Source organism: Gossypium hirsutum, chromosome D04 (assembly GCF_007990345.1).
Source record: "Gossypium hirsutum isolate 1008001.06 chromosome D04, Gossypium_hirsutum_v2.1, whole genome shotgun sequence".
In the NCBI taxonomy this organism is placed as follows: Eukaryota; Viridiplantae; Streptophyta; class Magnoliopsida; order Malvales; family Malvaceae; genus Gossypium; species Gossypium hirsutum.
The window spans coordinates 47,578,482-47,650,570 of NC_053440.1; the positions used below are offsets into that span (position 1 = coordinate 47,578,482).

The following is a 72,089-nucleotide window of genomic DNA, read 5'->3' on the forward strand; positions in this document are numbered from 1 at the left end:
ACGCTTTATGCAAGAAGTGTTTTTGCCACCTATCTCAAAATCGATATATTTCCTTAATTTCCAAATAAAACGACCTAAAACCCTACCTTTTTTTAAACAGGCATACATACTCAACTTTGCCTTCTAATACAATATTAATACTACTATGTTGTAGTAGTACTAAAATTTTGCAAATAAATGGGGTTGATTCCAATATATATTGCACTAAGCTGCCAAAAGTCGATAAAAAATTATGTGCAAATATTTTATATCTAAAAATATTAATTAATTAAATATATTTTTAATTTAAATACAATAAATTCGTACTATAAGTACTAAATTACACTATTATTAATTAAAAGCATATGAATTATTTTATATGTTAAATTATTTTAATTTATTTATTAAATAACTTATTATTAAATTCAAAATTTGACAGATTTTGATGGCTCTTAAGATTATAATTAATTTATACATTAAAATTAGTAAATATATATAATACTGATCTCGATCGAGTACATTGTCATATTTGCAATGAACCAGTTCGATCATCCTTTAATTACAAACAAACATCTGACACAAAGGAGATTTCTGTCAAATGGATTTATTTCTATAATTATATATATGTTTATTTGAAGAAAATATAAAACTGTGGAAATATTGGCATCTTCCATGAATATGCTTTCCTTTGCTTGTTTTGATTCAGTTTGAAATAATCTTTGTGTGATCTTTTTCTTTAAGAAATTAACTTATTAATTGAGTAAGACATCTGGCATTGTTTCTCCTTTACATTCCAATTGTGTTGGTTTTTTGGAAATAAAATCTGGAGTTGCGTATAGAGACAAATCAAGCTTGGTTTTCAAGTGGATATGCTCGGAATAGAATCAAACCTCGAATTGCCTTGTTGGATAACATATGCAATTTGATTTCAAGTGAATAATCATGTCTCATTTTTTTATAAAAAATTATATTAATCCTTTGAGGTTTATGCCAAGTCATATATTAAGGTCAAATCCATGCATGGATTGATAAACTTTAAGGCTTAAGCCTTAGCTCAGCCCACTTTTTGGTCCAAAACCAAGAAGACTTGGAGCTTATGCCTGGAAATTTATGATCGAAAACAGTGATGTTCCATTTATAAATTACATTTACTTTTTAAAAGGAAATTCGTTAATTTATTCTGAGACTTTATATTTTGAGAAAGAAACAATAAAGGCTTCAACCTTATGGTATATTGAAAATTGACTCTGTCACAACTCAAGTACAATAATTTTAGAGTGATTGTAAGCACTTAATACAGTAAATAAATTAGCCCAGGAAGGTCCAAAGTGGCAAGAAAAAATCAACAAAAGAATATAGCATCCACCAAATTAGATAGGACAACAATAAAACCATCCCTAAAATCATTTGCAAAAGCAAGACTAAATGCATTAGTAAGACTAAAAAATGTGCAACAGGAGTAGACAAAAGCTTCTAAAAGTGAAGATTTATTAAACAATGGAAAACAAAAAAAACATATAAAATTTAAGACAACACAAGTTCATACCGACTCGTCAAATTATTTGTCACTCTAAAATACACTCAAAATAGAAATAGATTAAGACACTAATGAAGAGCTACTCATTTTTCGAATAAAATTATTGGTGACTAGTGGAGTTTCAATGACGATAACCATTTGTATTTCTCTTACAATTTTTGATATTTTCTCATTTTTTTGGTATTCCCTCATTATTTTTGATACACCCTTATTGTAATACCAATTATTTGCCCGAGCCCGCATGCAGAACCAAAACAAAAAAGCAAAATAAGCGGCCCGGATTTTACAAGGCCCAATTACTAACCTAAGCCTAATTACCCAAACAACTAACCCAAACCCCCAAAACACTGAAACCCTAAGCAGGTAGCAGCAGGTTTGGCGCCGCAGCATTAGCCCCCCAGCAGTCTCCAGCATCGCCAGCAAGACGCCAATCGGCGCACGTTTCGGAACCAACCACTCCCCACGATACCTGCAAACACGGACTAAGAGTCCAAGAAGAAAATATTGTAAAAATAAAGCATTTTATCGGGCTATATAAAGCCAAATTTGTATACTGAAAAGGGGAGAATACTGTAAATTGGGAGATTGAAAACAGAGAAATAGAATCAAAAGAGGTGAATTGCATCTATGTTTTTTTTTCAGTGTTTTATCTATTTTCTGTTTTTATATTGAATAAAAAAATAAAAATATTACCTCTGGGGTTTCGCCGTTGAGACCCATGTATGCTTCGCCTGAATCGGAGCCAGATTTGGTGCCGGGATTCGGATCGGCTGAATCACCTGAGAACGGCGGCGCGAAGGGCGGGTTGAAAGAAACCCTAGCAGAGAAGAGGGGCTGCACCTTTTGTTTTAAATTTTTATGCTGCAAATGTTTTGTTTTGGGAAATAAAACTGTTTTAAAAAGCAGAGCAAAACGGCGCCGTTTGGTGCCTTGACCCGCGCTGTGACCCGACCCGGAGGGGAGGATCCGCGCGTTCTGGCCTGAATGGGGAAATTTCGCGTTTAGTCCCCTTTTTTGCGTTGTGTTTCAATTAAACTCATTTGTTTCTTTTTAAATTGAGCCGCATATTTAATTTTTCTTTCAATTTGGCCCATCGCTGCGCAGCATTTTGGAAGGTGGGGATAATTTCCCTTTTGGTCCTCCACTGTTATGCGCGCGTTCAAGTTGGTCCTACTTTTTTTAATTCATTCAAAATCTGCCCCATTTTTTCGTTTCAGTTCAATTTAGTCCATTTCAAGCTATTTTATTATTATTTTCTTCTATTTTTTATATTATTATCATTATACCATTTATTTATTTATTATCAATGTTATTTCTATGTTCCTAAGCACACATTTTTTTTATATGTACATATATGCATTTTTGTGTAGTGTATGTACTTGTATATATTTCGTACCATTTCTTTTGTATTTTTATTTTTACTTCTTTTACTTCTATATACGTATATATATACTATTATGTTTTAGTTTTTTTTTTACTTTCATAAATATGAATATATGTTTTTTTAATATTATTTTTCACTTTTTTTAAAAACATATAAATGTATACATACGTATTTTAAAGTACACGTGTTTCCCATATTTTACAATTCAAAATACACATTTTTCATAAATATATATTATTTTATATATATCCTATTATTTATATACTTATTATACATATATATAAGTGTTTTAATATACATATACGTATTTTCATGATTTTCCAACACATATATACTTATGCATTTTTATTTTGTAAATTTATACACATATTCATACTTTTTGTTTATTTTCACGATTTTCAAATACATACGTGTATTTTTTATTAGTTTTTGATTGATATATTCCATTCCATCTTTTTATATGTATCCTTGTATATTATACTTGTACATATATAGTTTGTAAATACATATACACATGTAATTCATTATTGAAGTATTTGTTTTGATATTATACATCGACTTTTTAACATGCCCTTTAGAAAATATATTTTGGTTTTGACAATACATCAAAGTTATTTTCTTGATTCAAAGGTTTTTTTTAATAAAAGTAATATTCAAAAGTTTGAGATTTTCAAGGGAAATTGAGCCCTAACGTATTAGGTTCTGATTTTCTTTGATGATCTTAAATAACTGAGGATATTCTTTATTCAAAATGCATGAGTATAAAAATTATTTTTGGGAACTTAACTTGTTGTGTCCTAACGTATTGGGTTCTGATTTTCTTTGATGATCTTAAATAATTGAGGATATTCTTTATTCAAAATGCATGAGTATAAAAATTATTTTTGGGAACTTAACTTGTTGTGTCCTAACGTATTGGGTGTGGCATGTTATTTTCTCAAAATGAAGATTTTCACATAAAATAAAGTGATATTCAAAGTTCGGGAATTATGAAGAATCGTACCCTAACATATTGGGACTCGATTTCTTTACATAACTTGAGCAATTGATTATCTTTTTTTCAAATTCCATCGTTTGAGTTGATTTTTAATTTTTTTTAAAACCTTCGGCACTAAGACATCAAATAATCAATTTAGTACCGATTTTGGGCGTGACGAGGGTGCTAACCCTTCCTCCTGCGTAACTGACTCCCGAACTCGTTTTCTCAAAATTCGTAGACTAAAATAATTTTTAAAGGTGAGCCGATCACATCTTAATAAAGGATCGGTGGCGACTCCACTAGGGACACTAGAGAGTTGAGCCATAAATTGGTTATTTTTTGTCTTATGATCGAAAAATCAAATTTGGGTTTTAAAATCATGATTTCCTTTCACACTCATTGATCTTTTATCATGAAATGTTGGCTACTTTGCATTTGCATTTGCATTTTTGCATTATATGGTCAGTTTTACCCTTTAAGTGGGAGCGAGAAACTAGTCCTTCGTGAGGTATTCACATCCGTGCAGGGTAGTGGACCGCTTTCGGGATACATTCATACCTATGTCTTCGTGAGATTTTCTTCTCCGTGCAGCCATAGGGAAATGTATCCCCTGAACTGAACTCGATCCACATGAGCCTATAATGGGTGAGGATCGAGGAATCTGCTGGTTCGGGTACCCTTACTCTAGAAACTAAGTCTCATATAGTGAGCTTTAGGAACTTGCCCTAGGTAAAACTATCCCAAAACCCTAGCGGATTCCTGATAAGTGTTTTTTCTATTTCATGTTTGTATTGGATTATATCTTTTTGGTGTGATACTAACTTGGGTTCGTTTTGTTTTCATTGCATGACATTAGGATTGCATAGCATTTCATCCTAGAAGGCGTTAGTTCATATTCGGTTACTAGATAGAAAGCTTATCATGGAAAAAGGGTTTCTTGATAAAGTGGAAGATAATGTGGCTATCCAAACTTGGTCAGAGACAATACAACAAAAGAAAGGTGATAGTTTGGCCAAAGGATATGTGTTAGAGTTGTGGGACTTCACTCGCATCAGTGTGACTCAGAATAGCCTACAAGAACTGAAAGAAATATGGGACTAGTGGGATGATGAGATCAAACAGCTCTTTTATTCTAGCTATGGAGATCTACCTTTTCTGCTCGACGTAAAGGTGGATAAGTACCTGTTTCGTGCCTTAGCCCAATTTTGGAACCTTGCTTATAGTTGTTTCACCTTTGGAAGTGTTGATTTAGTGCCTACAGTGGAGGAATATACTACCTTAATTCATTGTTCGAAAATCCAAGTAGATAAAGCCTACTCAAGAGCTACTAATGTTCCAACCTTTTTGAAGAAATTGATGAATATTACGGGGATGAGTGAGCAATGGGTCGCAGCACAAATCAAACAAAAGGGAGATAGTAAATGCATTCCTTGGAAGAACGTGAAAGATTTAATTCTAGCACACCCGGATACGAGGAAGAGGGTTGATGTCTTTGCCTTGGGTATTTACGGTTTAGTTATCTTTCCCAAAGCCTTGGGACATGTTGATGAAGTAGTCACTGATCTTTTTGACTGTCTTGATAAAGGGGTTACACCGGTTCCAACAATTTTGGCAGAAACTTTTAGATCTCTGAATAAATGCCGAAGAGCAGCTGAGGGTAGATTTATTGGATGCACGCAACTCCTTTTAGCATGGTTTCACAGTCACTTTTAGAAGGTGTATAAGGTTTCTTATCGGGTTTTTTCTGAAAATTATTCGCCCTTGAAAGAAATAGTGGCATTACCGAGGCAGGATGATATTTCAGAGGAAAAATGGATGGAAATTCTTCAGAATCTTCAAGAGGAGGATATTGAATAGAGAGCTCATTGGATGCTGCCAGATAAGATCTTATATAGGTGTGGAGATTTTGACTGGGTCCCTTTGCTTGGGATTTGAGGAGCCATTGGCTATGCACCGTTGTTGGTACTGAGAAAATTTAGGTCAAGGCAGTTCGTACCTACAACCCAAGGATTAGCTCAATGTGAATTCTCGTATAAATGTGATGGTTACAAGAAGAAGATACGAGAAATGACTAATGCTTGGAGGCAGACTCTCCGAATGAAGAGGTTGGTAGTAGGTCCATCAACGACTCTTGAATATATCGAGTGACTAAATAGAAGGATCAATGACAATATACCTGTTCCAAGTCAGGGAGACAATCAACTAGCAGAAAAGCATGTACGAGTTGTCCCTTCCGAGCTAGAAATTATAAGGCAGGATTTTGAAAGAAGAAATTCAGAGCTCGAAAAGAAGATAAAGCAAATGGAAGAGGAGAAGATGAATTTAAAGTTGGACATAGATGTTCAGAAGCTAGAAATCGAAGGCTTGAAAAAAGGAAAGCGCAAAACTGAGGAATATTTGAATAGCTTGAAGACGGATTATAAGAGACTATGTCTGTTAGTGAGAACTGCTGGGTTGGGAAAAACCTCAGAGCAGTGGCGTCAATAAGTGCAAGAAGAAAAGGTCAAGGCTAGTAGGTGGGAAAAGAGATTTCAGAAGGCTTAGACGCAAAATAAGTCCCTTGAGAGGAGTTTGTCGGAAAGCCAAAATGAAAGGGATGAACTAAAAGCTAGGGTGGCCGAGCTGGAGAAAACTGTTCATCAATATCGAAATAGCAATGTTGTGATGGAGTTGCAAGCAAGCTTGAGCAGGATCGAGCAAATGAAGAGAACTGTAGAAGGATTAGAGATGGCATTACAGAACTGTGAAGCCAGGATTGAACATCTGGAAGCAAATGAAGATCATCAAAGTGAACAGCTTCACTATCTCTAGGACCAAGTTGTAAAAAGGGATCACATTATGGGAGAAGCTGTTGTTCAGATTCAAGGGGTAGCTGAGCACCTGCAGACTTTGGCAATACAAGCTGATATACTAAGCGTGAAGTACGAATCAGAATCAGATCAGGGGCAGAAGTTGGCATCGTTACTTAGGGAGATTAAAGTTCTAAGTGTTAGGGCAAAGCCTTATTTATAGCCAGTTTATGTAAAGATTTTTTTTTCTCTAGTAAAGTTTTCTAAGTAGGAATTAAATCATAATTAACACCTTTCTTGCATTCATCTCATGCATTGCATCATATGCATTAAAAACCTTTAATTAATCCTAATTAACTAAAATCATTGCTCAGTTAACCTGGAAACCAACCAACCAACCCAACACCGATACGACACTCGAGCAAAGACAAAAGGCATGGATCAAAGATTGGAAAAGCTCGAATAGTACTAGAAGGATATGCAAGACCGACTTCAGCTACAAGTACAGGAGTGGTTAGACAAGATGCAACAGGATATGTCTGAGAAAATGCAAGAATCCCAAAAGGATATGATGGCAAAGGTAACCAAACTGTTGACCGGAGGAGGTGATAAGGTAAAGGGTCCCATGGCTGATGGCGAAGAGGGTAACGAGGATGAACCACTCTATCCTCCAGGCTTTACTCCTCCACATGCGCGAGCTCAAGCTGAATATCCACACAAACCTGCTGTCACAATCAGGCCTCAGCAGTCCCAGGCCGGTGCTTCAAACTTTCAAGTTGGATTAGGCTCTAACCCAAGAAACAACCCTACTAGCTTTGCCATTCCCGACTTCGATGAAGTGGCTGAGAAGGAAAGGATAAAGGAGGAGTTACCGAAACAGTTAGAGGAAAGGTACAAGTGGCTCGATGAGAAGTTCAAGGCGATGGAGATCACTGAAAGTTATCTAGGTATTGACGCTAAAGAGCTGAGTTTAGTTCCAGATTTAGTACTCCTTGATAAGTTTAAGATGTCTGAGTTCGAAAAGTACAATGGGACAAGCTGCCCAGAAGCTCATATCACCATGTTCTGCAGGTGAATGGCGGGGTATGTTAACAATGACCAGCTCTTGATACATTGTTTCCAGGATAGCCTTGCAGGGGCAGCATCTAAGTGGTACAATCAACTGAGTCGTACCACGATTGGTTCATGGAGGGATTTGGCACAGGCGTTCATGAAATAGTATAGTCATGTAATAGACATGACTCCTGATAGAATCACCCTTCAAAATATGGAGAAGAAGTCGAACGAAAGTTTTAGGCAGTACGCACAAAGATGGAGGGAAGTCGCAGTCCAGGTTCAACCACCGCTTTTGGAAAAAGAAATGACTATGCTATTTATTAGCACACTGAAGGCACCGTTTATTACACATATACTAGGGAGTGCTACAAAAAGCTTTCCTGATATAGTCATAAATGGTGAGATGATTGAGAATTCCATAAGAAGTGAGAAGATCGATGTTGGAGAGAGCAACAGAAGGTTGGCCTCGAAGAAGAAGGAGAATGAGGTGAACAATACGAATATGTACAACAAAGGTTATTCGAAGTCAATAACGGTGAATCAGCTAAGAGGGGTGGCCGCTAACCAACAAGGCTCGTCAAGACAGGAGGCCGGTGCGAGACAAAACACCGAGAGGCCTCAATTCACGTCAATTCTGATGTCTTATAGGGAGCTGTATAAGAATTTGTTCGATGCACACGTAGTTTCCCCTTCATATTTAAAGCCCTTACAACCCCCGTATCCCAAATGGTATGACGCGAAGGCACAATGTGACTATCATGCGGGAATTATTGGACATTCCATAGAAAATTGTACTGCCTCTAATAAAGTGGTGGAAAAGCTCATCGATTTGGGTGTGGTCAAATTTGATGATTCTACCAGTGCAGAAAATCCATTACCAAACCACACTGACAATAGGGTAAATATGATGGTGAAAAGGCAGACATCGCAGATGTAAAAACTTTTTTGAGCTGGGTCTAGAAAGAGATGGTGAAAAGGGGACTGATCATTTCGAAAGGAAATTGTAAAAAGAAGGGGAACTACTCTGAGTACCACAATGAAATAGGGCATGAGATCCAAGAGTGTGCGGAGTTCAAAGCTATGGTACAATTTATGATGGATAATAAGGAGATGGAGTTTTATGAAGGAATTAAAGAAGAGGAATATGTATGCGCATTTGAGTCAGCATTGGAGGTCCCAAAAGCTAACTATCCTATGGTCATCATTTCATGACCTAAAAATGGTGAGGCAGGAGCACGGGTAACACTGAAGGTTATCATTCAAAAACCTACTGTCTTTTCTTATAGGGATAACTAAAGGGTTTCCTGGAATTATGATTGTAATGTGACAATTTCAGAGAAGGATGATGTAATCAGTAAGAAGGATCAGGATGAGGGTTCCTGTACTCATAGTGGAAAATGCTACGATCAGATGAAAACTCGAGTAGAGCTAACAAAAAAAGAAGCGTCAACTGAAAAGAAGGGGAACGTGGTCGAACCTAAATTATTGGTTAACAAGCCAATAAAAGAAGAGGAAGCTAAAGAGTTTTTAAAATTCCTGAAGCATAGCGAGTACAGTGTTGTGGAGCAGTTGCACAAACAGCCAGCTCGCATATCCGTGCTAGCTTTACTTCTGAGCTCAGAGGGGCATCGAAATGCACTGTTAAAAGTACTAAACGAAACCCATGTGGCTGATGATATTTCTATCAACAAACTGGATCGACTGGTCGATAATATAAGCACCAATAACTTCATCTTTTTCAATGATGACGAAATACCACCTGGAGGTATGAATTCTACTAGAGCTTTGCACATCACTACTAGGTGCAAAGGATACACATTACCGGGAGTTCTGGTAGACAATAGATCGAAATTGAATGTATTGCCCTTATCCACGCTCAATAGGCTACCTGTGGATAGTTCGCATATGAAGTCGTACTAGAATGTAGTGCGAGCATTTGACGGCACCGAGAGGAGGGTCATGGGACGAATTGACATACCCTTGTTAATTGGCCCCACTATCTATGAGGTGGACTTCCTGGTTATGAACATTAAGACTTCTTATAATTTTTTATTAGGAAGGCCATAGATTCATTCAGCAGGAGCGATACCGTCATCGTTATATCAAAAACTGAAGCTGGTGTCAGATGGCCGACTAGTGATGATAAATGCTGAAGAAGATGTCATTGCATCTGTAGTCAACGATGCACCGTACTTGGAAGCGAGTGATGATGCAACTGAATGCTCCTTTCGATCTTTAGAGTTCGTAAATGCTACATTCATCTCTGAGGGAAACACGATCCCAATGCCGAGAATATCAAAGACCATAAAGATGGGTCTTCAATTGACAGTTGGAAAAGAAGCTTTGCCAAGAAAAGGATTGGGGAGATATCTTCAGGGTCGAGTTGAAGCCCCATTGTTGAAGAACAAGAATGACTATTTTGGCTTAGGATACAAGCCAGATGCTAAGCAAATGAAGATAGAGCAAGAGAAGAGGCGAGGGAGAAGAAGGGCTCGTTTGACAGATGATGAAGTCAAATGAGAGCCTATGACCTTTCCTCACATCTCCAAAACTTTTGTATCAGGAGGATTTGTTTATCAAGGAATGCCAGAAGTTGGAACTATTAATACAGAGTTGGGAAATATTAATGCCGTGTGTGAAGAAGCATCAAAGGGAGGAATTTTGTTGGATATCCGCCCTTACGGACCGGGAAGTGTGCTAAACAATTGGACTGCAGAAGACATACCTGTAGTTTTTAGGACTTCCTCAGAGTAATGTCCAGAACACCCTTATTGCTTTAGCCTAGAAGCGATAAGGATTCCTTTGTGAAATAGGCTCATGTCCAAATATCATTATTTTAATAAAGTTCATCTTTGCAATCATTCTTGGAGTAAACTTTTCTTTCTTTCCATATGAGTCGCTGTTTTGAATTTTTCTTTCAAATTATTCTTACATCTCATTCATGACCATACTGCACAAGTAGTTATTCCTGAATCCATATTGTTTTTATACCTATAATAGGTCCCTCGATATCAATGATACGAATGTCACTCTTACAAATTCAGAATCTCCTTTTGAACGAAACATGTGTTTAGAGGGGTCACAGGATTTTGAAGATGACGAAGACGGTGATTTGTCTCCTGATTTGTTGAAGATGGTAGAACAGGCCGAGAAACAAATCCTACCTCACAATGAGTCGATAGACATTGTGAGCTTGGAGGAAGGAAAAGAGGTGAAGATCGGATCTGATATCTCTGCAAAAACAAGACAAGACCTCATCAGACTACTCCAGGAATTCAAAGATGTCTTTGCATGGTCATACCAAGATATGCCTGGGTCAAGTACTGACATTGTAGTCCATCGCCTTCCTATAAGAGAAGATTGCAAGCCAGTGCAGCAAAAGCTTAGAAGGATGAGGCCTGATATCGTGTTGAAGATAAAAGAGGAGGTCCAGAAGCAGTTTGATACCGAATTTCTACAAGAAGTCAAGTATTCTGAGTGGGTGGCCAACATCGTACCAGTTCCAAAGAAAGATGGAAAAGTACGAATGTGTGTGGATTACCGGGATTTGAACAAGGCTAGTCCAAAAGATAACTTCCCATTACCCCACATCGACACATTGGTAGATAATACAACAAGTTATTCATTGTTTTTCTTTATGGATGGTTTTTCGGGGTACAATCAGATAAAGATGCATCCTGAGGACATGAGAAAGATTACGTTCATTACATTATGGGGGACATTCTGTTATAAAGTGATGCCGTTTGGATTAAAGAATGCGGGAGCAACATACCATAGAGCCATGGTAGCCTTGTTCCATGATATGATGCACAAGGAGATCGAGGTTTATGTTGATGATATGATCGCGAAATGTAGAACGGAGGAGGAACATGTGCAGGTCTTGAGAAAATTATTCTTAAGATTAAGAAAGTTCCAGCTCAAACTTAATCCAGAGAAGTGCACTTTTGGGGCCAGGTCAGGAAAATTGCTAGGCTTCATAGTCAGTGAAAAGGGAATCGAGATTGACCCAGACAAAGTGAAGGCAATACGAGATTTACCTCCACCTCGCACTCAGAAAGAAGTTCGAGGTTTCTTAGGAAGACTAAATTACATTGCCAGGTTCATTTCACAATTAACTGAGAAATGTGACCCAATATTTCGTCTTCTGAAGAAACATAATCCTGGTACTTGGGATGAAGAATGCGAGGAAGCCTTTAATAAGGTGAAACAGTATTTGTCTAGTACTCCAGTGATATTGTATCTGACAGTGTTTGATAATTCCATGGGGTGTGTGCTAGGTCAACATGATGAAACGGGAAGGAAGGAAAGGGTGATATATTACCTCAGTAAGAAATTCACTGACTGTGAAATGAGGTATTCGCCTATTTTAGAAGTTGTGTTGTGCCTTGATTTGGACAACTCGAAGATTAAGGCAGTACATGTTATACCACACGACTTGGATAATTTCAAAGTTGGACCCGTTAAAGTATATGATGGAGTCAATTGCTTTGAATGGGAGGATGGCCCGGTGGCAGATCTTACTGTCTGAATTCGATATAGTCTATGTGAGTCAAAAAGCTGTAAAAGGGAGCGCAATAGCTGACTTTCTGGCTAGCAGGGCTTTGGAAGATTACGAACCGTTAAGTTTTGATTTTCTGAATGAAGACTTGTTGTATGTAGCCGCTACTGAAGAAAATCCCCAAGAAGGTAACAGTTGGAAGCTAAACTTTGATGGAGCCTCGAACGCTGTGGGTAATGGAATTGGGGCAGTCTTAGTTCCCCGAATGGTGATCATTATCCTTTCACTTACAAATTGGATTTTGATTGTACAAACAACATGGCAGAATACGAAGCGTGCATCATGGGTATTCGTGTAGCTATAGAGCGAAGAATCAAAGTGTTAGAGGTCTATAGAGATTTGGCATTGGTGATATACCAGCTTAAAGGTGAATAGGAAACAAGAGATCCCAAATTAGTCAGTTATCGAAAGTTGGTCCTTGAATTGATTAAAGAGTTTGAGGATATTACTTTTCGCTATCTCCCGCGAGACGAAAACTAGATGGCCAACGCACTGGCTACTCTAGCCTCCATGATCAATGTGAACAGACAAGAGGACATGAAGCCTATCCAAATGAGTATCTATGAAGACCCGGCTCATTGTTACAATATCGAAGAAGGAGAAATCGATGATAACCCTTGGTATCAAGATATACTACGATATGTAAAAAATCGTGAGTATCCTGGCCAGGCAGCGGAGAATGAAAAGAGAACTTTGAAAAGGCTAGCCATTGATTACGTCTTAGATGGGGAGATCTTATACAAGAGGGGAAAAGATCAGGTACTGTTAAGATGTGTGGATGCCATGGAAGCAAAGAAAATCTTAGAGGAAGTCCATGAGGGCATCTGTGGAACGCATGCCAGTGGGTTCACAATGGCTAAACAGATTATGAGATTCGGGTATTACTGGTCCACCATGGAAGGGAATTGCATCAATTATTCCAAAAAGTGCCATAAATGTCAAATTTATGGTGATAAAATGCATGCACCTCCTTCGCCTCTTCATGTCATGACTTCTCCATGGCTTTTCTCCATGTGAGGTATGGATGTCATCGGGCCAATATCGCCGAAGGCTTTAAATGGGCATCGTTTCATATTTGTGGTTATTGACTACTTCACCAAATGGGTAGAAGCTGCTTTGTATGCTAACGTTACAAAGTCATCAGTAAGTAAGTTCTTGAAAAGAGAGATCATATGTCGATATGGAATGCCTAAAAGAATCATATCTGACAATGCATTGAACTTGAACAACAGCTCAATAGCAGAAGTCTGCAGTCAATTCAAGATCAGACATCACAATTCATCACCGTATCGCCCAAAAAATGAATGGTGCAATGGAAGTAGCCAATAAAAATATAAAAAAGATTGTGGGGAAAATGACCAAGACTTACAGGGACTGGCATGAGAAATTACCGTTTGCTCTCCTTACTTATCGAACGTCAATTAGGACCTCCATCGGGGTAACGCCTTTCTCTTTAGTCTACGGTATGGAGGCAATTTTGCCCATCGAAGTTGAAATCCCTTCTCTCCGGGTGTTGGCTGAGCTAAAGCTGGATGAAGTAGAATGGGTCCAATCTCGATACGATCAGTTGAACTTAATAGAGGAAAAAAGGCTAAAGGCTATTCAGCATGGTCAAATGTACCAGAAAAGAATGATGCGAGCCTATAACAAAAAGGTCCGTCCTAGAGAATTTCATGAGAGGGACCTGGTGCTGAGAAAAATTCTTCCTCTACAAAAAGATTTTAAGGGGAAGAGGATGCCAAATTGGGAAGGTCCTTACGTTGTAAAAAAGGCCTTTTCTGGAGGAGCCTTGATCCTAGCTGAAATGGATGGAAGAAACTTGCCTAATCTAGTAAATTCAGATTCGATCAAGAGATACTTCACTTAAGAAGGAGAAGGAACCAAGGTGAAAACCCGCAAAGGGTGATTTGATTTAAAAAAAAGGAAAATTGAGAGGCTAGGGTGAAAACCTGTAAATGACACTTTAAGACCAAAGGGGATTTGAGTTGAAAACCCGACAAGGGCGGCTCAAATTTTGTTTGAAGCACGTGGTGATCTTGTTGTACCTAAATCGACAAAAAGGAATGTACGACATATTAGGGCATCAACAAAGTACTGTGAACCTCCTAGATACGTGTTGAATTCAGAAGGGTTTTCAAAAAGTTGTATAGGGAAATTCAAGCAAAGATATCTGGGGCACTTGTTCATAGTATTTGTATTGAATTTGTTGTTTCTAAAACACTTCATTCTTTTTCAATATAAGTGTTTCCAGTCAATTCCTCTTTTAGACCTGTTTTTCTTTATTATCCATCGTTATGATCTTTTCGCAAGCATGTTGCATTAGAATAACGATTAATGGACTAATAAAACTTTCACAAGGAAAGTTTTTTCATATTACTCTAGAAATTTCTAAATAATACAGGAACCTGAAGCAGGACTATTGTTTAGACTTCACCGGGTTAAAAGGTTGGAGATATCTAGGAGTAAAAAGCCATGATTAAATTATTCAAGTTTTGTCGAAGCGTTGTTGTCACAAAGGAGGCTTAATGAGCAATAACGACTTTAACATTCAATATTCATTTTTCATGACATAACATTCAAATGTCATTCATTCACACCTAGTTAGGAGCATTTGATTCATTTGATCATGACATCCTAATCATTAGGCATAATTAGGTTCATAAAGTGAATTATACAGGTCATGTTCCCTAGAGAACAGATCGGCGAAATCATAAAGCCTTATCTCCCTGAGCAACAATAGAGCAGGTTGAAAAGTAGCAGATCCTGTCTTCCTAAATTGGTAGCGAAGTGGATCGAAGATAGCAGATCTTGTCTTCCCATACTGGTGGCGAAATAGATCGAAGAAAGCAGATCTTGTCTTCATGTACTGGCGTGAAGTAGATCAAATATACCAGATCTTGTCTTCCCATACTGGTGGCGAAGTAGATCGGAGAAAGCAGATCTTGTCTTCATGTATTAACATGAAGTAGATCAGAGATAGCAGATCTTATCTTCATATATTGATATGAAGTAGATCGAAGATAATAGATCTTGTCTTCATGTATTGACATGAAGTAGATCAGAGATAGTAGATCTTATCTTCATATATTGATATGAAGTAGATCGAAGATAATGGATCTTGTCTTCATGTATTGACATGAAGTAGATCAGAGATAGCAGATCTTATCTTCATGTATTGACATGAAGTAGATCGAAGATAATGAATCTTGTCTTCATGTATTGACATGAAGTAGATCAGAGATAATAGATCTTATCTTCATATGAAGTAGAACAAAGATAATGGATCTTGTCTTCATGTATTGACCTGAAGTAGATCAGAGATAGAAAATCTTATCTTCATGTATTGACATGAAGTAGATCGAAGATAATGGATCTTGTCTTCATGTATTAACATGAAGTAGATTAGAGATAGTAGATCTTGTCTTCATGTATTGACATAAAGTAGATCGAGGATAATGGATCTTGTCTTCATGTATTGACATGAAGTAGATCAGAGATAGTGGATCTTGTCTTCCCATACTGGTGGTGAAGTAGATCGAAGATAATAGATCTTGTCTTCATGTATTGACATGAAGTAGATCAGAGATAGTGGATCTTGTCTTCCCATACTGGTGGTGAAGTAGATCGAAGATAATGGATCTTGTCTTCATGTATTGACATGAAGTAGATCAGAGATAGCAGATCTTATCTTTATATATTAATATGAAGTAGATCAAAGATAATGGATCTTGTCTTCGTGTATTGACAGGAAGTAGATCAAAGACAGCAGACCTTGTCTTCCTGTATTGGCAGCGAGGAAGATCAAGAGTACAAGTCTTATCTCCTTGAAGTATCAATGGAGCTGACCAATCCTATCTCCTTGAAGTTGCAATGGAGTGGATTAAAACCACAGATCTCATTTCTCTGAAGTTGCAGTAGAGCAAATCGCATCAGATTTATCTTTAAGTTGTAGCAGAACAAGTTGAAGCTATAAGTCTTATCTCCCTGAAGTCGCAGTGGAACAGATTAAAGATAGAAAATTTCATTTTTTTGAGAAGCTACAACGTATGAATCCTATCTCCCTGACATTGCAGTGGAGTAGATTGAAGCACCAGTTCCTATACCTCTAAAGATGCAGCAGGAAGGAACGAAGCTACTTGAAGAGGAAGAACGCCAATGTCCATATGACCAGGAAAAAATTGGTCTTTTTAAGTCCTTGCTCCATTCTCGTTCCACGATAACGAGCAAAGAGGGGGAGCTATAATACCAATTATTTGCCCTAGCCCGCATGCAGAACCAAAACAAAAAAACAAAATAAACGGCCTAGTTTTTACAAAGCCCAATTACTAACCTAAGCCTAATTACCCAAACAACTAACCCAAACCCCCAAAACACCGAAACCCTAAGCAAGTAGCAGTAGGTTTGGTGCCGCAGCATTCAGCCCCCTAGTAGTCTTCAGCATCGCCAGCAAGACGCCAATCGACGCACGTTTCAGAACCAACCACTCCCCACGATACCTGCAAACACGAACTAAGAGTCCAAGAAGAAAATATTGTAAAAATAAAGCATTTTATCGGGCTATATAAAGCCAAATTTGTATACTGAAAAGGGGAGAATACTGTAAATTGAGAGATTGAAAACAGAGAAATAGAATCAAAAGAGGTGAATTGCATATCTGTTTTTTTTATTTTCGGTGTTTTATCTATTTTCTGTTTTTATATTGAATAAAAAAATAAAAATATTACCTCCGGGGTTTCACCGTTGAGACCTATGTCTGCTTCGCTTGAATCGGAGCTGGATTTGGTGCCGAGATTTGGATCGGCCGAATCACCTGAGAACGGCGGCGCGAAGGGCGGGTTGAAAGAAACCCTAGCAGAGAAGAAGGGCTGCACCTTTTGTTTTAAAATTTTATGCTGCAAATGTTTTGTTTTGGGAAATAAAATTGTTTTAAAAAGTAGAGCAAAACGGCGCTGTTTGGTGCCTTGACCTGCGCAGTGACCCGACCCGAAGGGGAGGATCCGCGCGTTCTGGCCTGAATGGGGAAATTGCGCGTTTAGTCCCCCTTTTTTTGCGTTGTGTTTCAATTAAACTCATTTGTTTCTTTTTAAATTGAGCCGCATATTTAATTTTTGTTTCAATTTAGCCCATTGCTGCGCAGCATTTTGGAAGGCGGGGATAATTTCCTTTTTGGTCCTCCACTGTTATGCGCGCGTTCAAGTTGATCCTGCTTTTTTTAATTCATTCAAAATCTGCCCCATTTTTCCGTTTCAGTTCAATTTAGTCCATTTCAAGCTATTTTATTATTATTTTCTTTTGTTTTTTTATATTATTATCATTATACCATTTATTTATTTATTATCAATGTTATTTCTATGTTCCTAAGCACACATTTTTTTTATATGTACATATATGCATTTTTGTGTAGTGTATGTACTTGTATATATTTCATACCGTTTCTTTTGTATTTTTATTTTTACTTCTTTTACTTCTATATACGTATATATATACTATTATGTTTTAGTTTTTTTTACTTTTATAAATATGCATACACGTTTTTTTAATATTATTTTTCACTTTTTTAAAAAACATATATATGTGTACATACGTATTTTAAAGTACACGTGTTTCCCATATTTTACAATTCAAAATACACAATTTTCATAAATATATATTATTTTATATATATCCTATTATTTATATACTTATTATACATATATATAAGTGTTTTAATATAAATATACGCATTTTCATGATTTTCCAACACATATATACTTATGCATTTTTATTTTGTAAATTTATACACATATTCATACTTTTTGTTTATTTTCACGATTTTCAAATACATAGTGCATTTTTTATTAGTTTTTGATTGATATATTTCATTCCATCTTTTTATATGTATCCTTGTATATTATACTTGTACATATATATTTTGTAAATACATATACACATGTAATTCATTATTGAAGTATTTGTTTTGATATTGTACATCCACTTTTTAACATGCCCTTTAGAAAATATATTTTGGTTTTGACAATACATCAAAGTTATTTTCTTGATTCAAAGGTTTTTTTTAATAAAAGTAATATTCAAAAGTTTGGGATTTTCAAGGGAAATTGAGCCCTAACATATTGGGTTCTGATTTTCTTTGATGATCTTAAATAACTGAGGATATTCTTTATTCAAAATGCATGAGTATAAAAATTATTTTTGGGAACTTAACTTGTTGTGTCCTAACGTATTGGGTGTAGCAAGTTATTTTCTCAAAATGAAGATTTTCACATAAACTAAAGTGATATTCAAAGTTCGGGAATTATGAAGAATTGTACCCTAACGTATTGGGACTCGATTTCTTTACATGACTTGAGCAATTGATTATCTTTTTTTCAAATTTCATCATTTGAGTTGATTTTTAATTTTTTTTAAAACCTTCGACACTAAGACATCAAATAATCAATTTGGTACCGATTTTGGGCGTTACGAGGGTACTAACCCTTCCTCGTGCGTAACTGACTCCCGAACTCGTTTTCTCAAAATTCGTAGGCCAAAATAATTTTTAAAGGTGGGCCGATCGATCGGTGGCGACTCCAGTTTTATTTTTAAAAGTCGACAACTAAATTTTTATTTTCAAAAAGATGGTTTCGGCACTTATAATATTTTGATACTTCCTCATAATTTTTGTTATGGACTTGGAAGGAGAAATATAATCTTGAAGTAAAAAAATATTATTTTTAAATATTAATAAACTTCATTGGTATTTTGTAGATGGATAAAAAATTGTAACATTTAAATTATTATTCTTTCATGCTATTGTTTGGTACGGAGTTTTTCTTTATATGTAATGATAAGTTTTAAAAATATGATAAATTAAATAAATGAAACAATTTTAATAAGACCAACCAATTTTTTTGTCTTTTTTCTTTTTGTACTCTTTCATTTTTTTTGGTATTTCCTCGTAAATTTTAGTATCCCCTCAAATATTTTAATATTTTCTCACAATTTTTAGTATTTCATTATATTTTTTGTGTTCCCTCATAATTTTTGGTATAGCCTTAGAAATTTTTGCATTTCTCATATTTTTTTGTATTTCCTCATAATATTTAGTATATTCTCCTAATTATTTTATGTTTTTGGTATCACATTATAATTTTTTTCGTAGGTTTCGAAATGAAGTTTTGAAATGAGATATAATTTTGGAGTAAAAAAATATTAGTTTTGAATATTAAGAAATTTCAATAAGATTTTGTAATGAAAAATAGTGGTTAACCTATAAATTATCTTTTTCCTGCTAATATTTAATACTGAATAATTATGTATAATGCTAATTTTTAAAGTTTTGAAAGATTAAATAAATTAAATAAATTTAACAATACCAACCAATTTTTGGTAGACCCTCATAATTTTTGGTACTCACTCATGTTTTTTGATACTTCCTTATAAGTTTTGGTATTTCTTCAAAATTTTTGGTACCTTTTAATATTTTTTGGTATTCTCTCATAATTTTTTGGCACACTATTATAATGTTTTGTATTTCTCATAATTTTGGTATCCCTTCATAATTTTTAGTATGGTTTCGAAATGAAGATTTAGAACGAATTATAGTTTTAGAGTAAAAAAAAATACTATTTTTAATATTAAAAAATTTCAATGGAATTTTGTAATGGAAAAAATTGACAACTTTTAAATTATTGTTTTCTCATGCTAATATTTGGTAATCTTTAAAGTATTAATTTTTTAAATTAATATCTGGTACTAAAAGTATATAAGATTAATAATATTGAAAATATTTGGTAATCTCTTATAATTTTTTGTTAGATCTATTCATGGGTTGGACTATCCGTCTAAGCTTGAAGGTCACCCGAATTATGGGAGGATTTGGTAAAAATATTAGGCCCAAAAAATGGGCTTAGACAACAAAATTAAGCCTGTTTAAAATATGAATCGGGCTCGGGCTTGAGTATTCAAGGTCCTAGCCTGACCTATTTTAAAGTTTATAATACTTTATATTATGAATTTTTATATATTATATAATTTATAACATATTAAAAAAATAAACCTATACTAAATAGATAATACTACTATAATGTAAACATTAAAATAATGTTAAGATGATTATATAAAAATTTAAATAAAAAATAAAAAAATTATTAAATACTAAATTAAAATAATATATTATTTTTTTTAAAATTTAAAAATAATATGGGTGTGCCTAAAATGAGTTTGAGTTAGTCTTTTACAAATATAGACAGACATAAATTATATTAATATCATGCTTAGACCCGATCCGAACTTAACTCAACCCATGAATACCTCTATTTTTTGTACATCCTCTTGATTTTTGATATTTCATGACTTTTTATATTCCCTCATAATCTCTAGGACTTTCTCTATATATATTTTTTGGTATTTCCTCAAAAATTTTGATATTCTTTCCTAATTTTTAGTATCCTCGTTGTTTTTTTATTCCCTCGTAAATTTTGATACACACCTTATAATTTTTTATATTCCCCATGTTTTTTTTTGCACTTCCTCGGATTATTTTGGTATTCCTCTTAAATTTTTGGTACAAGCCTCATAATTTTTTATACTTCCCCATTTTTTTTATATTTCCTCATAATTTTTTACACTCCCTCATATTTTATGGTATGCTCTCCTAATTTTTGGTATTCTTTCATAATTTGTTTTGCATGCTTTCGAAGTAAGGATTTGGGATAAAAAATATATTTTTTAGTGAAAAAAATATTATTGATCATATTAATAAATTTTAAGGAAATTTTGCTAACGGAATGATAATTTTTAAATTATTAATTTTACATACTGGCACTAAAAATATTATATATAAGGATAAGTTTAAAAATAGTGAAAATTAAATAAATAAAATAAATTTTATAAAATGGACCAATATTTGATAATCTCTTATAATTTTTTTATACTTCCTCATATATTTTTGATATACTCTTAGAATTTTTTGTATTAATATTTCCCTCTCCCTCATATTTTTTGATATTTCATCATTTTTTTTGGTATTCCCTCAAAATTTTACCAAAAATTACGAGAGAATATAAAAAAAACATTGGGGATTACTTTAAAATATGAGGGATTACCAAAAATAACGAGGGCGTGCAAAAAATTACGTGAGATTACCAAAAAAATATGAGGGACTACCAAATATTGGCTCGTCTTATAAAATTTGTTTTATTTATTTAATTTTTCATTTTTTTAATTTATTAATATATATAACAAATTTTTTAGTATAAAAAAAATTATACCCAAAATTAATTCCGTGCTAAAACTCATAGTAAAATTTCTAAGGAGATAAAAAAAAAATATGAAAAATTACTTATAATTATGGAGTATAAAAAAATTACGTGGAAATATCAAAATTTTCTCAGGAAGTATTGGATACCAGAAATTTTTAGAAAGAATAAAAGAAAATTATAAGAAAATTCCAAAAGAATATAAAGGATTTTTCTTCACTTTTTTTTTACAAGGGAGCTTAATGGGAAGCCCTCTAATAAACATGTATTCGAGAAAATGGACCACTCCTATTTCCAGAACAGATCAAAGATTAGAATGGCCAATAAAAGCTAAAAAAGGTAAGCTATGACATTGTACCTCAAATGCAACGCTGCTGCTACAAGGAGTATTTGAGTGCTTGTCCCCTTGTCTTTTCCTTGTTTGTTACTGCTACAAAGAGCAGTGAGTGCCTGTCTCCTTTTTCCTCTTTGCGCCTAACAGTCTTCTTCTTACGAACTTACTACGTTGAACTAAACCCTAATTGTTATGGAATCCTGAAATCAGAATCAATGAATGATGAACCCTAATTCCGACGAACAATGGCGTATCATATCTTTTTATCTGATGGCGAGTTTGGCTTCATTAATGCGACAATTTTGAAGATAAATAGCAATATTTATACATTCAAACACGGCTGCTGCATGGCTCATGCACGTTTTGTATGTGAAAAATTTTGAAACCTCTGTTGAAAAAGTGGAGTTAAAGAGTTAGCCAAAATGTTCTGTCAACATCTATGGTCACCTCACAAACCCAATTACTCATTTCAATGAATAACTTATCTTTTGTTGCATGATTTTTTTTATCTTGAGGCGTGAATCATTTTCCTTATCGCTTTATCTTTTTTCGTTTTATTTGAGGCGTAAATCACTTTCCATATCGCTTTATCTTTTGACCGATGTATATAGAACCATCAAGGAGAGCTCACTTACATAGTGGGCTGAACACTTAATTTAATTACACAAATAATAAAGAATTTGTTATTTAAATTCTCTAAATTATGTATCTCTTTGCAATTTAGAATTACTAATAACATTGCAAACTACTAACATAAATACCTCGAAAAACCTTTTTCTACTATCTTCCCAAAATTTCTGAATGTAAAGAAGAAGAAGAAACAAGCAGGTGAGTTTCAATCCAGACATCAACGAAAGGCCAAGAATAATGTTTCTGAAAAAAAGGGGCAGTGGCAATAGCAGAAGAAGATCAGGTAATAGAAACAGGATGGTCGTCGTTGGGATGTTTATGTTTAGGCTCGTCAAAAGACCAAGATTTATACCAGCAAAAGCATTGTTGGGGCGTGTCGGAGCTAAAGTTGCAAGTGCTTTGCGTTTTGAATCCATTCGAAGGAGCTGTCGGCATAAGGTTTCTTCTTCGAATCTGCCGAGGCCACGTTCATTGACGGAATCTACTGAGTCTCATCATGCTGAAGCTATTGAAGATTGCATCCAGTTCTTGAATACTTCTTCATCTTTGTCAAGATCAAACTCGGTTTCTACATGTTCTAGCTAGAATTGCAGTCCTTCTGCGAGAGAAATATATATATGTGTGTATGTATGTGTAAAAATACCAGATGTAAAAAGTACATTCAGTGCCCATAGGTTTATTTACATGAACTTCATGGAATAATTTAAGTAACTCTTTGCAATTGCCTGATTATTAGCTGCACAATTTGTGTTAATAGTTTGCAAGGTTAGTAATCTGATATTGTTATATAGTATAAAAAATTTAAATAACTAATTTTTTATAATTTATGTAATTGAGTTGGGTGGGAATAGATGGATTACCTATTGGGTTTTATATATGTGGTCAAAATATTTGCACTTAATATGGATTTTGGTGGTGCAATAAATTTTTATGTTATTTTGTATTTGCATCTGAATAAATTTATTAATTTATTGGCATGGCATAGCTTTCCTGAAAAGTTTAGAAATGAAAAAAATATGATTTCATGAAAAGTTATTATGTTATGATAATAGATAACTTATGTTATAAATTATATATTAAGTTACAGTTACTTGGATGAAAAACATATAATGTCTATATAATACTCAATAATGCTATTTTTGTTATTTAGTTTATAACTTGTTATATCCTAGATGTAAACTTAAAATCTTTTAAGTGTTTTCCACACCTCAAGGTTTTATCCCAAATCCTCTTCGTTTTATTACTTGCAACACAAGTTTCTTAGTGATGACCAACAGAAAAATCTTATGAACCCTTCTATGGCAGGGACTCAATAGAGGGTTGAGCACTTGAACCTGAAGGAATGTTGAAGGAGGTGAATAATTCTCACATACAGCCAATGCCTCTCTAGAAGAAACAAGAAATAAGACAAAAGTATTAGCTTGCGAAACAGCTGTCTACTTATTGCAAATTTGTTAAGAAGCTTCTGTAAGGAATAAATCCAAAGAAATTATGAGCCAAGAAGTAAAAAAAGGGAGTAATATAAACAAAGTGAGCTGCCGGGGACAAGTAGACAAACTTATCCACACAAAGAGATCAGCCTGACAACCAACAAAATGTCTAATTACCTGCAAAATGGGCCAATGAATAACAAATGACAGCATGCATACACATTCAATAGACACCATATGGTAAAACAAATTACACCTAGCTCCAAACAAGTAGAACAAATATAAGCACCATCTATATTTTTGAACTCCATAGTGGGTGATAAGTAGAAGCGGATTCATCATGTAATTGTGACTTACAAGATTAACCTAATGATTCAGATTCAACTTAAAATCAACAATGATATGTAGCTTTTTGCTAAAATAAATAATGCCTTGCCTAAAATATCAGTTCCCTGTCCCAAGTTTTTTGTCATTCAGGCAGCTCCCTAACGTGCTATTAGTGATGAATCTAGAGTGCCTTGCATAGGTCCCGACCCCCTTAAAATGTAAAATTGTTATTTAAGTCTTTAAATTTTTTAAAAAATTTTAAATTAGTAAAGGTAAAATTATACTTTGATACCTTCAAAATTATAAAAATTCGATTTAATCTTTTAAAAATTATAAAAATATAGACTATAAAAAATTAAAATTTCATTCGCCCCCTAAAAGATTGTTCTGGCTTCGCCCCTACGTGCTACCCCCAAGAAAAAACAGCAAATCCTATTTCTCATTAACTAAATGACAAATGACAAAGAATTGAAGTGTCCTCACCACTTCATCAGTTGTGGCATTAGTTATATTACACCTTCAACTGGAGCCATTGGCTACAATTAAAATAAGATCACCCTCCCCCTCCTCCGTGCACTTTCCTCTTCTGTTTCTAACCAACTTTTATGGGAGCAATTGATTTGCGGGTGATGGGGTTCTTCCAGGTTGAAAAGGAGTTATTAATACATATCCGAATCAACAGCATCAATATACTTTCAGACTACAAAATCACAATTTATCCAAAGCCAAACTGGAACAAGTCAAAAAAGAAATCCAATAAAACGACATTTAAATCCGAACCAACCTGGACTTTTATCTGCATTTCATTGTTTTCTTTTTTCCGTTTGAGTTGGAAACCTGCCTGACGTTGCTGGACAGCAAATAACTAAATTTGTGCCAACCTTAAAACCAGAGAAAGGAATAAGCGATTGGGCCAATGTTTTTAGATTTTCATTTACTTTGCTTCACTTCGATTCCCAGCTGTAAATCGACCTCCAGCTTCAGGCCCCACCAACCATTTTTTATCAACGTTAACATTCTTCTTTTATACTTAGGGAAATGATAGAAATGTAGACAAACTAAATGAGATTCAATATAGAAAAAAAACATAAAAACATGAATTTATCGAATCTAAAAATACTTTAAAGATTTAAAATAAATTATTAAACAAGCTTCAAACGAATCCATGAATTTAAAAATATCACAAATATTATATTTCTAAATAATTTACATGATTTTTGAAATCTAATCCAAATTCTGAAATACTAGTTCCCAAACGCAACCTTAGAAAATTTTGAGATTACCTTCAGGTATCCTAAAAGTAAATTATATGATCAAAACAGATAGAACCCAAACTGCTACGAATTAAATACAACTTTTTTTCTGGGGGCCGGAGGGGGGGTTGGGTCGGGGAGAACACAGTATCTAAAACTCAAATGATTCGCTTCCACATACTGTATAACGCTAATGGAGGGACACTTCATTACCAGTCTGCAGTTGTATGAAAAACAAAGAGGATTAAATATCATGTTTGGAGCCTGGGGATATCTGATTGATCAAGGATACAAAATCTCAAGAATGTCGAATCTATGAAACCCAAGATGATATTCAGCTTCAACTGGCAGCTTGGACAGTTGCCGGCTTTGCATCCTCAGCTTTCTCATGTTCTTTGTTTAGCATCTGAAAACCAAATGTTGCCAGTCAAAACACCATCCACATGCTCCAGCATGGTTCTAATATAATGGTGATATTACGAGTTGGTTTCTCACCTTGTTGTTGATCAAGTTATGGAGTGCAATTACACTTCGAATGAGAGACAACAGATATATAACCAACATCATATCATTTGTTTGTACTGCAATAAACGGAAAATCTGGATCAGAACTTCAAAACTTAACAAATATCGCCATCTAATCTGAAAAATGAGCACTTTCAGCAATTTTTGACGCGGGTTGTTAATTTTATATTACCTGCAAAAGCCTTGATTAAATCATTTACGTTTAGGTTTGGCAGTAAGTTGAACACATCCTGTAGTTTTAACATAGCAGACCAGGAGTAAGATGGACACTAACCAGAAAACATTCACAAGTATATATACTCCACTCCATATTCTAGATACATTAAGCTACTCCAGAATATTAAAACCTAAAGTTCATAATTGTAAAATATCTTTAGCTTCATTTTCTGCTTTCACTCAACTTAGTTTACCTGTAAATGGTAAAGTATTTCATGATTCAAAGGAAGCTTCTCATCAATAACAAGATCAAGGTAACCGCGTATCTCCCGTCACCTCGCATCCAAACCCTTCAAAGCTGTGAGTTTCCCTGTGACCTGTAGAAAAGACTAAGGTATATGTACACACTTTTTCTCATTGTTCATTAAAAATAGAGCTTCAATTTTCCAGAAAACTAAAAGCTTTAATTACGAAGGTATTTAGATTTGACAATAAAATAAGGTTGAGACGGAAGTAAAAAAGAAACCTCAGTTGCAAGTGTACTAATTGTTGTATCCTTTACATCCCTAAGCAAGTGTTCCACTCCTGTTTGCAGGTGAAAAAGGGGTTATCTTAACCACAAGGGTAATATCCTGAAAAGATGACACCAAATTTCATCAAATGGCATACCAATCTCCTCAACTTCGTGAGCAGCAATTTCAGATGGAACATGAACAAAAACCTTTTGACTCTTTTGAGTAGCATTCTGCAACATTACTGCTGTATTAGTTCAAACGCTCACCAAATATGAACAAAAGGTGGCACTCTTTAGAGAAAGGTTATTATTAGTTGCAGTCTCATTTAACATCCAAAGGGGTGCCTATCTGCCTCAACAGTTAAGCCCTTCTGGCTACACACACACACAGAAGGCGCATCCTAATTGTCCATACCTCCTTGACCTCTTCAACATCATAGTAGGCCTTAGTGGGTATCCCCAACTCCTTAGGTTGGACATCAATAGTCACCAAGACAGGATTTGGGACATAGCTGAAACACCAAAAGCAGTCACTTAATGGACTGAACTTCAAAATGACATGAAAAGCTAAATAAGAAATGAAACCCAAAAGAATCTTACTTGTGGAATAATCTGTGAATGTCTTGATCATTTTCCCGTAATTTTGGGCCAGTGCTACACCAACCAACAACATGCTCCTTGGCTGCAACAGATCTCATAGGTTCAGAAATCCAGAGAAAGAATATAACTTCCCCCCATCCAAAACAAGAAAGGAGAGATAAACAAGAAATTAAAATTGGCCAAGTTGAGAAAAGAGTTACCATTAATCCTTTTGAACATTGAAAACATTGATTCATGGTAGTTGTGGTCAAGGAACCATATACTCGGGTCCTTCTCATCTTCCTCAAAAGGCACTGAAAATTGAATAATCATAATCATAATAATAATAATAATAATGAAACTCAACAGTCCTTAAAGTAAAACCCTAAAACCCAAAATTTAATCTCAAAAGAAGTAATCTTGCATGGATAAGAAGATAACATTTCAGAAGACAGCATTACGAAATCAGAAATCAAAACAAAGCAGATCTAGAAGGAATTTCCAAGAAACCAAGGGGGAACCTGCATAGCTGTTGGTGAGACGTCAACGGTGCCTTTGAAGGAGGTGCCAAGAAGGACTCCGATGACACGCTCACGGGTGTCTTTGGCGACGCGATTGTAGTTGTCGACGATACTGAGGAGAACCAAAGGGTGGACTATCACCTTCTCAATCGGCCGAGACGATATTTGCTGTGTTTTGATCACGTCCATTTCTATTTTAGTCCTTTTCTCTCTCTGCCTTTTCTTCTTGCTTTGCCTTTCCTTCGTTCTTCTCTAATCTCTACAATGTATTTCTTGCCGCAAAGGAAACCAAATAAACACCGAATCTTCTGCTGGTTTGCAGAAACTGGTTTTTCAAAATATTGTGAAAATAAATATAGATAAAAAAATGGGTAAACCTCACCAAAAATTACTAAACCATTACTAAATTTACATTTTAGGATATTTAACTTTACAAAATTATTATTAAATTATTTAAAATTTTTATTTAAGTCACTAAATTATCTAAAAAATTATTTAAGTTACGAAACTATTAAAAAAATTATTTAAGTTATTGGATTATTAATTCTTTTTAAAAACTTCGAGTAACGAACTCGAAGCAAAGATTTGATGATCGGTAAGATGGATCAGTACCCATCGACAAGTAGAAGAACATTTCTTAGGTTTAAGTCGATTTGACAGTCAATGTCAAAGATTAAAGAAGAAAACTGTTTAGATTTTAATTCGCATATTGGTGACATTCAAAACTATTTCATGAGAAAAACTGAACTTTAGAAGAATACAAACGGTGTGAATAGAGAATGCCATACAACAACGATTTTAACAGTGCAATGACTTAAATGAATACTTTTAAATAGTTGAATAATCATTTTGTAACTGTTGAAGTTGAGTGACAAAATGTAAAAGTACTAATATTTTAGTAACATTGACGCGATTTATCCAAAAAAAAAATATAGTTTTTTAGTTTTAAGTGAAAATATCACCCAACTAATTTTTTTGTTATATTTCCAATTAAATTTAGTTGATATTTTTTTTAAGAATTTAGTTGATATATATATTTTTTAGATTTTTAGGTGGAAGAGTCACAAAGAAAAGCAAAATAGAGAGAGAGAGAGAGAGAGAGAGAGAGAGAGAGAGAGAGAGAGAGAGAGAGAGAGAGAGAGAGAGAGAGAGAGAGAGACCAAATTATACAATATGTAAACGTTGAGGGTTAACTTTTTAGAATTAAAATTAAATTGATACAATGTATAAATGTTGAGGGTTAAAATTACTATTATGTTAATTTTAAAAGCTAACATATCATCTCCCCATCAACCATTTAACGATTGATGACCAAAAAGAATTGAATAATTAAAAGATTATTTTGTAGCTTTTTATAGTTGAATGACAAAAAAGAAAATTACCAATTGTTGGGTGACTGCAACTGTAATTTAGGCTAACAGAATGCTTAAATGATATAAATACTAATTTTTTATCATAGGATGGACTGCTCATATATATTAAAAAATATTATTATTTAAACAATGACATATTATTTAAAATTATTGATGAGAAAATATTTGAAATATATAAAAAAAAACTTATAAAAATATACTTAAGTTTTATTTGAAAATGCTTTTTTATAAAATTTAGATTTTTTTAACATTCTTTTAAAATTATATTTAATGTATATAAAATAATTATAATCTAAACTTAGATGATTAGTAACAATATTTTCAAAAATATATATTAGAGAGATAATAAACAAATAAAGAATTGAATAAGAATAATTCAACTATATTTAAAAAAAACATCTTAGAATTATTTGTCAAATTATTAACTATTATTCTACATAACTATAATAAAAAACAACATAAATATATTCTATATTTATAAATGTATACCAAATATTAAATGAAATAAATAAAAAGTGATAAGCAAATAAATGAATTCGCAAGTTCTAAATAAAACAAAAGAAAATATGTTTCCAAAACAGGACTAAATACTTTCGTTTACTCTTTGTCAACAATAAATTTTAAAGAAATCAAAATTATTAATTAACCAAATCATAACAACAGAGTGTAGGCTGTTGTCAATTGTCTCTTCACGGGTTGTTGCTTACAAAAGTCATTGAATTCTGTAGAATTGAACTCCCCTCCTCTATCCGTTCTCATGTACTTAATAAACTTTCCAATCTCTGTTTCTACACGACCCTGGAAATGCTTAAAGTGATAAAATGTTTCTGACCTCTCCAAAAGAAAATAAATTCATGTCTTTTGAGAAAAATCATCAATAAAACACAATAAGTACATTTTATGGCTGCTAGTGTCACGGACTTAGAATTTTCGCCTCACAATCCGTGCGGCCTTAGGCAATTTCTTGCTTCCCAAAATGCCTAAGTCAGCCTAACTCCCACGAGTTGAGGATTCAATAGAACTCCCCTTTAAAACCAACACAAACGAAAGCAACTCGAAGATCAAACAAAGATGAACGAAGAACGAAATAAGAACAAGCCGCAGAATATCAAGAACACTAGAGAGAGAAGTTTGAGTGAATACTCTCAAGAATTTTTATTACTCTTCGAAACTCAAGTGATTTACAATGAGGGGAGAGGCCTCTATTTATAGTAGAGCCTCCCCAAATACAATGGTACAGATCAAGTACATCAACGGCTAAGATCGAAAGGTATCTACAAATCAAATCTCTAAGATTACAAAATCATATCTTCTAAGATTACATATCATATCTATGATTGCATATCCTCGAAGATTATGTTTCCATATGTGACAAGCTTGTAGATGGGCCTTCAATCTCTTCAAGCAATGGGTCAGTCCGATCGGGCCCAATGACCTCCTTCCCACTTGATGGATAGCACGAATGTGTCATGGTTGCAGGCTCCCATGCGCAACCCATGACATTCTCCCCTACCGATTCTAGCGACGCCCTTGTCGCGTCTTCTGCATGGTACCGATCTATCTTGTCTTGGAATTGCCACAAGGCTTCGGCAGGTTCCCAACTTGTCTCACTATCGGGATATCCCTTCCATCAGACTAGGTATTCATGCCGCGGTCGATAGTACTTCCGTCTGATCACACGATCCGCCTCGATGTTTTCAACCTCTCTATCATAGGCAACTTTTACCCCCATTGGTGCTTGTTTGGATTCGTTTCATTTTGGGTCTTCTCCATCTTCATGGAATGGCTTAAGCATACTTACATGGAACACCGGATGGAGTTTGAGTTTTTCAGGCAACTCAAGATTGTAGGCCACCTTGCCTACCTTCTTCACAATTCGAAACGACCCCTCATATCGTCACACAAGCCCCTTATGCAACCCATTGTGTCGCAAAATCAGGTGTAGTTTAGCAAGGACTAAGTCAGCAACCTGATATTGCACATCCCTTCGATTCTGATTCGCCGACTTCTTATTGCGCTTACTTGCCTTGTGTAGGCAAGCTCTAGCCAAATCGTTTTGCTCTTGCCAATCTCTCGCAAATCGATAAGCTGCTGGATTCGGTCCTGCATAACGAGTTGTAACAGCATTTGGTGTAAGTGGTTGTTGCCTTGTCACTATCTCGAATGGACTCTGGTTTGTCGCCCCACTTCTTTGCAAATTTTATGAAAATTGAGCCACATCCAACAACCTTGGACAGTCTCTTTGTGTGGCACTCACATAGTGCCGAAGATACATCTCCAATAACGTATTCACTCGTTCAATTTGCCCATCAGTTTGTGGATACATGCTGGTTGAAAAGTTCAAGTTTGAGCCCATTAACTTGAACAACTTCGTCCAAAACCATCCCGTGAATCGCCCATATCGATCACTGATGATAGACTGCGGTACTCCCCAATATTTCACCACATGTCTAAGAAGCAAGCGAGCGGCCTCCTCAGCAGGACACTCCTTGGTTGAAGGGATAAAAGTTGCATACTTTGAAAACCTGTCCACCACAACAAAAATGCTTGCAAATCCATCAGATTTAGGCAAACCTACAATAAAGTCCATGGATAAACTCTCCCATGGGCATTCCGGAATAGGTAAAGGTTGTAGCAAACCAGCAGGAGCCTTCAACTCGAATTTATCTTGTTGGCACACCAAACAAGTCTTCACATAAGTCTCCACATTGTCACCCATGTGAGGCCAATAAAATCGATCCTCCAAGAGAGCCAAAGTGCGGTGTATATCCGGATGACCAACTCATCTTGAATCATGACATTCTTTCATGACTTCCTTTTGCAAGTTCCCATGTTAAGGCACATATAGACGTTGTCCCTGAGTGTATAGTAATTCTCCCTCGAGCCAAAACCGCTTCGTTTTTCCATCTTTGGCAAGCTCAATCAAATTTTTGGCCGTGGGATTGTGGGACAAACCTTCTTCAGTGCTCTCCAATAAGGGACTATTGGGTTGGCTTATCGTTGCAAATTCCATCTTTTGGCTAAGCGCATCAGCCACAATGTTGGCACTCCTCGGCTTGTACTCCATGCTAAAATCAAACTCCGCTAGGAAAACCTGCCAACGAGCCTGTTTGGGGGACAAATTTTTCTGGGTTAGGAAATAACTATTTGCAACATTATCAGTGAATACCACGAACCTGGAACCCAGCAAATAGTGCCTCAATGTGCGCAAACAATGCACCACAGCAGTCATCTCTTTTTCTTGGACCGTGTATCTTCGTTCCGTTTCATTAAGCTTTCGACTCTTGAAAGTAATTGGATGCCCCTCTTGCATCAATACTCCCCCAATTGCATAGTCTGAAGCATCCGTGCGTACCTCATATGCCTTTGAAAAGTCTGGTAAAGCAAGTACAGGTTCACTCATCATTGCTTGCTTTACGTGGCCGAAGGCTTTTTCGCACCGAGAGTCCCAATCCCATACTTTAACCTTTTTCAACAAGTCCGTCAAGGGTGCAGTGATCTTGGAGTAGCCTTCAATGAAACATCGATAATAATTTGCTAACCTAAGAAAGGACCGCAACTCCGTTACCTTGGTTGGTGGCTCTCAATCGACAATTGCTCGAACTTTGCTTGCATCCATTCTAATCGTGCCACCTCCCACAATATGGCCTAGAAATGCCACCTCTCGTTGGGAAAATGAGCATTTTTCCTCTTTGACATATAGCTCATTTTTACGTAGGACTTGGAACACCTCCCTCAAATATCCCACGTGCTCCTCAAGCTTCTTACTATACACTACAATGTCGTCAAGATAAACAACCATAAAGCGACCTAAGAAGGGTTGCAATACCTTATTCATTAGGGTGCAAAACGTGGCTGGAGCATTTGTCAACCCGAACGGCATCACTAGGAATTCAAAAGACCTGTACCGAGTCACATAGGCTGTTTTGGGCTCATCCCCTTCGGCTACTCCCACTTGGTGGTACCCCGATCACAAATCCAACTTAGTAAACCATATTGCGCTACCAAGTTGATCGAACAAATCTGCAATAAGAGGAATGGGATACATGTTCTTCACAGTGATCTTGTTTAAGGCCCTATAGTCAATGCACAATCTTAAGAACCCATCATACTTCTTTTGGAATAACACTGGAACACCATATGGGGCTTTGGAAGGTCTAATGAACCCAGCATCTAAAAGTTCCCTTAACTGATTCCACAATTTCTCCAACTCAGGCGGAGACATTCGAAATGGTGCCCTTGTTGGCGGCTCAATATTGGGCAACAACTCAATCTTGTGATCCACCTCTCTTTTAGGTGGCAATGTTTTGGGCAACTTCATGGGTATTACATCTTGAAATGACAGCAGCAGCTACTTCACTTCCTTTGGAATTTCCCCCTCGAATTTCTCACCCACATTGTCCCTTAAGGTGGCTAAATAGGAGACTTCATTTCTACGTACTCCTTTGGCAAATTGGATTGCCGACAATGTTTTTCCTTCCATGCTTCCCTTTTTTTTCATTTGCACCATATATCAATGGTTCAAATCAGAGATCGTCATGTAATTCTCGGAAGGATGAATTACAGCTCATTTTTCCTCTTTAGGGTACCTCTCGTTGGGCAAATGAGCATTTTTCCTCTTTGAAATACAGCTCATTTTCCCGTAGGACTTGGAACACCTCCATCAAATGTCCCACGTGCTCCTCAAGCCTTACTATACACCACAATGTCATCAAGATAAACAACCACAAAGTGATCTAAGAAGGGTTGCAATACCTTATTCATTAGGGTGCAAAACGTGGCCGGAACATTTGTCAACCCGAACGGCATCACCAGGAATTTAAAAGACCCGTACCGAGTCACAAAGGCCATTTTAGGCTTATCCCCTTTGGCTACTCTCACTTGGTGGTACCTCGATCGCAAATCTAACTTAGTAAACCATCTCGCGCTATCAAGTTGATCGAACAAATCTGCAATAAGAGGAATGGGATACCTTTTCTTCACAGTGATCTTGTTTAAGGCTCTATAGTCAATGCACAATCTTAAGGACCCATCATACTTCTTTTGGAATAACACTGGCGCACCAAATGGGTCTTTAGAAGGTCTAATGAACCCGGCATCTAAAAGTTCCCTTAACTGATTCCGTATTTCTTCCAACTCAGGAGGAGACATTCGATATGGTGCCCTTGCTGGCGGCTCAGTATTGGGCAACAACTCAATCTCGTGATCCACCTCCCTCTTAGGTGGCAATGTTTTGGGCAACTCTATGGGTGTTACATCTTGAAATGACTGCAGCAGCTACTTCACTTCCTTTGGAATTCCCCATCGGATTTCTCATCCACATTGTCCCTTAATGTGGCTAAATAGGAGACTTCATTTCTAGGTACTGCTTTGGCAAATTGGATTGCCGACAATGTTTTTCCTTCCATGCTTCCCTTTCTTTTCATTCGCACCATATATCGATGGTTCGAATCGGAGATCGTCATGTAATTCTCGGAAGGATGAATATCTGCATTAAGTCGGTCAAGCAAGCTCAATCCTACCACAAAATCATAATCATCAAGTGGGATTACCTTAATGGTTGCCTTGCCTGTCCACTCGCCAAGCCTGAGTTTTACTCATTTAGCCACACCCGTTATGGGAATGCTTTCTGAGTTCACCCTTTTGATTCGACCCAAATCTTCCTCCATTTTTAGACCAAGTTCCTTCGCCATCTCTTTAGACATAAACAAATCGGATACACCGGTATCAACAAGGGCATTCAATCTTTTGCCCGCGATGATGATATCCACAAACATCAACCCATTACTTGCCTTATCTTCGACACTGTCCAATATCGTACTAAGAATTTTGGTGTCATCATCGGCCTCTTCGCGTGCTTCGATGGCATTGAAAGCAGCTTTCTTTGGACAAACCCTCATTTTGTGTGGGCCTTGACAAAGATAGCATTTCAATGGCCCTTTCTTATCCCATGGTCTACCTTCAGTAGTCCTTGGGGCTTCGCCATTCTTTTCTGTTTGATCTTTGTCTCCCCCACCATTGCCTTTGGGTCTCGGCTTGGGCTTAGAAGCATCACTATTGTCAAACTTTCTCCCCCCACATTATAGAAGTTTTCTGCCTCGGCCATGGCTACGGTTAAATCAGTGATACCCAGGTGACGCAACTCTTGCTTAACCCACATTTTTAGCCCATCCTCAAACCAATAAAATGCTTCCTTCTTAATCAAGTCTGAGATCTGAAGCATCAACTCACTAAATTCCCGAATGTAATCTCGAATGGTGCATTGTTGCATAAGCCGGCGCAACTTAGCATAAGCCTCCTTTTCAGCATGTTGTGGATAAAACTGCTTCTTTAACTCTCTTTGGAACTCTCCCAAGTCCCAATAGCCTTGCCTCCACGTTTTTCATCCGTGGACCTACATCGCCACCACAAGAGAGCAACATCAGTATAGTAAATCGAAGCAGTGTTTACCTTAGTGGCATCATCCTCAATGCCCATTGCTCAAAAAATATTGCTCCAATTTCCACAGGAAGTTATCCACTTCTCTGGCGGACCTAGCCCCCTTGAACTTCTCTGGTTTTGGAACATCTACATGACGTTGCTTCGGTCCTGAAGCCGACATCCCACTTCCCAGGGTAGCCTTACAGATTGTGAGCTCCCCTTAAGCTCAGCAATCTCCTCTTTCATGGCAGTCACTAGGGCCTCAAGAGCTTCGTCCCTTACCGTCAATTTTTTCGAAGTGGATCTAAGAGTGTCCAGCACAAATTCCTTGCTATCTTCCCTCAGTTCTTCCATACGGGTCAGAACCACTTCGAGTGTCTCCCTCATGTCACCAATAGACTCTTCGAGTTTGACCACTCGATTTTCCAAGCTCCACAACATGTCCCTCGATCAACTAGCCTTTCTAGCCCTCCCACGGGTCTCCATTTGCTCATTCTCACCAACTTCTTTCGATATCCTTCAACAGTGCTTTCGTAAGACTGGCTCAGATACCAACTGTCACGGGCTTAGAATTTTTGCCTCACAATCTGTGCAGCCTTAGGCAGTTTCTTGCTTCCAAAAACGACTAAGTCAGCCTAACTCCCACGAGTTGAGGATTCAATAGAATTCCTCTTCAAAACCAACACAAACGAAAGCAACTCGAAGATCAAACAAAAATGAACGAAGAACGAAATAAGAACAAGCCATAGAATATCAAGAACACTAGAGAGAGAAGTTTGAGTGAATACTCTCAAGAACTCTTATTACTCTTCAAAACTCAAGTGATTTACAATGAGGGGAGAGGCCTCTATTTATAGTAGAGCCTCTCCAAGTCTGACGGTACAAATCAAGTACATCAACCGCTAAGATCGAAAGGTATCTACAAATCAAATCTCTAAGATTACAAAATCATATCTTCTAAGATTACATATCATATCTACGATTGAATATCCTCGAAGATTATGTTTCCATATTTGACAAGCTTGTAGATGGGCCTTCAATCTCTTCAAGCAATGGGTCAGTCCAATTGGGGCAAATGACCTCCTTCCTACTTGATGGATAGCACGAATGTGTCATGGTTGCAGGCTCCCATGCACAACCCATGACACTAGAGGCAGGTGTAATTCGGCCGCCAAGATCTGCATGAACCAGTTGTAATCTCTCTGTTGCTCTCTAGTGGCTCCTATTTGGAATGGAAATCTAGTGTTGCTTGCCTTTCATTCATGCATCACATATGACATTTTTATCGAAAATTAGCGGTAAACCAATCACCATTTCTTTACCTTGTAAAGTACACAAACTTTTTGATAAAGAATGAGGCGGATGAATGCGAAAGCAAATTGTAAAGTTTGTTAAAGTCGCGAATTTGACTTAGGGCTCTAGACGTTTGAAACGTTCGAAAAGAAACTTAGATTTTTGACACAACCTGAAATGCAATCAAATCCAAGTTCGATAAAATAATTAAAATAAATAACTAAGATAATTAAAATAGAATAATAAATCTACGATTAGAACAATAAGGAAGAAAATAAAGAAGATAGATGAAAAGATAGAACGTAGTATGTAGAAGTCTTATGAAGCATTGAAAACACGGAGAATCCATAACTCCCTTCAAGTGGCTCTAATTTCCCCTTCAAGAAACAAAACTTGGCAAGAAAAAGTTTGAAGAGAATTTATAAACTCAAAAGAGAAGTTGAATAATAATGAATTGAATGAATTGTGTACAATGTAAAGGCCTATATATAGGTTAGCTAAATAAATCTCTTAAGTATACTAGAATTCTAATTTAATCTAAACAAGAAGTAGTTTTAAACTAAACTTTCTTGTTAACATAAAACTCCTAAATAACTTAAAATACTTAATAATTATAAAAAATTTGAAATAAAATAATAATAAAATAATAAGAGCTTATAAATACAATATTGGACTCATATATAATAAAAATTAAACCTAAAACATGAACACAATATGATTTAAACTCGAATTAGAAGCCCGAAATTCGTAATTCCCGTCATAGTCCCGTTCAAAAATTCTGTTTGCACAGTCTTCACTAAAACGGTCATAACTTGAGCTCCCAAACTCAAAATCGAGTGATTCAAAAAGCGTTTCGAAGCTAAGAGATAGATATTCAAACTCCATGAGACATCTCAACCTAGAAATGCTAGAATCCCATCCAAAAAGTTATCGCAAATCTGGTGATTTCTTAAGCTTGAAAATTGGCAGCTCCGGTGAATGAAATTTAATAAATTTCACCCCATCCATGCATATATCATTTCCCCTTTCCTCATAAAGATTCATCCTTTAATCTTGTCTTTGATTGAACCCTGATTTGATTTGCTTAACCTTTGAAATTGCTGTTCGGCCTTGAGGTAGTGTGAGTCCATCACATTCATGGGTTTGAAATTGGGCTTTGAGACTCGTATCACCTTTATAGCTAAGATGAACATAACGATAATGCCAGAGCTTGGACTAGTCTGTAGTACTGATTAGCAAGCACTTTTCTTCTTTTATAGTGATGGGTGAATTGACAATCAACTTAAACATCCTGTTTGCAGTCATGTTGGATCCGCCATTTTTCCTTTTTGTGGATGATAAATGATACACATACCATCTTTAATGAGTAGTTCCAAACCCTTATCTTGCAACTGACCCATGCTCAAAAGATTAATTTTAAGTTCAAGCACATAATACACATTATAACAAATCTGGTGCATTTCAAAAATAACTTCACATCTCCCTTTCCAATCACCTTCATTTTTGTATTGTTTCCAAGCTTGACAACATGAGAGAAAGTCGTATCCAAGTTTGAAAACATACATTGATTCTCTCACATGTGATTTGAGCATCCTGAATCTAAAAACCACATATCACTTCTCTCATCTTCATGTGGCTCCTCATATGCTATTAACAGCAAAACATCTTCATCTTTCTCTTCTACCTCTTCATAATTTGCTTCCTTATTCCATCTTAGACATTCATACTAAAAATCTCCTAAATTGTGACATTTATAACTTTCAACCGTTGCCTTGTTGAAGGTTTCTCTTGCTCTTCCTCGACCTCTGCCTCTAGATGATATTCCTCTACCCCTTATTCCAAATCATGAATCTACCTTCAAAACTTGATCCTCATCCTCACTACACACCTTTCGAAACTTCTGTTCATGTACCACCAATGAACTCTGTAATTCATCAACGAACATGTTATCAATATTGTTTGATTCATTGATGGACACCACAACATATGTGAACTTCTCTGTTAAAGTTCGTAGAATTTTCTCAACAATCTTTGAATTGGACGTATTTTCTCTATTGCTCCACATCTTGTTAGAAACGGTCATCACTCTTGCAAAATACTCAGTGATGGTTTCATCTTTCCTCTTTGACAGAACCTCGAATTCCCTTATTAGTTAATTAAGAAGAGATTTCTTTATCCTGTCATTTCCCCTAGATTTCCATTTTACCGAATCCTAAACATTCTTGGCTATACTACGATCCAAGATTTGTTCGAAGATAGTAGATCAAGTGCCCGGAAAAGATAATGTTTGACTTGATAATCCTTGGTTTTGGCATTATCGAGCAAAATTTCTGTGCCTCTTTCAGTATCGTCCCATCTACCGACCTTTTGAAACCATTTTCACCAGACTCCACAAACCCTTTTCTCTAAGTAGGTTCTCTATCAATTCATTCCAATGGTCGTAGTGACTATCGAAGTGAGGGATCTTCGTTAGAGTCTTGTTATCATTCATACTCTCAGTATATGTTCTCTGGAAGACTGTTGCTTCTGTCTAACTTCTACAGACCCAGTAGGGGCTTTGATACCAAAATTGTTAGATATTAAAAATTATTGCAAAAAATAACACATAACAATCTTAAGCATGATTTATTGAAGAACAAAACAGGCTTTTATAAAGCCACGCGAGTAACAAACTAATCGAAAATTCAACTCACTAAGCACTTATTTAGCTAACTACTAAGACTAATTCAAACTAGCTAAATATACTCTAACAAACATTGAAGAATATCTCTTGAAACAACCAAAATCTTCCAACAATCATGACCACGCGGCCTGAACATCCGGTACTCACCCTAACCATATTAAATTACAACATTAGTTAAAATTTTCCAATTAAATAAAAAATTACGTGCAACTGTCATATATACTTGTGAATATAAAATAACACATTTTTTTACCGACACATCAATTATCCTTGCTGTGTGATCGCTTGCTCTAATCAAAGAATCCATTTTGATATCTGCACAAACAATTGAAATTTTAATTATCAACTTAACAAATAAAAAATATACAAATAACAACAATATTTTTTTCTAACCCATTTTCATAATTAACTTTTTATATACATTTTTTAAAATTTTAAATTATATCTTAATATTACTTTTTACACAAATCTAATTATTCAAAAAAAATGTTCAATGTTATATCTTAAAATATACAAATTATTATTACAATATATAAAAAAACCATACACTAGTCAAATCAATCTTAATATTACTTTCAACACAAATCTAACCATTCAAACAAAAATATAATGTTCAATGTTATATTTAAAAATATACAAATTATTATTACAAAATAAAATAAACATACATTACCAAAATTATCTTAATAAACATACACTACAAAATAACAAAAAATATAATGTTCAATGTTATATCTTAATACACAATTCTAATAATTCAAACAAAAATATAATGTTCAAAATTAACATACCTTAATAGCAATCTAATTTAATAACATATCAATAAACCTTTAACACAAACCTAATCTAATATTAATCTAATCTAAAATATAAATAGTACTTATTTTTCAAATTTAATATTACAAAAAATAATTAATATATCTTAATAATCTTTAATTTTTCCTCCTCAAACCTCCAATCAAACACTTAACTTTTTATCCTAACTCTTATTTTTTTTCTGGCTCTAGCTGTGGGGGGACCTTTTTTTTTCCACTGTTTGTGTGGGGGTTGGGGGATCAAATCCACCCCCTTTTATACTAAAAATTATATATAAAATAAATATAAGACTTTTAAACAACAACAGTTGAAAAAAAAGGCTAAAAAGCCAAATTTAAAGCAGAACTTGTGACTAACTAGTCATATCGGTGGCAAGCCGTCAGGCTGGTGCCACCACGCTGTCAGGCGGCACTAGCCTGACGACCTTTCACTGATTTGACCAGTCAGTCACGGGTTATGCTTTAAATATGGCTTTTCAACCTTTTTTTTCCATATTTTCCAATTAATTAAAAATTAATTAAATAATAAATTACACTAATGCCATCTAACACGTCGACGACACCATTAAAAAAATATTTTTTTTTGAAAAACAATCATTAGTTAATCATTGGTGGTAGGTGAGGGTGGTGCCGCCGATTGCTCAGGTGGCACTAGTGGTCCACTGTTTGGTTTGCCTATTTTTGTAAATAATCTTTACCCCATCCCATTTTAGTATATAATTATTATTTTTATATTATTTAAGTAAAAAAAGCCATTATATATCCAATATAAATGAGTATGAGACTTTTAACCATGAGGTTGTGGTGATTTCTCACCTTATCCCTTATTCATGTGGTCTAGGATTTGACCCCACTCGTGAGAATGCAGCACAACTTATGGTTAGCCGTTTACCTTTTTGGAGAGCACTCACGATAAAAAAATTAGTCTTTGTTGTCAGCGATGGATACCCTAATTATGACTGGAAAAGAAAGAGTTTATTTTTATAATTTCACATTAAACCTAGTTGCTCCTAAAGTTAAAAGTTTTTAAATCTAGATTTTTTTGTTTGGATCAAGAACGAATTTGAAAAGCTATTTTGAAGGTTAAATTTTGTTGTTTAGCATTGTTTTTTTGTCAAAAAAAATTAAGTATTAAAATAGGTATGTTTAAAAGTTATATTTTATAAAATGTTTTTGATGGAACCTTGACACTTAGAGGTATCGAGTTCCCTTATGGGTTATTTAGCCATTGTGTTTTCCAATATCAATATTTTTTATAAGTACAAAAAATGCATCTAGTACAAAATGAAGGATCTTGTTTGTTAGAGTTGTGTGACCCGAATTCCGTCACTTGTGTAATATCCCAAAAATCGGGATTAGTAGAATCGAGTTTGTGTATCAAGAGAGAGTGTGGTTATGCCCAATTTATGAGATTATCTATGTGTTTTTAAGAAATATATGAGGGATTGGTTTGCTAGGGAAGTGTTAGTGAAACATTCCTTGAAACTCAAGTTCAAATCTCTTCTGCTGCGCCATTTTTATTATTTTGCATCAAACCCTAGTATGTGACATGCCTTGTTTTAAAAATAAATATTGTAAAATTGTTTCAAGAATGAATAAATAGCCCAGTGGTTAAAAAAATATGAGAAAGTTTGGAAATTAAATTAAGGTCCCAAGTTTGAATCTTTTCCCTTGCAAAATAATTAAATTTTACAAAATCCCTTGTTTTTTTTTATGTGTGTGCTGTCCATACCCTTTTAGACCTAGGTATAAATATTATTTTTAGGCAAAATAATCAGCCTTTAGTCTCATTCTTCCCACCCTAGCCGTCCCTCTCCTTCTCCACTCCTCTTCTCTTTCAATTTTTTTCCTTTCTTCCTTGTTGCTACTGCCCATAGCTTCTTGATCTACCATCTTTTTCTTTTCTTTTTTTCCAAAAGATCTTGTACCATCTCCCCTCCATCTTGTTTCCATATTCCCCTTAATTTTCCAGCCCAAAATATAAAATTTTGACCTCCAAGATCGATCCCTATTGTTGCCAAGACGTGCCATTGCCACCCCTATCACCTAGTTTGTGTAAGTTATCCTTTTTTCTCAATTTCTTGACGAATCTTGTGAGTTCAAAACTAAAATTTCTAGATCTGGAATTTTAGGGATTTTTAAAGATTTAATAGGTATTTTTCCAGCCTTCTAAAAAGTGATTTCAAATCAGCCCCAATTTGGTCGTCGTTGGTGGTGGTGCGTGCGTCTATGGGCAAGAAAAGGGGGCTATTGTTTTTATAACTTTTCCCATATTTTTCCATCAATATATTGGGTTATTTAACCCTTCCTAATTATAATTTAATCATGGTAAATTAGGAAAAATCAATCTTGATCAATCGACAACTCAGATCTGACAATTCGAGAAGCGTAAGTATGGTTGATTGTAAACTAGTTTATAGTTTCAGTTTAGATATTGGGGATAGATTGTTAATTGATCAAAATAGAAGACTTTAATAATAGATTAGCTAATTATTTTAAAGTATTTAAATGTGTTAGGTGCCAACTTAAACACCCCAAATCAACAGTGAGGCCGAAAGACGTTCGCGTGTTCGATTCATATCAAATTAGTGTAAGAAACTTAACTAGTTTGGATTCAAAATTTTTTTATAATTGTAAAGGTTGGATTGAACCAATATATGGGTGTTTGGGGGCTGTTTAAGAGGCATACTGATTAAGTTTAATACTAATTTTGAATTTAGGTTAATTTTAAAGCTTATTAGAGAAACAACAAGATTTACAAGTATGTTGCGAAAAAGCATAAAATAAGGTGTGAGTCCTAAATAAAAAACTTGAATGTTAATAAAGATTTTAATGATATAAATGATGATTTAGATTTCTTTTTGGGCTTGGCTAATTAGCTAAGTAATTAAGTTTGTGAGTGGCCGAATCAGGTATGTTTTGAGCCCTAACTATTTGACATGGTAGCAATGTTGCTAGTTTGACTGAATGATTGAATGATTGACATTGCCATGAATGTTTGGTTAATTTTATGTATGATTGGTTGCATTTATAGCATCTTTTTGGAAAAAAATAAGGCTTATGCATAATATATTCCTACAAGTGATTTTCTATGAAATGTTTGAAAGACTACTATACTTGCACACAAAAATGTTGTAAATGTACACAAAATTGTGATTTGTTAAATGATACCACCTTGATGGTAAATTGAAAGTTGGATCAATGATCCTATTCACTGAATGTATTTGATAATTCGAGGGCATGTTAACATGCTAAAAATTGTGAAAGTATTGAATTATGACTATGTGTGAGATTGTTTGACATATTGCATGTGCATTGGGGTGGGTCATTATTGTGGTTGATGGAGGAGTTCCGTGGAGTACCAGCGACATAATAAGTCCGTATTTATTTGTAGTCAGTGCACTACACCTGGAGTACTGAGGAGATTGGCTATTTTATCGCATTATTCATTATTCGATAGATTTTCTGCATTTATGATTATTTGGTGGTTTTACCACATCGAGCTTTGTTCGCATTTGTTGGTGTTTGGCAGACAGTTTTGGGGGAACTCGTGGTGTGTAGTGAATGGTTGGGGTAAAAACCTTTTTATATTGCATCATGCTCATGACATACTCAAATGTTATTCATTTATGCTACGTATTGTATTGAATGGTATCAAAATTAATGATTGTTACTCGAATGGTTGATGACTCATGCTCATACACCATTTGACATCGATTTTGATAATGACTATGTAATGATATGAAATTCCTATGATGGTTTTGTGTTCTTCTATTAATGTTAATATGTTTCACTGTATTTGATATTTATGTCTGTTTAAATAATTGTTTGACTCACACTGAGCTTTCATAAGCTCACCCCCATAGTGTAACTTTTTAGGTAAACCTCAAAATAAGGACCAGACCCGGCATTCGGAGAATCACCTTGGACGTTGGACTATTTTTAATATTACTAATAAGTCTCTATTGGTTTTGTTTTGAAATTTTCAATTATTTCTGGTCTGTGGCTTGGTAACTTTTCATTTGGGGACTTTTGAATGCATGGATTACTCAAGCATAATAATTGAAAAACGCATGATATTTAGCTTAAGTAAAATTTGAAATTGGTCCCTAACTTCTGTTACATTGTAAAGAAACCATTTCTAAAAAAAATAAATCGTTAAGGCGACTAGATTTCCAAAATGACTTGAATAATTATTTTTTCACAGCATTAGTTAACATCAAGTTTTTACAAAGTAAAGCGACGAACAAGTGATTTTTCTAAAGCAACACTGTCAACAATAAAATGAATTTTAAGGGAAGATGACCTAATAAATGAATGTTTTTAAACTAACTCAAAGTACAACTACAATTTTTTTTTCTAAAATAAGTTTAATTAAGGTCTTCAAAAGTGTTGTAAGTTAGCTTAACCATTTTGGTAGCTAATGTAGCCTTCTCAATCTAGCCATAATGTCTAGGCCGAGTTACGAAGGTTACAACTTGTTAAAAAAAAAAGATGCAAAACAGGGGGATTTTTGGCGGTGAAGGACCGAGGCCGTAGCCTGCTATAGATCCCCATTAAGCACCAAATTGGACTGGGATTGCGATCGGAAGTGTTGGGGTAGAGCCCCCGCGGCATGAACATGTCACACAAGTTGAATCCATGTAGAACTATACTTCTTCTATTTGACATTGATTATAATAGGGTTTTTTAAACCTTAAATAGATGTAGTCAAACTCCTATTGTATTGTGTGTTTTTCGACATAGTGAATTTCTCCTCCTCTGCCCCTGAATTTTCTCGATAAGGGTTTTCCATGTAAAATAAATTTACTTATTGACGTTGATTATAACATTATCACTTATGAGTATTGAGTTACAGATAATTTACTTTCGTTTAATTTTGGTGTCGAGTTCTTAAAATAAATTTCAACCATTTGGAAACCTAAACTCTAATAAATGCATTCAATTGAACTCCACGCCTATGGATGTTGAGGTTTTCATTAATTTAAATTTCATTGTTTGGGGCTAACTTAATCCTTATAAATGTATTAAATGGGCCTCAATTCCCATTAGTGTTGAGTTTCATGTAGACTTTTTTAATCGTGCCGATAACTACCCCATTTCCTCTTTTCTTTTTTAACTTAACAAAAAAAGTGTCTCAATGTTGTGGACTTTTTAAGCCAACCTCTCTAAATTCTTACTTTTTTGTACCTTAAACTTGATTTTTTAAACACTCTTTTGGCTCTATTGAGGAACGATAATTATATTTCGTTAGGTGTTGTAAATATGGTAATTTTTTAACTTATAATCTAAGCTAGTATTTATTTGTCTTCATTATTTAATTTCAATGTTAATTATATATATTTCAACATAAAATATTGGTTTTTTTTCCAAAGTCATGGTTTACTAGCATGAGGAACAACCTCTTTGAAATCAACGGAATGTAAACTTTTTGATATCAAATAAGGAGAAACATTGACTAAAAGCATGGTTAGATGTAGTTATTTTTTGAAGGTAGTAAAAATACCTCACTTTCCAATATGAATGTTGTTGCTTCTAGCCCTGGCGAAAAGCTGGACATCAAAGACTTTTCCCTTCCACTTTTCAGGAAATGAAACCATAATCACCTCAAAAAGTGTAGCACTAACCATGGGCAACCCATCAAAAGCCCTCAAATTAGATAGTTAGGTAGTCTCTACCACTGCATGTACTTGCCTTTGTTAAAGGACCTCACCTGTGTTCCCACATACAATTAGTGGTCTACTTTATTGGTATTCCTATATCGGTAACTCACAAGGGCAACCCATCACAAAGCCGTCAAATTAAACTAAAGGACTATTGCACCCCTTTACAAGTATGAGTGTGGATGCAAATTGTGAAGCTACTGTCAACAACAACAGTAGCAAAAGTGGAAGCAAGAAGGGAAAATTTCTTCCATGTCAACATTGTGGTGGAAAAAGTCATCTACAATTCAAGTTCTAAAGAAGGCATGATACAAAATACAATAAATATAATTAGTTAGACATGAGGCTTGTTGGGAATCGACCTGTATAAACAAAAAAATAGAAAAGGTAGAGGAGAACAAACATAAATTTTACATGGAAAAATCCTCCGAAAAGGATAAAACACCACGGGCAAAGGAGGCTCTGACTTTTCACTAAAATAGTAAACAAAGGAGAGTACAATATGAAGAAAATAAACCTAAATGTACTAAATGTACAAACCCAAATGCCAAATAAAAAGCCCTAACTTGGGAAGAAAATTTTCTCCATAATTACCACAAAAACTCTCAGCAAAACTCATCTGCGACTACATCTTGTTGCCCCTAAACGAAAAGCCCTGTAGTACTACATATTCAATTGCCTCTTATTGGTCTCACAAAAAAGGATACAAGGCCCCTTTAAATAGGCTAAAATTAGAGGTCTAATCATACTGAAATATCCTAGGAGTAATTAGAGTTTAATTGGAAAAAGATAGTAGAGTTTGACAGGGAGAAAAAACCCAATTTATGTGGGGAACACGTCACCATGTCGCAACATCCCCATTCGTGTCATCATGACATTTTCCGTTGTTGCAATGTTGGGAAGCTTCTCATTATGACATTGCTGTTTGTTTAGCCAAAAATATGAGGCGCATCGCACAAATCTCCACATTGACTCGTATTTACAATAACTTCTTCTCCAGGTCCCATCATGAATCGAACTCAATTTTTGTAGAATGTTAAACAAGCCCAAACCGTTCTCGAAGTTGGAAACTGGTAGACTCCTAGTCTTCAAATCAAGGTTGTATAATGCAACTAGGGCCAGTGATTCACGAACAGATGTGTGTGATGATCACTAAACTAACTATAAATACGCCTAAAGCAAGCGCACCTATCGAACAATCGTATAGTTATGATGAGTAGGGAATATTGTATCCACGAGGACTAAAAGTACTAGTAGTTATCATTTTTCTATTATTTAACCGAAAAATTGGAGTGATTGTTTTTAATGTAAAATTACTAAACTAATCTACCTAAGATTGCAAAAAAGAATGAAATAGGAAAATAATCGAAGATAACCAATGAGATAGACAATACCCAAGAAAGAATCTACCTAGACTTCACCTATTATTATGAATCTGAATTAAATGATTTATTCACTTGTGTCTTGATCCGTAGAAATACCTAAATTATGTTAATATCTCTTTCAAGAGTAAGAACAACTGACTCTAGGTTGATTAATTGAAATCTCTTTCTAATTAAAATCTCTATTGTCGCATTAACTCGATCTATGGATTCCCCTATTAGATTTGACTTTAATCCGGTAGATTTATGTTGTAACCTCCCAAACCTGACCTAGACATTATTGCTAGATTGAGAAGGCTACATTAGCCACAAAAATGGCTAAGCTAACTTACGTTACTTTTTAAGACTTTAAATAAACTCATTTTAGAGAAAACTGTAGTTGTACTTTGAGTTAGCTTAAAAGCATTCATTCATTAGGTCTTGTATGCTTAGAATTCATCTTATTGTTGACAGTGTTGTTTTAGAAAAACCTTTTTCTTGTCACTCTTCTTTAAAAAGAAACTCGAAGTTAAACTAATGCAGCGGAAAAACCATTTTTAAGTCATTTTGGAAAATTAGTTGCCTTATCGATTTGTTTTTCAAAAACAGTTCCTTTGCAATGTAGTGGAAACTAGGGAACAATATCAAACTTTACTTAAGCCCGATATTATTCATTATGCAGTTATTATGCTTGAGTAATCCATGCATGAAAAATCCCCATAAGAAAAGTTACCAAGCCTCAGACCAGAAATAATGAAAAATTACAAGCCAAAATCAATAAAGACTTAATAATACTTAATTAAAAAAATAATCCAAGGTCCAAGGTGATTCTCTAAATGCCGAGTCCGGTTTGAATTTTGAGGTTTACCTGAAAAGTTAAACACTATTGGGGGGTTAGCTTATGAAAAGCTCAGTGTGAGTCAAATAATTATTTAAACGGGAAAAAACATCAAATGCAGTGAAACATATTACCATCAATAGAAGAAAATAGAACCATCATAGGAATTTCATGTCATTACATAGCCATTATCAAATTGATTTCAAACAATGTATGAGCATAGGTCATCACTCATTCGAGTAACAATCATTAATTTCGATACGATTCAATACAAAAAAATACAATGCGTAGCATAAATCAATAACACTTGAATATGTCGTGCACATGATGCAATGCAAAAAATTCCTAGCCATACCATCCGCTACACACCACGAGTTCCCTAGAACTCGTCTGCCAAACATTATGAGCATAGCTCGATGTGGTAAAACCACCAAATAATCAATAATGCAGAATATCTGTTGGATATCAAATAGTACGATACAATCACCAATAACATATAATATGCGATAAAATTGCGAATCCCCTCAGTACTCTAGGTGCAGTACACTGACTACAAATAATACCGACTTAATATGCCGCCAGTACTCCATGGAACTCTTCCGTCTACCACAAAATCCCAACCCAATGCATATACAATATGTCACACAAGCTCATACATAATCATATCTCAATACTTTTCACATTCATTTGACATGCTCAGCATGTCCTCAATACTCACATACTTTCAGTAAATGGAAATAGTGTTCCAATCTTTCAAATTACCATTGTGTTGATATCAATCAATATCGTTCAATTTCACATACTTTACGGATTTTCATTGTGCATAAATAACATCCTTTTCAGTACACAATATAACAAATATCTCATGCGTTCAAATCATACATAAGCTTAATATCTCAACACATTATATATTTAGTCAAAAATTCTCATATCTCATAACTCAAATATGCAATTACAAATTCAATCGAACATCCATACTATCAAACTAGCAATTTTGCCAACATGCCAATCTTTTAAGGCTCGAAATATACCTGATTCGGCCACTCACAAAATAAATAATTTGGATATTAAGACAATCCAATCAGCAATATAATTTATCATATAGAACATGATATTTAACATTTTCAAACAATTTATGAGTTTAAGACCCACACCTTATTTTTCGCTTCCTCGCAGCACACTAGCGAATCTTCCAATTTTCCTTAATAATTCGTTAAACGAACCTATACCAAAATTTAATATAAATTTAATAAATTTACCATTAAACGAGTCCCCAAACACCCACTTATGAGTTCAAACCAATTGTTGAAATTATAACTATTTTATGAATCGAAACTAGTTAGATTCCTTATACTGTATCGATGTAAACCATACGTACAATCATTGTTCGCCTTTACGAATGATTTGGGGCATTTGGGTCAGCACCTAGTTAAATAATATACTGGAAAATCAGTAGCTAATTAATTATTAAATTCCTTCATTTAATCAATTCATAACCTTTACCCAACAACTATGTCGAAATAACAAACTAGTTACCCTTAATTGCATTTATGCTTCACTATTTGTGGGATCCGAATGACCAATCGATCAAGAACATTTTTTCCTAGTTGAAATGGGTTTAAAAGCTGGTTAGGAGGGTTCAAGAACTAAAATTAGTGCTATAAAAACATAGGCAAGAAGTAAGAAACAAAACAACTCCCTTTCTTGCACATAGGTGCACGCACCACCACCCATGATGGCCAAAATTGGGGCTGAATTTTAAAACGGTTTGAGATCTCATTAAATTCTAGAAAAATACCTTTTAAATCATTTAAAATCCCAAATTCCATATCTAGAAATTTAGGTTTTTAATGGACATGATTAATTAAGAAATTGAAGAGAGAAGAGACCTTACCCAAGCTAGTCGAGAGAAACGACAATGACACTTTCTTGGAATTATTTGAGATCAATCTTAGAGTTCAAGATTTTAGATTTGGGGCTGATTTTAATGAGGAAAAATGATATAAATATGGTGGAGAATATGTTAACAAATCTTGTGGCAAAAAGAAAAGAAGAAAGAGATGGTAAAACTAGGTGTAGGCAACGACAACAACGGGAGAAAGAAAGAAAATTGAAGAGAAAAGAGGAGAGGAAGAGGGTGAACGGCTTGGGTAGGTAAAATTTGAATTAAAGGCTGAAAAATAAAATAAAAAGTTATATTTATACTTAGGTTTCAAGGGTATGGATGGCACACACATTAAAAAAAGAAGGGATTTTGCAAAATTTAATTATTTCACAAAGGAAGGGATTTGAACTTGGGACCTCATTTAATTTCCATGCTTTCTCATATTTCTTTTAACTATTAGGCTTTTTCCTCATTCTTGAAATAATATCACAATATTTATTTTAAAAACAAGGCATGTCGCATACTAGGGTTTAAGGCAAAATTTTCAAAATAATAAAAATGGTGAGAGAGAAGGTATTTGAACTAGGGTTTCAAGGAATGTTTCACTAAAATTTAACCAACAAACCAATACCTTATTTATTTCCTAAAAATGCATAGGTAATCTTAAAAATTAAGGCATGACCACTTTCTCTCGATACCCAAACTTGATTCTACTAACCCTCGATTTTTGGGATGTTACATATGTCGTCCTATTTCTAGGATTGCATGCAACTCCACTCAATTATGCTAGATCTACTCTTAAACAGGGAATTTTTTCCCACTGAAATAAACACATTAAACATGAATTAATATCCTAAAAATATTAAAACATGAAATAAGCATACATAATTGAGAACAAAAATCAAGTATTTATAGCATAAAAACAAAAATTAAATAGTAAGACTCATCATAGGTTTCATCCTCCCTAGGTATTTAGGGAATTTAGTTCATAATCCTGAATAGAAACATCTCAAAGTTAGGATAACAACAAGACATAAAGAAACTCAATAAAACTTTTAAGGAAAATAAATGGAGATCTTCAATCATGAAGGAGATCCACTTCCGAGTTGATTCCGATGGCGTTCTTCGAGTCTTTTCTTCGATCTTCTCTGAGTGCTCCCTTAGTTCTTCTTCTAATTGGTATTTACAGACTTTAGAATGCTCATAAAGCCTAAAATTTGGGTTTTTTTTGCATATTTGGGAAGCAGGGTGTGATATCGACATGAGCTGACATATGGGGGTGTGGCCAGCCTGTGTGGCTCACACGGGCGTGTGGCTAGCCTGTGTGTAAATGCCTAGGCTGTGTGGATCTTGGAAATAGCTCTATTTGTTCGATTTTGGCTTGTTTTTCGCTTCTTTTGCTTCCATATGCTCTCCTAAGTATAGAAACATGAATTTAAAGGATTAGGAGCATCAAATTCACTAATTTACATAATTAATCATCCAAAAACGCATTAAGAATGAGATTAAAATATGTTAATTTTACAGCTTATCAAATATCCCCACACTTAAGCGTTTTCTTGTCCTCAAGCAAAGTCCTCAACTCACATTAAAAATAATATTTCTCAACTTGTAATTCCCATCAATAATGTCTCAAAATAATCCATAAATAATCATGCATTGGCAATTCAACTAAAAGAGCACCAAAGTCTCAAACAATCCAAGCTAAAATTTTTAAACATGAAAGCATAGGTGTTTCTCCTTATCTAAGTAATTACCTTTAATTCAAAATCGACAAGAATTGACATCCTCACTAAAGATTCACTCAAATCACTCAAAGTGTTTAATGTTCAAGAATAAACACTCAATAGTCAAACATGAAAAGTCATTACCATAGGCTTGCTTGAAAAGCAAATCTCCACCACTATAAAATGATAGGATACACAAATCAAAAGGTCTTTAAGAGGTTGTAGTTGGGCTTAAGTTAAGGATGTGGAGAAAGGCTAGAAAAGTTGGTTATAATCGAGATTGAATTGATAAATTACCAGACTAGAAAAAATAAACAAGTGCTAAATTAAAAGCAATTACATCAATTGAAAAATATTCAAGAATAAAAACGAGCTTCTTCTTAAAATATGAATTTAACTGTTCAAGCTCAATCAACATAAAAATAAATAATAATCAATATTTTTTTATTATTTTTTTGATTTTTCTCTCTCTTTTTTTGAACAATAAGAAATAATTTAACAAATTAAACAAAAGAGCATAATGAGGCAACTAACCAAATCAAATCTCGACAAAAAGGGAGTTAATAAAATGGGAAAAAGTTTCAACGAAAAAAATGAGTTACGGGTTAGCATTAACGGGTAAATCAAGAAACGGTGTGTTAGGCTCAACGAGGTTCAGTAAGAGTTAATTATATAAGTAGGCTTTTATGGAATAAGTGAGTTAAAACCTAAGTGCCTTTATCATCTCAGTATATGAAATCAAAAGGAGTGGTCTCGACATGCATAATCGAAGCAAGTCCTAGAATAACAAATCAAATTGACACACTCATAACCAATAATATAATGAGTAATAAAAATGTATGCTCTAAAGGCTCAAAATCTCACAAAAAAATTATGGTTTTTGATGTCAAATTTGTAAATTTAAAACTTCAAGGTAATACCTCAATTCAGGGAAACAACCTAAAATTTTTAATTCTAAAAATAAACTTATCACGCTTGATTCTCTCATGTCTTAAATTTTAAAACAACCAATGCACAAATATCTATGAATTTAATCAAAAACACATCAATAAAAATCACAAATCGATAAAAATTCATTCTAATAGAAGTATGAGAAAATTACTTAAACACAAGACATAATTCCTCAATGTACAAACATATATAATCACAGTATAAACAGAATATCATAAGAGAGGGAGAAAACTGAAACTGCCCTAAATATTGGATGAAATCCCCAGAATAGTGAAAAGCGGAATCGTAGTCAAATCTAAATGTAATGCATTATTCCGAGCAAACTAATAAGAAAATAAACACAAATAATAGAAAAGATTAAGGGGTTATAACTCAATTAGAAACAACCATAAAAATATATTTCAAAAGATAATAGTTAATATAAGTTTAAGAAAAAAAAGGCAACTAAAACAAAATTAAAAAGAAAGATAAATAAAAAATAAAATAAAAATAAAACGAAAAAAATAAACTCAATGATACTAATAAACTTAAAGGTAATTGTAATAATAATAGTAAAAAAATACTAAAAATAATAGAAATAGCAAAAAAGTTAAAATAAATTTAAAATTTAAGTATAAGAATAAAAAATAAAAAAAATAGTAAAATAAAAAAATAATATAATAATAAAATAAAATAAAATAAAAGGGGTGACTTGGTTGGGGAAGAAGAAAAAGACAAATTGAGAAAGGAATTCTAGGGTTTGGGCCACATGCCGTGTGACACGCCTGTGTGTCCCATACGGCCGTGTGCGAGGCCATGTAAGATTTCCTTCGATTGTCTCACGTCTGTGTGGCTTGGCCATGTCTCTCACACAGCCGTGTCTCCTGGCCGTGTGTGTTTTCCTTCGTTTCTCCCATGCCCATGTGAGATCCCATATGCCCGTGTGGCCAGGCCGTGTGGGTCACATGGCCATGTCGCCAGGTCTAACTCACTGTCGATTACCCCATTTCACACACGGCCTACGACACACCCATGTGTCCAAGCCATGTATTCCACATGCCCGTGTGTCCAGGTTGTGTGGGTTAAAAACACACATTTTTTTTAAGATTTTAAATTAGCATGCAATGCAATTAAAAGCATTAGCAAAATTTAAACATTCGGATTGCCTCCCGAGAAGCACTTATTTAGAGTCTAAGCTCAACTTACCTTGTGTTCGCACGGTCACAGTCGTTCGCGGAGTCGAAACTCCTCTTTCTCGTTATCAATTTTATTATCAAAATAAAGTTTAGGTCGAGTACTATTTACCTTAAATGTGTCAAATTTAGAATAAGTTACCTCGACTGTACCGTATGGGAAGACATTTAGTACCGTAAAGAGATTTGATCCGTTTGCATCAAGCTCCGAAGTGGCAATTCAAGGATCTGTTTTATCTAGAATTACCTTGTCTCCAACCTTAAATTGGTTCGTTCCATCCACATGCTTATTATGGCGTCGTTTTGGTTCTTCATCGTGCCTTTTCAGTTTCTCCTTGACATGTGTTTTCCATTCATCTAGTTCATCGATTCGTAACATTCATTGTTCATGAGTCATTCTATTGTATTGACTGGAACATGACTCCATTGCATTTTTTTGAGGGGTTTCCTACAAAGAAGGTTGAGCCATATGGTTATTCATATTAATAGAACTTGTAAAATCATCTCGATCATTAGATGTCTTAACAGAATCACGAGCTTGGAGAGTAATCACTTCATCACCTACAAAAAGTACTAACTCACTCATACCAACATCAATTATAGTTCTAGCAGTTGCTAAAAAGGGTCGACCTAGAATCAGAGGTACATCACTATCCTCATCCATGTCTAAAATAACAAAATCAATTGGGAATATGAATTTATCAATTTTTACAAGTACGTCTTCAATAATACCCCTAGGAAATCTAATGGTTCTATATGCTAATTGAATAGTCATCCTAGTGTGTTTGGGTTTTCCAAGACCTAATTGATTAAACATTTTATAAGGCATGGCATTAATACTAGCCCCTAAATCAGCCAAAGCATTATTAATATTCAAACTACCAATTAAACAAGGAATAGTAAAACTCACTGGATCTTTCAATTTGTTAGGTAGTTTATTTTGTAGTATAGCTGAGCAAACTACACTTAGCTCCACATGCGACGAATCATTTAACTTCTTTTTGTTTGCCAAAAGCTCCTTTAAAAATTTAACGGAATTGGGCATCTGCGAAAGAGCTTTAATAAAGGGTAAGTTAATATGTAATTTTTTCAGAAGTTTAAGAAATTTACCAAATTGTTCGTTCGTGTGGTCTCTCTTTGTTGCGTTAGGATATGGCACTCGAGGTTTATATTCTTTACTAACCAGTGTTTATTAATTCTGGCTTACCTTAACCTTACTGTTACTTACCACAATTTCTTGCTTTGGTTCTGGTTCAGATTCAACTAACCCTTCTTCATCTTGCATAGTAAGTGCTGCTTTAGTGTTTTGAAAGCAGGTTTTTGACACTAAGATAAACTTTGTCAACATCTGCTCGAGATTTGGCTTTTTCTCTTGCTGGTAAGGTTGTTGTTGGAAGCCTGGAGGGGGTTGTGCTATTTGATTTCCTTAACCACCCCAAGAGAAATTGGGATGGTTCCTCCAACCTGCATTATAGGTATTACTATAAGGGATATTTTGAGGCCTAGAATTATTACCCATATAATTTATTTGTTCATTTTTTGTGCTAGGACTATAGGATAAACATTTTGGATTTTTCATTCCTCCTCAATTCGTATCGCACTACATCACCAGATGTACCTGCGTAGAAACATATAAATAGATAAACCTTTAATTTTCTTATTTAAAAGTTCTACCTGATTTGATAACATGGTGACTGCATTAAAAGCACCAGCTGCTTTCATCGGCTTTGTCCTCATTACTTGCCACTGATAATTATTCAGTGTCATCACCTCTATAAACTCATAAGCCGCTTCGGGTGTTTTATTGTTAAGTGTTCCACCGGCTGCTGCATCGATCTAACTACCTAGTTGAGGGGTTCAAACCGTTGTAGAAGGTCTGAACCTATAGCCATAAATGTAACCTATGGTAAGGGCACCTTCTTAATAAATCATTGTATCTCTCCCATGCATCAAATAAGGTTTCTAATCGATCTGAACGAAGGAAGAGATACCATTCCTCAACTTGGCTGTCTTAGCCGGTGGGAAGTACTTCAATATGAATTTCTCGGTCATTTGATCCCATGTAGTGATAGAACCTCGTGGTAAAGAATTCAACCACTATTTATCTTTGTTCCTCAACGAGAAAGGGAATAACCGTAGGTGATTGGCGTCGTTAGAAACACCATTTATCTTGAAAGTATCACAGACTCCCAGAATGTTAGCCAAATGAGTATTTGGATCTTCGTCTTGCAAACCAACTAACTGAACAAATTTTTGTACCATCTGAATAGTGTTCGGCTTCAATTCGAAATTATTCGCAGCAATAGTGGGTCTCACAATACTCGATTCAACCCCAGTTAGAGTGGGCTTGGCATAATCGTACATAGTACAAGGAACTAGATTTGGATTTGCAGCAACCGTAAGAGGCAACTGATTATTCTGATTATCACCCATCTCCTCAGTAATAATAACATCTTCTTGCTCATCTATTATACTCTGTCGACTTTGCCTTACTTCTCTACGGTTTCTATACATTGTACTTTCAATTTCACTGTTAAGCAGTAATGGTCCCAACGGGTTTGTTCTAGTCATAAACTAAAGGAACTTGCCAGAAGCAAATAAAAGAAAAATTAGAAAACAAAAATTAAAATGCAATAAAAATAAATGGCTAAATTAATAAAATTAAGTGTTCCTAATATTTTAGTCCCTGGCAATGGCGCCAAAAACTTGATGGTCACTAAACTAACTATAAATACGACTAAGGCAAGCGCACCTATCAAACAATAGTATAGTTATGATGAGTAGGGAATATCGTATCCACGAGGACTAAAAGTACTAGTAATTACTATTTTTCTATTATTTAGTCGACAAATTGGAGTGATTGTTTTTAATCTAAAATTACTAAACTAATCTAACTAAGAACACAACAGAGAATGAAATAGGAAAATAATTGAAGAGAACCAATGAGATAGAAAATACCCAGGAAAGAGTCCACCTAGACTTCACCTATTACTATGAATCCGAATTAAACGATTTATTCACTTGTGTCTTGATCCGTAAAAATCCCTAAATTATGTTAATATCTCTTTCGAGAGTAAGAACAACTGAGTCTAGGTTGATTAATTGAAATCTCTTTCTAATTAAAACCCCTATTGTCGCATTAACTCGATCAATGGATTCCCCTATTAGATTTGACTCTAATTCGATAGATTTATGTCGTCCTATTTCTAAGATTGCATGCAACTCCACTCAATTATGCTAGATCTATTCTTAAACAGGAACTTTTGCTCCACTGAAATAAGCACATTAAACATGAATTAATATCCTAAAAATATTAAAACATGAAATAATCATACATAATTGAGAACAAGAATCAAGTATTTATCACGTAAAAATAGAAATTAAATAGTAAGATTCATCATAGGTTTCATCCTCTCTAGGTATCTAGGAAATTTAGTTCATAATCTTGAATAGGAACATCTCAATGTTAGGATAACAACAAGACATAAAGAAACTCAATAAAACTTCGAAGGAAATTAAATGGAGATCTTCAATCTTGAAGGAGACCCGCTTCCGAGTTGATTTCTATGGCGTTCTTCGAGCCTTTTCTTCGAACTTCTTTGAGTGCCCCCTTAGGTCTTCTTCTAATTGGTATTTATAGACTTTAGAATACCCAGAAAGCCTAAAAATTGGGTTTTTTTTGTGTATTTGGGAAGCAGGGTGCGATATCGACACAGGCTAGCACATGGACGTGTGGCCAGCCCATGTGGAAATGCCTAGGCCATGTGGATCCTAGAAACAACTCTATTTGTCTGATTTTGGCTCATTTTTCACTCCTTTCACTCCCAAATGCTCTCCTAAGTATAGAAACATGAATTTAACGGATTAGGAGCATCAAATTCACTAATTTACATAATTAATCATCCGAAAATGCATTAAGAATGAGATTAAGGGCTAGTTCTTCATTGCTTTTGAAAAGTGCTTTTGAAAAGTGCTTTTGAGAAGTTCTTTTGAAAAATTTAAGTGTTTGTTATTGCTGTCAAAAAGTGCTTTTGAAAAATAAAATGTCCATTTTAGACATGAGTTTATAAAGTAACAAATATGTATTTAAATAATGTTCAAATTAATTAATATTATGATATTTTAGCAAAAATATAAAAAATAATTTATTATAACCTATTGTTAATATTTTAATATATAATATTAATTTTAAATATTTCTAAGTAATTAATATTAATTATTTATTAAATTTAATTAGAATTATAAACTATATTTAAATTTTTAAATATAATTATTTAATATTTGTAATTAAATATTGACATAATTGTATTATTTTAAAAATTATTTTTAATTTTTAATTAATGCTTTTAACACATTTGTATTATTTTATTTTAAAATGTATTAAAACAGTGTTACTAATGGGGATGCCAATTGATAACAATTAGCAGTTTACAATTGACTCCTGTCCACACTTTTAACTTTAAACATCCAACAAAACTTAAGATGCAACATACTATTTTCTTGTCTTCTACCATTCTTAACATGTACATGTCAATTTGGGTTTTTTATATGTTAAATGGTGAAAAATTAAAATGTCATAAAAAATAAATTATCAATTTGGGTTTTATATGTTAGGCTTTATTTATATACAGAACAAGCATATCTAGAAAGCATATGTTCAGGTCATGCCAATTCCCATATTTGATCACCATCCATCCAAAGAAAGGTTTCATGTTTTACTTACTTTTATCCAGTAAACATCGACAGCAAAAAGCCATCATGCACATGAGAAATAATTAAGGAAGGTAAACTCGTACAGAAATTTAAAGAAGCCATTTCTCCATAGATACGCAAGGAGAATTAAATCCATAGAGTTTCTAAAGGGATGAACGTATAATATCCACCAACAGCAGGAGGGGAAATTTCTTTCATGCATTCACTCACATAACTATAAACCAACTAGTATTTTTTAGCACAGATATATAAGTTTCTGATTTTTATAAATTAACAAGTACCTTTCTTGATTCTAGATAATTTAATATTCCACACCAAAAACATCACAAGAGCAAGTTATAGTTGCTTGATTCTCATAGCAGTCTTCATGCAAAACTTAACAGGGAATTTTGTAGAGGAAAAACTATGATAGATTTCATATAGGCATTTTCATCAGAGAGAATTATAGACCATTGCCAATAATGTGAGTTAAATCAATATGATGCATTATCTCCACCTAAGTTGGAGCAGAAAACTTTACAGTGATGGAGGTGGAATCTACATTACTTACAACACCGTCGATGGAGCACCATTAATCATTTATTAATCATTCACCAAACCAATAACAAGCCACTAATCCATAAAAATTTATGTAAAAGACCAGAACAAGAGATGACCTCAAAAGTACCAATACTACCCAGTCAACTTGGAAGTCATAGAAATGTTAACCTATTATTGATGTGAAATCTAAAAATGTTCATGGACTAGCAAGCATGGTATCGGATATTACAAACAAAAAATGTAAAATTCAGTAGCATATTGAATCTGAGGTAATATGGAATAAGAAGGTCCTCCATACATTGGTGCATTAATCAAATTATTTTACATTGATATATATTAGTTGAAAAAAATGAAACTCTAACCAAGAAATGCAATGCCAAAAATCAGTTTCTTTGAACTACACTACATGGCAACAAAACAAATTTAACAAAACAGTGAAAAAAAATTAGCATTATCACCACTAATTGTAACTCAAGCCGGTGCAACATTGATTTTGGACAACTCTTTCTCCTTGTGCTCCAGATACTGATACAAAAATCGCAACCCTGGCAGTCTCAAATGCAAAATAGCCCAAAGTTGAAAAACAAGCACTATGAACAACTCTAGGCCCCAGTCCACTAGCCATCTGCATTCCTATTTGTATAAAAGAAAGATCCATGCAATTTCCTTATTAAAAATACTTCAGCTTTGCAAAACACTGGTTCTCATATTAAAAATACTTCAGCTTTGCAAAACACTGGTTCTCATGCAATTGATCAAAAACATGATTTACAGTGACCTGCAAAAGATCAATCCAAAATGCATTTAAGGTTAGCAACCTGCCTGTAGCAGCAAATGACCATTTACATGCAAAACTATGGCATATCAGAATAGATATTCAATGGCAAGAAAATGAAAAGTTTCTAACAATTACCAGTACGAGCACACACCCTAAAACCATCGGTGTGAGTATATAAATAACATTAGAAAGCAGCAAATACAAGAACCATCACAAGTGGATGTGCATTGTGCATAATACAGAGACTGGAAACAATGACTAAAAGTCAAAAACAATCAACTACAATGTTGTCTGTTGTATTGAGACCATATTGGAGTTATCCAACATAAGACTCGATTATTGCGAAGTAAAATCTTACAAACTGCTTAAAGAACCAATTTCATGAAGAAATACGGGAATATGAACCCAAAGTACATCAAAGATTTGATATGTGCCCTCAACTATACAAAAATTAACAATTAAGTGCCCATAATAGACATGGATACTTCCTCGAGCTCTTTTAAGTAAGGAACAATGTATTTCTCTCTGAACTTCTTTTCAGGCATCTTATAAATTGTAGTCATGCTAACTTTTCTTCTTAGCGAATTCTTACTTTCCAGAGTCTCAATAACCAGTAACCGAGGCTTCAGCCTATGCTCAAGGCTGCAAATAAGCACCATTGGGTGGCTTATTATAAATGAAATACCTACATTCGTTCTATTAAGCAAAAAGTCAGTGACTTGCTTAATCTTCCTTTCAGATACAGCAAACACCTGTGGTGTCCTCCTAAAAGTAGACATGATATCATCTTCAGAGAAACCCAATTTCCTAAAAGCTTTAATTTGAGTTCCCAATTCTCTTCACTCATTGAACTCAACATCCTAATAGCAGCAAGAAACATATTTGAATTCCTATCGAACCCCAAGGCATCCGCCCTTTCAACAAACTGCTTAATGTTCTCAGGTTTAAGCAAGAAAAATCTAGGAAAGCTGAACACATATGAAACAATTTGCGACGAACAAATCCCGCAATTTCTCAAGAACTCTATATTAGGCATCATAGTCTTTTGCAAATCAGATTTGAGAAACCAAGCAGAAGTTCTCAATAACTTAACAACATCATCATTTGATCCTAAAACAGTCTTTAAATCGGAAATAGAAGGTGCAATCCTATCATCCACGCTTCTAGTCAAAATCCAGGGATCACTAGCTACAATATCAGCAACATCATGGGTTGAAAATCCTAAATCCTGGAAAATCTTGAACTTGGGTTTAATGGTTTAATGGTCTATCTCCTATCCAATCTTCAATCAATTACGAAAATCAATCCCAGACAAACAAAAATATACAGAAGAAGAGAAGAAAAAGATAAACTCACCGGTAGAGGGCAGAGGAACAAAGAACCGGCAGAGGGCAGAACAAAGAACTGGCAGAGGGCAGAGATGAGGGCAAAGAACTAGCAGAGGGCAGAGAGCAGAGAGCAAAGAAGGGCATTCGTGTGTGGCTAAAAAAGTAAATGAACCAGCCAAAAGCACTTTTTAGCTGAAAAGCTAAAAAATTTTACTTCTCCATCTGCCCAAAAGCACTTCTCAGCTTCTGAGATTTTGCTACCAAATGAAAGCTGTTCTTCATTGCTTTTCAAAGAAAAACACTTTTCCAAGTAAAAGTCCGTCTCTTAAGCAATGAAGAACGCAGCCTAAAATATGTTACTTTTACAACTTATCAGTGTGCTTTAAAACAGGAGGGAAAACATTGAGGAAATCAGCTTCCTCCACTTGACTATCACCCTTTGCGATCAACCTTACTTTAAACATTCCGCTTTATCTGAAACTACTATAATATAAAATCTGTTATTCTATTAAACTTCTCGATATCAAAAGTCGTTGTCACCATCCCTGAACGGGTTGATTGCGAAACTCGAACCAAGTTCTAGTACCAATTTGTTGGGGATCGACCAGTATAAACAATAAAATATAAAAGGTAAAGAAGAACGACTACAAATTGTACATGGAAAACTCATTCGAAGATGATAAGAAACCACTTGCAAAGGAATGAGTAATCAAACGATAGTACCATATGGAGAAAATAAACCTAAATGTATTAAATGTACAAACCCAAACCCCAGATAAAAAGCCTTAGCTCGGGAACAAAGTTCTCTCCATAGTTACCATGAAATCTCTCACCAAAACTCATCTGCGACTACATGTCACCCTAAACAGAAAAGCGTTGTAGAACTACATCTTTAATTGCCTCTTATTGCCCTCTTAAAACAGGGATACAATGCCTCTTTAAATAGGCTAAGATTAGAGGTCTAATCATACTAAAATATATCTAGAGTAATTAGATTTTAATTAGGAAAAGATAGCAGAATTTAACTGGGAGAAGAAACCCGATTTATGTGGGGGAACACGTCGCCACATCGCAACGTCCTCATTCATGTCTTCACAATATGTAAGGCGCCGAAAATAGGTTTAGTAGTTTCAGGTAAGTTTACTGGGTTCTGAGTGAAAATTAAAAATTAATCGGGTTAATTAGCGATTTATATTCTTAATTAGTTAGCTTAATTTCATCTAAAATTCGGTAAATAATATTATGGAAAATAAATATATTTTTAAACAAATTAATTTTATGGTTTTAAATAATTTTTAGGGAAAAATAAATATTTTGGGTTCAATTGGAATTTTAAAATAATTTAAAATGGGGATTTAATTGGGTGATTTAAAATATTAATTAAATGAGACTAGTTTTAAAAATAAGGGAAATGTGTAAGAGGTTTTATAGCAAATAAACCGTATTTTTAAAATTTTGGAGGGAAATGAGCAAATTGTAAAATAAGGGAAAAAGGGGAGTGGCCTGATGGGAAATTCCCAAAATTTTAGAAATCAGGTGGAGGTTTTCAATTTTTAAAACTCCGCAACTACCTCACTTTTCACTCATTTTTCACCCAAATTTAGAGATTTTTCTCTCTTTTTTTTTTTTTGCTTATTTTCGTAAACCAACTATTAGAGAATAGATCTAAACCTTTTCTCTCCCAAAATTCTCTCTAAAACCTCTCGAAATAATTTCCAAAGTTGGGCAAAAAGTCATCCGAATTTCTTCAAGCATTTTGATTTAATCAACCAAATCAATCATTTGAGTTTAATTGAAGGTAATCCTCATCTATAAACTTGTTTTTAAATTAATTTCAATCATTATTTGTTAATTAAAGTGATTATAATAGATTTTCAAATTTAATTTCTTCTTTCTTGAACTTGAGGATCAACAATGGTGGATCTTAAATTTTGAGTTAGAATCCAAATATTAATGGATGTCTAAGCTTAAAATAGGTTTAATAAGAGGTTTTTAATTTAAAACCAAAAGATCAAACACGTTTTATGGATCAATTTTGAGAAATTTGAATTTGATTAAGGACATGGATTATTTTTCCGGAAAATTATGACAACATTAAGTAAGCGAGAATGGAGAGAAATTCATATTAAAAGTTTTTAGCTGTAGAAATTGTTACACTAAACATTTGTAAGAAAAATTATAATTTAAAATAGGCCTTGTGGTGTGTGCCTCGTATTTTCAGCTGAACAGACGACGACGTCATGGCGAGAAGTTTCCCAACATTGGGACAACGGAAAATGTCTTGACAGCGCGAATGGGGACATTGTGACGTGGTGACCCGTTGTAACGTTAAGGTTTGTGCAAGTGTACACAGTCGTTATCAAGTAATAAGTAAGTATCGAGTTATCGTCTCCACAGGGATTGTATTTGTGCTAAGTCTGTAAATTTATATTAACAATTTGGTAAATAAAAAACACAATATAGTTGAGAAGTGGTGATTAAAATATGCAATGGTACCTAATGCAAATTATCCTAAGTATGCAAACTATATGAATGAAATAGATTTTTGTAAAATTAAACATAATTTGCAACAATTATAACATAAATAAACTAGGACAATTACTTTAATTAAACTCAATTTATTATCAACATGCTTAATAACATTCAGAAAAACATTCCATGGCAACTCGATCTTTCATGAGTTTGGAAACCACATTAGGTCCTTTCGGAATCCTTTACTTAGTAAATACGCATTTTACTGACCCTTATTTACTAAAGTTTTCTTATCATTCCTGTGAGGTAATAGGGACGTGTTAGGTTTTCTTAGCATTCGTGTGTGGTAATAGGGACGTGTTAGGCTTGAAACAATTTAATCACACAAATCTAAAAACTATGCAGATAACTGAGCTTGGTTAGAGTTGTTATGCAACCTACAATTCAATCGGGTTAGGATCTAAATTGAGCATGCACATTTCAATTATGCGTCCATTAGCCATTGTCTAGTTAGGATCGCTCAGCTAATTCAAGTGCATTTCAATCACGTATGAACGAAATACAAAATTGATTTTAATTGAAAACATGATCGATTGAGGCACAAACATTATAAGCATGAATCAAATAAATGTTATTTAATCAAAATAATCATCCTAGCTTAAATAAAATTAAGCTATCATTGTTGTAAACAAGAACAAAGAACACATAGCAAACATCTTTAAATTAAATTTAAAGAAAAGAAAGATTAAACCCAATTCAGAGTGGCTGTCACCCAAGACTCTGACTGACGAGGCTCCTTCACTTCTTTGCGTTGCTCCTTTGCTGATGGCTCTCCAAGGTGGCCGACCAAGGGTTCTTTAAGAGGCTTAATTGCTAAAATCCTTATGCAAGGATGATGAAGGGGAAAGATAGCTAAAAGATTTGAGAGAATGATGAATGAGTGAGAGATGATGGGATGAGGGATTATTGAAAAAGTGAGAAATGAGCTCTTATTTATAGGTGAGGCAAGGGAGCTAGTTTGCTAAAAATAGGAGTGTCCATCCTTTGAAACTTTCTCCAAGAGTGGCCGGCCATGAATTGAGGAAAGGTGGCTGATTTTTCCTTGATTTTTGTTCAATTTGAGTGCCTCAACAACTCAGGACTGGTCATCAGCAAATCTTCGGGAAAATCTTTGATTTCTTTAACTCTTTAAGGACTTTGTATAATTAAAACAAAAAAAGTTTTTTGACATCCATGTGCAGCCGAAAATTGGGTTGACTTGGTCCCCAATTTGGACAATTTTGCAATTAGAAGAAAACTCTCAGACCTGTCAAAAAATAGTAGATAGTTTAGTGGACCAAATAATATAATTTAACCACTTTAATTAATAAATTTACTTAATTAGTTAAAACCCAATTTATTAATGAAATATTAAAAATTAATTATTAAATATAAATTTATATTTTATTATTTAATTTTTCTAAGAGTGTAAGTAGCATCAATCTTTGTCTCATAATCATGCATCAATAAATTCATGCTCATAGACCTTCTTTACTAACAAGTAACTCGTATACAAACATTTTGAAAATTTTATTCTAAGTTTCAAGATATGCCAACATGTATCATAGTTTGCATGTATGTCACAGCCATAGATAATATTTTTCATTCAACACAATTTCTCATCAATCAAGCAAAACAATCATAAGGTTTATTTATGATCTTCATATGTTGAACTTAATACTTCCTCTCCACTAATGTAGGTGACGTAATCATCAAATCAATAGGTCTTTTATAAGGTTGTAATGGGGCTCGGTTAAAGGTGGGGATTTTAAGAGATGAGACATTTCAGTTTCAAAATCTTAACTTGTCTTGGATTTCTCGAAATTCAACCTTTTTCTTCAAGTGAACCTGTGGAACTCCCCCAAACTTATTTTGAACTCATACTCATAAATTTTCTTTTTGGAGACTGAGCAAATTTTTCTTCACTCTTTCTTTGTCTTTGTTGTTTTTTTTAAGCATGAGCACATACATCTTTATGAAAATTTCCTCAAATGTTGATTCCCAAGACAACTTTAGTTAAGATAGGTGCAGAAAATTAAGATAATTAAAAAGATGGTACTGGCTTATAATGTAGGTTTATTACAATGAACAGGCCTTCAAGCTTAAAATTATAGTTCCAAGGGTCTAATATCATAAGGTGGGCTTGAAAAGGCTCAAACAATCCAAAGAAAAATGGTGCCTATATCATTTTAGATTTTTATGTCCTCTAGGATTTCACCTCAAAAAAAGTTACTAAGTCAATTCTAAAGATATAAACCTTCATGCATGTTTAATCTCAAGAGAAACTAAGTTTTCATAGCAAACATTACCTAAGACTAAGATCATAAAAACATTCCATTTTTCATGATAACATACAATCACTCAGATAAAATCATCATTCATGCTTGCATACAAGCTATCTTATTAAAAATAATTTCTCTAAACATTCATTTATTAAGACATACTTATGAAAGAATGATTTGAAACATACTTGAAAATTTTAAAAATTTGAGCAATTTTCCTTACCCCCCTTTGAAAAGAAGCAATGTCCTCATTGCAAGAACAAAGTAATGAACGAAAACCGAACACCAAGTAGGGTTGTAAAGAAAGAGAGGTGAGTCATTAAGATTGCTTAAATACCAAGTCTTTCCTAATAACCCAATCCTAGACATGTTCATTCCCATTGCCAAATCACTTAGTCTTTTTCTTTCTAAAGAAGTATTTATTCATGCTTGCTATGTTTTATTTTGCAAAAATTAAATCCTAATTACTAAAGAAATAAATTCCTAAAGATCTAAAAACAATTAAATAAATAACAAGACGAGAATCCCCCCTTTTATTTTTCTGACTTATTCCCCTTGTCTTCTTTAGCTCTATCTTCGCTTGAATTGTCAGTCTCTTCCATCCATGCCTCAAAGATAACATCTGGGAACTCAGGAACAAAAGTATTAGAGATATTCTTAAAAGTATTTTGAATTGAATCATCTCTAATTTTTGCATATTTCATGTAAGTTTGTTGCTGATTGTGCATGAACTTGCACATATCCATCAAATTTGACAACTCTGATTTCCTCGAAGTACTTGCAGAAGTCGGCATGGGAGTTGTATATTCAGGTTCAACACTTAGCTTGACTGGTTCTTCTTCTAGCTCAACCCTAGGTTTAGGGTTTTCAGCTCCTTCAGCTGGTTGAGGACTATATGGTTCCTTATCAGATTCTTCTTTTTCAGTGTCTGTAACTGAATCAGCTTCAGTTTCTATTTTATTTGTTGACTCTTCGGTTTCTGGCTCAGTTGGTTCCTCTTGCTCACCTTGGTTCAGCTCATGCACTCTCTTTACTAACCTTTCAAGATTATGACTTGTAATGCACCCTTGGACATACTGCCCCTTCAGGTTTGCTTGTGTTTTAACACGGGCCCTTAAGCAAAATAAAGTGATTGATGATGGGAACTAAGCACTTCCTGCCATCTTTTTAGCACAATCATGAATCTCCTTGAGGATAATTTTCTCAACATTAATGGATTTTTCTGTCAAGATTGCATATAACAAGAGCATCGTTCCATCGAGATGGCAGAACTGTGTGAGATAGGCATAAAACTGTAGCGAACAAAATAAAATCATACATTTGCTACTTGTTTCAAGTATTTTCTTCGACAAGTATGACTCCCATACTTTCTTATAATCCATTGGGATCCCGGATTTGTCACAACATCAAGCACTTGTTGAAGAAATTTTCAATTGATATTGCTCTTCATAGGGTAGTACTCATCTTCTTCAACATCAGGTAAATTAAACAAATCATTGATGGACTTAGAAGTAAAAGGTGCCTTCTTATTTTGAACAATGACTTCAGTAGCATCTTACGTAGTAAAACTAACATAGAATTCTCGAATTAGTTCATCATCGGGAAGTGAATGAGCATCAAAGAATGGTTCCCATTTGAGAGCATTGATTATATTTCTAATTGGCACAGGAACAGCCATCACATCATTGCTCTTCAGATTAAAACCTTTTTCTGGCATCATAGGTTGATGCTTGAAAATTGAATCAAATCGCTCTTTCACTTCTTCATCAACCACAACTGGGTAATAAGTTAAAAAAGTAATTGCAACCCTAGAAAATAACCCCAGCTTTTTCCAGATAAATGCACCCAATAAAAATCTCCAATAAAGCCTATGAAATGAGTCAAAAAATAAATGGAAAAATCAATAGGAAGTAGTCCAACTAAATAAACACAAGCACTATCCAAGCTACCACTTTAACTTGTGAATTGTATCCTATTTATAGGCCAAACGAGGTAGCCTTCCAAATCATAATTTATAGAGATAAATAATTCAATTTGGTGCATAATAATCAAGGATAAAAGCCTTTAAAAGTTATCATAAAATACAACGTTACCATCCAAGTACAATCATCGACTGAATCATCAAATAAACAACTTGAAGGATAAAGATGCACATTACCCAATAAATCAAGTCGACCAAATCTTCCTTACGCCACCATTTTCAATCATCAAGGTTTGATATAGATTACAATAGGTCATGGGGTTTATTTGCTTATGGTAAAATCATATGTGATGCCCCAAGTCAAAAATGCCAACATCTCACAACACTTAGCCTGTCCCAAAGGTCTTGTTTGAAAAGGTGTTTAAACAACAAGTTGCTTGAATAAGGGTCTAGTCATCAATCTCGAACAAATTTAGTCCTAACACTAACCAATTTTTAAAATAAAAAGACAGATATATTTATAAATGTATCATTCAACACCTACATTACAAAAGAAATTACTTGTTTAGTTTTGTTAACAAAATGGTAATAGAATATTATTGTTATAATAATAATGTATGTTGTTTCAACCAAGATTGGTCCGAAAATAAATTTTGCCTTTATAAAAAGTAGTAAAAAATTTAAAATCATAGAATCAAAGTTTGTGATTAGAAATATCTTTGTATCATAATCAACAAGATAATGGCTCCTCCAATTCAAGTATGCTTAGTTTCAGACATTTTCTTAGTTATCTTTTCCTTTTCTTCTTTGTCAACAAGTGCAGTTCTTCCAAATGCTAATAATCCACTTCCGATGGTCAAAATCCCCCTTCCAGTAGCTTTATCAAAACTAGTAGGAAATTTTTGCAATTACGAGTCTATTGGGAATCATACCTTCTTCCTAGAAGCACTTTCCACTCCCAAAGTAGTTGTAGCGAAGGATTCAACCCAACCAGGATTCCTCATTATGAAATTAGGAGTGGCAAATTTGAATATATATAATGAAATGATTAAGAAACCAAGTTCACCCCAACTCTTGAAAGCTATTAACTGTTGTGTAGAAGCTTACAAATATGCATCCCTATCATTTGAAATGGTATTTTCAGAATTCGTTGAAGACCTCTAAGCTGCAAACTATGATGTAACAATTATAGATCCTGAAATTACTAATTGTGAAAAGGAACTGCTTGACGCAAAGGTTCAAGCACCCCAACTTCTTGCTGGAAATCGATTTATGCACTATTATATTGCCATGGCACGTCAATTAACATCAATTCTTCATCTTGAGAAGTAAAATGTGTATTAGGCAAAACATATAAAGGGAATATGTATAGAAAATAATGTTGAATTTTTTATGTTGTCAGATAACAGATAATATAAAAGGTGTAAGCGTGTTGCACTACTCTTACATGTTTGAAATAATGAATTAATTTAAATTAACATTGTAAGACTATTTTTTTATACTCCACTAGTATTATATCATTGCTTTGCCTCTTATTGGCCCTTTAAAATAGGGATACAAGGACCCTTTAAATAGGCTAAAATTTGAGGTACAATCACACTAAAATATCCCTCAAGCAGCTAGATTTCAATTGGGAAAAGATACCAGAGTTTAATTGGGAGAAGAAAAATGATTTATATGGGGAACAGTTTGCCACGTCACAATGTACCCATTCGCACCGTCAAGACATTTTTTGTCGTCCCAACGTCGGGAAACTTCTCGCCATGACGTCATCGTTTGTTTGGCTGAAAATACAAGGCACACGCCACAACGCCTATTCAAAATTATAAATTTTCTTACAAATGTTTAGTGTAACAATTTCTACAGCTAAAAATTTTAGTATGAATTTCTCTCCATTCTCGCTTACTTAACGTTGTCATATTTATTCACTTAGCTACAATATTAAATTTTAAAACCCTTAAAATAGTAGATTAAGGATTACATTTTACTCAATGAAATAAACATTGATAAAGCGATTAGCCTAAAATAAATTTTTAGAATTTAGATTAGCATTAAAATAAATTAATTTCAAATTGTAAGAACATCAACTTAGTCTCTGTTCAATTCAAAGTTCAGATAGGCTTTTAGACAATCTGTTCAGAAACATGTTTGAATAAGAGTTCGAATAGAACACAAAGAACAAGAGAATAAGAGAATGATGGAAATAAATACAAAATATTTTTTAACGCAATTTAGATTCACCAATCCTACTCTTCGAAGCCTTGCTCAATGAAAGATTTTATTTAACAATGAAATAAACATTGATAAAGCGATTAGCCTAAAATAAATTTTTAGAATTTAGATTAGCATTAAAATAAATTAATATCAAAATGTAAGAACATCGACATACTGTCTGTTCAATTCGATGTTAAGATAGGTTTTTTGACAATATGTGCAGGAAGATGTTTAAACATGAGTTCGAGTAGAACACAAACAATAAGAAAATAAGAGAATGATAGAAATAAATACAAAATATTTTTAACGCAATTTAGATTCACCAATACTTCTCTTCGTAGCCTTGCTCAATGAAGGATTTTATTTAAAAATCGATCCAGTAACCTGTTGGCTAAAGTTCTACCTCTACACAAAGAAGTAATTGCAACCCCAAAAAGTAACCCCAACTTGTTCCAAATCAATGCACCTAATAAAAATCTCCAATAAATCCTATGAAAGAAGTCAAAAAATAAGTGGAAAAATTGATAGGAAGTAATCCATCTAAATTAGCACAAGCACTATCTAAGCTACCACTTTAACTCGTGAACTGTATCCTATTTATAGGCCAAATGAGGTAGCCTTCCAAATCAAAATTTTTAGAGATAAATATTTCAAATTGGTGCATAAAAATCCAGGATAAAAGCCTCTAAAAATTATCCTAATAGACAACCTTATCATCCAAGTATAATCATCGACTAAATCATCAAATAAACAACTTGAAGGATAAGGATAAACTTTATCCAATAAATCAAGTCGACCAAATCTTCCTTAAGCCACCATTTTCAATCATCAAGGTTCGAGACAGATTACAATAGGTCATGGAGTTTATTTGCTTATGGTAAAATCACATGTGATGGCCCAAGTAAAAAACGCCAACATCTCACAACGCTTAGCCTGTCCCAAAGGCCTTGTTTGAAAAGGTGTTTAAACAACAGATTGCTTGAACAAGAGTCTAGTCATCAGTCTTGAAAAAATGTAGTCCTAACACTAACCAATTTTTAAAATAAAAGGATAAATATAATTATAAACGTTCATTCAACACCTATATTAGAAAAGAAATTACATGTTTAGTTTTCTTAACAAAATGGTAATAGAATATTATTGTTATAATGATAATAATGTATGTTGTTTCAACCAAGATTTGTTTGAAAATAGATTTTGCCTTTATAAAAAGTAGTAAAAATTTTAAAATCATAGAATCAAAGTTTGTAATTAGAAATATCTTTGTATCATAATCAACAAGATAATGGCTCCTCCAAATCAGGTATGCTTAGTTTCAGCAATTTTCGTAGTTATCATTTTCCTTTCTTCTATGTCAAGAAGTGAAGTTCTTCCAAACGCTAATATTCCACTTCCGAAGGTCAAAATTCCCTTTCAAATAACTTCATCAAAACTAGTAGGAAATTTTTGTAATTACGAGTCTATTGGGAATCGTAGCTTCTGCCTAGAAGCACTTTCCACTCCTGAAGCAGTTGTGGCGAAGGATTCAACCCAACTAGGAATCCTCATTATGAAATTAGGAGCGGGAAATGCCAAGGCAACGTTGAATATATATAATGAAATGATTAAGAAACCACGTTCACCCCAGCTCTTGAAAGTTCTTAACTGTTGTGTAGAAGCTTACAAATATGCATTCCTATCATTTGAAATGGTATCTTTAGAATTGGTTGAAGACCCCAAAGCTGCAAACTATGATGTAACAGTTATAGATCCTGAAATTACTAATTGTGAAAAAGAACTGTTTGATGCAAAGCTTTAAGCACCTAGGCTTCCTGCTTGAAATCGATTTATGCACT

The 72,089-nt window shown here is 34.4% G+C and overlaps 2 protein-coding genes, 1 non-coding gene and 1 pseudogene across 3 annotated transcripts; 2 read left to right on the forward strand and 2 right to left on the reverse strand.

Moving 5' to 3' along the window:
* The first annotated feature begins 22,719 nt into the window (after positions 1-22,719).
* Positions 22,720-23,067, forward strand: LOC107898127 (josephin-like protein). Its single transcript, XM_016823666.1, has one exon. It carries the CDS (start codon positions 22,720-22,722, stop codon positions 23,065-23,067), a length of 348 nt encoding a protein of 115 aa, XP_016679155.1.
* Positions 23,068-24,667: 1,600 nt separating this feature from the next.
* Positions 24,668-28,094, reverse strand: LOC107899047 (26S proteasome non-ATPase regulatory subunit 7 homolog A-like; annotated as a pseudogene).
* A 10,351-nt stretch (positions 28,095-38,445) lies between these two features.
* LOC107898129 (uncharacterized) lies at positions 38,446-38,955 on the reverse strand. Its single transcript, XM_016823668.1, has 2 exons — positions 38,728-38,955; positions 38,446-38,574 (listed from the first exon to the last, which is right to left on the reverse strand). The coding sequence occupies exons 1-2, from the start codon at positions 38,953-38,955 to the stop codon at positions 38,446-38,448; spliced, it is 357 nt and encodes a 118-aa protein (XP_016679157.1).
* Positions 38,956-55,865: 16,910 nt separating this feature from the next.
* On the forward strand, positions 55,866-55,971 carry LOC121216559 (small nucleolar RNA R71). The gene has a single exon (XR_005912740.1). It is a non-coding gene; the product is annotated as a small nucleolar RNA R71 (small nucleolar RNA).
* The last annotated feature ends 16,118 nt before the right edge of the window (positions 55,972-72,089 follow it).

Coding starts and splice junctions, on each gene's coding strand:
- LOC107898127 (XM_016823666.1), top strand. CDS start 22,720: ATGTTTCTGAAAAAAAGGGGCAGTGGCAATAGCAGAAGAAGATCAGGT.
- LOC107898129 (XM_016823668.1), bottom strand. CDS start 38,955: ATGACCGTTTCTAACAAGATGTGGAGCAATAGAGAAAATACGTCCAAT. Junction 38,575..38,727: donor ATGAGGATCAAGTTTTGAAG/GTAGATTCATGA, acceptor AGATGGAATAAG/GAAGCAAATTATGAAGAGGT.